At 45.3% G+C, this 72,089-nt stretch overlaps 1 protein-coding gene across 2 annotated transcripts; it reads left to right on the top strand.

Annotated features, from left to right (window-relative positions):
- The first annotated feature begins 50,365 nt into the window (after positions 1–50,365).
- On the top strand, positions 50,366–69,492 carry LOC143926591 (uncharacterized). 2 transcript variants are annotated; one of them, XR_013262100.1, is made up of 3 exons: positions 50,366–50,799; positions 67,873–68,413; positions 68,947–69,492. XR_013262100.1 is itself a non-coding variant. In XM_077450475.1 (3 exons), exons 1-3 carry the CDS (start codon positions 65,274–65,276, stop codon positions 69,005–69,007), a joined length of 909 nt encoding a protein of 302 aa, XP_077306601.1. In that variant the 5' UTR covers positions 65,220–65,273; the 3' UTR covers positions 69,008–69,492. The 2 variants fall into 2 exon arrangements, 1 of the variants encoding a protein (XP_077306601.1); XM_077450475.1 differs by lacking the exon at positions 50,366–50,799 and adding an exon at positions 65,220–65,580.
- The last annotated feature ends 2,597 nt before the right edge of the window (positions 69,493–72,089 follow it).

The following is a 72,089-nucleotide window of genomic DNA, read 5'->3' as shown; positions in this document are numbered from 1 at the left end:
TAAAATTCAACTTAATCTGATCCTCACCACAGACGCGGAGAAATTTCTCCGCTGGTCAGGTGCAAAATTTTACTACCAGTCCAACAAAATTGGTTCCAGACTAGCAGCAAAACTAAGCCCCAGGCCCCGAACCCTGGTTCTTCCTAAAATTAAGACTACCACGGGGGACCTGACGCAAAACCCGAACCGTATTATGGATACTTTTCAAGCATATTATTCCAAACTCTATCGGAACCATAAATCACCATTAGCTAACGAACAAAATTCCTTTATTCACGATCTAATACTCCCCAAATTATCAGATGAGCATAGGGACATCATGGATGGTCCGTTCACCACGGATGAAGTTATAGGTGTAATAAAATCTTTGAGACTTGGTTCGGCACCGGGCCCAGATGGCTTCTCCAGTGGCTATTATAAAAAATTTGGGACCACATTGGCCCCCTACCTCACACGTTTTTTTAACTCTCTGAAGGGAGGTAACCCAATAGATGGAGACTTGAATAAAGCCTTTATCTCAGTCATCCCTAAACCCAGGAAAGATGGAAGTGATGTGGGCAATTACCGCCCCATCTCTCTCATCAATAATGATATCAAGATCATGACTAAAATTTTGGCGAATAGAATGTTGGAGTTTATAGCGAAATATATACATAAGGATCAAGCAGGTTTTATTCCAGGGAGACAAGGTCCAGACCAGGTCAGAAGGGCCATAAATATCATCTCACTACTGTACTCCAATTGGGATGGAGGGACCCCCCAAGAAGGTTTCCTGGCTTCTATAGACCTTCAGAAAGCTTTCGACACGGTATCTTGGTCTTATCTATTTGATGTTTTAGGTAAATGGGGTTTTGGCCCCAATTTTTTAGGCATTATACAATCTCTTTATTCCTCCCCGAGCGCACAAATACGCCTCATGGGACACTACTCTGAAGGATTTAGTATACATAGAGGTACAAGACAGGGTTGCCCACTGTCTCCGCTCTTATTCGCGATTGCTATTGAATCACTGGCTATAGCCATTAGATCAAATCCAAATATTAAAGGAGTTCTATGTGGATCCCAGGAACATAAGTGTGCTCTGTTTGCAGATGACATGCTCCTCTTTGTTACATCCCCATTAATATCCACACCTAATTTATTAAGTACGCTCAAGAACTTTGGTGCCCTCTCAGGTCTCAAGGTCAATCTATCTAAATCTATGGCTCTCAACATTTCAGTCCCAGAACACCGGCTAGATCAACTCAAACAACATTTTCCCTTCACTTGGGCCACGGATTCTATACCTTACTTGGGTATCACACTTCCAAGTAGGGTAGACAAACTCTTTACTGCAAACTACCCCCAAATTGTCAAAAAACTGGTGGAGGACCTAGGGGCTTGGTCTAAGTGTGGTCTGTCCTGGCTGGGTAGGGTCAATGCGATTAAAATGACTCCGATGCCTCGTATTTTATACCTTTTCCGTTCACTGCCCATCCCTATACCCAAACATTTCCTGAACAAATTCCAATCACGCATTATCCATTTTGTCTGGGGAAAGAAGGGACACCGTTTATCAAGGGAGGTCCTTTTTCGTCCCAAAACGCAAGGAGGATTAGGTCTTCCAAATCTATGGTGGTACTACCAGGCAGCTCAATTAGCACAAATTTCTTCTATATACTCTAAGGGAGCAAAACCAGACTGGATATCCATGGAGAGTCAGGCGGTACCACTCCACACAATAGATTTTCTGATATGGTGCCCCCGGAAACAGAGACCCCCAATAATGGCCCCGACACTTTCTCACTCAATGGTACTTTGTGACACACTCCATAAACAGAATTCGTTGGTTTCTTCCCTGAGACCATTGGCCCATATCTTTCATAATCAAGACTTTGTTCCAGGATTGAACACAACAGCTTTCCAGTGGTGGTTAAATAAGGGCATGTTTAGAATAGGACATTTCTTAACAGCATCGGGCCCTCTCACGCTGAATGAATGTATTAACAAATTGGAAATGCCAAATTCTGAGAATTCTAGATTTAACCAAATTAAGACATTTTTAAACACTTTATGGACAGATAAATCCATTCCCCCAAAACCAACAGCTTATGAACAGTGGTGTGGTACACTCGTGGATCAGAGGGGTGGTATCTCGCTGATCTACGCCTTATTGGCGAGTAAACACAGTTTGCCTCCATATGCTCAGGCATGGGAGACTGATCTGAGTTTGTCTTGGGAGCTGAATAAATGGAACAATCTCTTCCAGAAATCTTATAAGGGAATACTCAACATAAACTAGAGGCAAATATTAAAGTTTTCATACGTTGGTATTATGTCCCCTCCAGGCTTGCTAAGATTTTTCCTGATACCTCACCTCTATGTTTTCAGGATTGTAAGCAGGTGGGTACTATGCACCATATTTGGTGGACTTGTCCACATATAAGAGGCTTCTGGAACAGATTTTTCCACATGGTACGGAAAGTTACAGGCATTGGAATTCCACAAACTCCTACTATTGGACTACTGAACCTCGGAATAGAAGGTGCTCCCAAACACACCAATAATCTTATTTTTTTTATGCTCCTAGGAGCAAAACTTACTATTGCAAGAGCGTGGAAAACAAACAAGGTTTCTTTGATAGTCACCAAGCGGAAAATCACTTGGATTATGACCCAAGAACAAATCACTGCAAAATTATTAGACAGGGTGCCCAAGTTTGAAGCTACTTGGGATCCTTGGGCTCGCTATGTCAAGGTTCCCCTATATCCGGGCCACTTACCTTAATTTCTCTCAACGATTGATTCAAATAATTGGTTTCCTCCTCCGCTCCTTTTTGATAATCACATCACAGATGCACTTATTCTCTCTCTTTTTTCTTTCCTTTCCTATTACTCTCTTCTCTTTTTACTTATCATAAAAACATTATTTTGAATGCCATTTGATCAATAGTCATCTATTATTAACTACATCACTTGGAGTAATGCACCTAGGCAGTTATTACATTTATTTAATTAATTGGGAGGGGGCGGAGGGCAGAACAGAAATTTCGGGGGGGATCAGGGGGACACGTACAGTTCACAGCTAGATCCCAGTTGGGGTGGCTTGCGTGTCTCCCTTGTTCCCTCTGGAACAAAATCAGATTTTGATACTCTGCCGACCCCTGCTCAATCTTATTATTCTATAGCAAATAAAGAATTTATTGTCACTAATTTGCTTTGATCAATGGTTTATCACAACCCTTCAGGGCATTAATTAGCATTGGTATGTTATAAATATGTTGTTACATTAACATCGCTGTTATCCTCCTAAATTTTGTTTTTGATAAACCCTACTGAAGGGCTATGTTGACTCCTGGTTTGGGATATTTATTTCTCCATTGTTTTGTTATATTGATGAAAAATTTTCAATAAAAATATTGAAAGAGAAAAACAGTCCCCTGCAATGTTCCATCAAGTTATCACGGATCCAGGGGGCCGATATGCGATTGTTGTAGCTGATATTAGTATGAATAAGATGGTGTTAGTGAATGTACATGTTGATCCACCATTTTAAATTCAGGTGCTGTACGACCTGCTGGGTAGGTTGGCTCCCTTCATGCATCTGCCTCTTATTGTAGCAGGCAATTTCAATGCCATTTTAAATGGAACTCTAGACTCGTCTAACTCCAGGAGAGTTGCGTCTGTAGAATTGTCAGCTTGGGTTGAGACGGCTGCTCTCACGAAATTATGGAGAAGGGAAAATCCCAACACAAGAAGTTTCTCACTCTTATCCACAACACATAAGTCAGTGATGTAGTGGGCAGCACAGTGGTGTAGTGGTTAGCACTCTCACCTAGCAGTAAAAAGGGTCGCTGGTTCAACCACGACACTACCTGCCTGGAGTTTGCATGTTCTCCCTGTGCCTGCGTGGGTTTCCTCCGGGTCCTCCAGTTTCCTCCCACATTCCAAAGACATGTTGGTAGGTAAACTGGCTTCTGTTCAAAATTGGCCCTAGTATATGAATGAGTTGGGGTTAGGGACTGATGTGAGCGTGCGATCTATGTGTGGAGTATATTTCTTTTTTAGGGTTACAACCACTTTAAGATTGTTGTGATGACATGACTGTATTTGAATAAATGTGGATAATTGTACATACTGTAAATAAAGACATTCCCTGAAACTAAGCCCTAGTGTGTTTTTGTAACCAAAATTAATATAAAATTTAGATATAGAAGAGCATCTTAATGAGACACAATGTACAGGTATAGGGAGAATTGTAGACATGCACCCACACTTACTCATGTTGAACTGGGTGGACTGGATGGACTGGTGTCTCCATTCTACCTTACTAATATATAAGTCGTCCTTAAGGATTGATCTGGCATTCGCCAATGCTGCAGCTGGTGAGGGGGGCGAACTATATGGTGGGGGGGCCTGAGGGATCACACGCCCCTACGGCTACATATTGGCTTGACCTTGCAGGTTGGGGGGCTCCAACGCGGGATGGTTGGAAGTAGAATCGGTTGCTTCCCAGGTGGCACCAGTTTTTTCTGGTTACTAGGAGGACAACCTGCAGTCAACCCCCTTGCCTGTAGTGTGGGATGCCTTCAAGGCGTGTATGAGAGGACAGTATATCTCAGCAATCAAACAGGAACGCAAACAATTTAATGCAGAGTTGCAGGACGGAGAGAGGATGTGTGAACTGACGCATGCAGGCAACCAGTCAGATGTCACCTACACTGAACTGCTGGAAGCGCGCCATCTTTGCACTTCACCAAGTTGACACACACTTCTTGGGAGAGGAGGGCAGAGTCCCTCTTTGAAGAAGGAGATAAAAATGGGAAACTTCTAGCTATGTTGGTTGCAGAACAAAGAGTCCAGACCAACATTCCTTGTATTACCAACTCTCAGGGAACTCTTCTGTCAGACCCGAATGACATCCTAAACACTTTTGTAGACTACTACAGCACACTTTACACACCTATACCAGTATATAACAAACAGGATCTGGAATCCCTGCTTACCTCCATACACATCCCAAAACGATCTGAGGAAGATAATAGTTTAGAGGTAGAGATCACTGAAAAAGAAATTGAAACTGCCATTAGATCATTCCCACCGCACAAATCACCGGGGCCAGATGGATTTTGCATAGAATGGTATAGGTTACACCTGGAGGCTCTTGTACCAAGACTAATGCACATGATCGGAGTTTTCGTTGGAAAAATCTTGGATAGTTTTTCTGACGGAATTCCACTCAAGCTTGGCATACACACGGTCACACAAAAGTTCTCTGAACTTTGGACCGTCAAGAACGCAGTGACGTACAACACTACGACGAGCCAAGAACATGAAGTTCAATGCTTCTGAGCATGCGTAGGAATTTTGCGCATCAAAATTGCTACAGGCGATCTGAACTTTTTCCGTTGGAAAAATAGAGGACCTGCTCTCAATCTTTTGCTGGCACAAACATCCACCAGCAAAATTCCAATGAAGCATACCACACAGTCGGAATATCCGACCAAAAGCTCTCATCAGACGTTTGCTGGAGGGATTTCCAATCGTGTGTACGGGGCTTTAGGACTTTGTTCATCTTTTGCCTTGAAAACAAATCTTACCTGATTCTCTCATGGAGGCTCAGGTGGTCCTGCTGCCTAAACCAGGCAAGGACCCCCTGAGCTGCACCTCCTATAGACTCATAGCTCTCCTCAACCAAGTTCTTAAGATCCTAACAAAAATACTAGCCACAAGATTATCAAAGGTGATTACCACACTGGTAGATATAGACCAAACCGGTTTCATTCCCCAGAAATCCACCGACACTAATCGCCGCAGGCTGTTTGCGCACTTACAGATTAATCATACTAACCCTGGGGCCAGATAATGTTACGTAGAGCAAATTAATACCTAACATGTCACGTTTCAAAACTGCGCATCGCTCGTGGAACGGCTTCAAACTTTGGCACTTGAAAATCTCCATTGGCGACGTTTAAAAACTTCTACAGGTTACCAGTTTTGAGTTAGAGGAGGTCTATTGCTCTCACTCTAACGATCGCGCCGATACCTCACACGTGTGGTTTGAACACTGTTTAAATATATACAGGAGTGACTAACAGACGGGACAGGGTGCTTTAAATTATTTTATTTATTTTTACTTTTTATTTTTACACTTTTTTTTTTTAAAAAGGGGTCACATTTTCTAAACATCCCTTGTAATAGAAAAAAAGCATGACAGGACCTCTTTAATGTGAGATCTGGAGTCAAAAAGACCTCAGAACTTATATTTACACTAAAGTGCAATAAAAAAAATTCACCTTTAACTGGTTGCTGCCACTCTCAAATGACAGCGGGGCGGTGTGGCTCTTGCGCTGCGTTGCTAGGATACAGCGCAACCCCAATCTGTGGAAAGAACCCGTCCTCAGCTCTATAAACATATGATCGGGCTGTATCCAATCACAGCCGGTCACATGTAAACAAGTGCCGGTAATCGGCTCTCCTCACCTCATACTGACAAGTGGGTCTGATTTACTAAAACTGGAGATTGCAAAATCTGGTGCAGCTCTGCACAGAAACCAATCCAGAAAACAGAAACCAATCAGCTTCCAGCTTTATTTTTGTCAAAGCTTAACTGAACTAGTTTAAGATAGAAGCTGATTGGCTGCCATGCATAGCTGCACCAGATTTTGCACTCTCTAGTCTTAGTAACTCAACCCCACAGTGAGGCGAGGAGAGTCGATCAGTGGCATCTCCATACAGGGGGACATTTAGGGATGAAATCAGGGTACTGACCATCAGTGCCCCGATTACAATAGTGAAAAATAGTGTCACCATACAGTGCCCACCACTGCCCACAAGTGCCACCAATCAGTGCCCATTAGCGATGCCAGTCAGTGCTGGCCATCAGTGCCACCTATCAGTGCTGTCAATCAATGCCCATCAGTGCCACCCATCAATGCCCATCAGTACCGCCTATCCATACTGCCTATCAATGCCCACTAGCGCCGCCTATCAGTGCCCATCGGGGCTGCCTAACACTACCCATCAGTGCCACCTATCAGTGCCACTAAGTGTGGCATATTAGTGCCTCCTCATCAGTGCCAACTAATTAGTGCCCATAAGTGCCACCTTGTCAATGCCCACCAGTTCAGTCTATCAGTGCTCCCTCATCAGCGCACATCAGTGAAGGTGAAAAAAATGACTTCGTTACAAAATTTACTGACAGAAAAAAGTGAATTTTTTTTATTTATTTTTTCAAAATTTTTGGTCTTTTTTTGGGGGAAAAAAATAAAAAAATCCACCAATGATTAAATACCACCAAAAGAAAGCTCTATTTGTGTGAAGAAAATTATAAGAATTGAGTTTGGGTACAGCGTAGCATGACTGCGCAATTGTCATTCAAAGAGCGACAGCACTGAAAGCTAACAAACGGCCTGGGCAGAAAGGGGGTATAAGTGCCTGGTAGGCAAGTGGCAAGTGGCTTTTATAGCACTGATCACTGTATAATTGTCAATGGTCCCAAAAAGGTGTCAAAAGCGTCCGATCTGTACGCCATGTCGCAGTCCCAATAAAAGTTGCAGATTGCGCCATTACTAGCAAAAAAATAATAATAATAATAATAAAAATGCCATAAAACTATCCCCTCTTTTGTAAACGCTATAACTTTTGCATAATCCAATCAATATAGGTTTATTGTGATTTTTATTAGCAAAAATACATAGAAGAATACATATCGGCCTAAAGTGAGGAAAACATAAAAAAAAAAATAGGGGATATTTATTATTGCAAAAATTACAAAATTACAAAATCGTCGCTCTATTCTTGTTTATGGCACAAAAAATAAAAACCGGAGATGACCAAATACCACCAAAAGAAAGTTCTATTTGTGGGGGGGGGAAGGATGTAAATTTTGTTTGGGTGCAACGTCATAAAACCGCAATTGTCAGTTAACCACTTTCAGACCGGACCATTTTGCTGGTAAATGACCAGAGGTCTTTTTACAATTTGGCACTGCGCTGCTTTAACTGGTAATTGCGCGGTCATGCAATGTTGTACCCAAACAAAATTTGCGTCCTTTTCTTCCCACAAATAGAGCTTTCTTTTGATGGTATTTGATTGCCTCTGCGATTTTTATTTTTTGCGATATAAATGGAAAAAGACCGCAAATTTTGAAAAAAAATGATATTTTCTACTTTTTGTTATTAGAAAAATCCAATAAACTCAATTTTAGTCATACATTTAGGCCAAAATGTATTCAGCCACATGTCTTTGGTAAAAAAAAAGTCAATAACTGTATATTTATTGGTTTGCGCAAAAGTTGTCACATCTACAAACTAAGGTACGTTTTCTGGAATTTACGCAGCTTTTAGTTTACGACTGCCTATCTCATTTCTTGAGGTGCTAAAATGGCAGGGCAGTACAAAACCCCCCCAAATGACCCCATTTTGGAAAGTAGACCCCCTAAGGAAATTGATAAGTGGCATGTTGAGCCCATTGAATATTTTATTTTTTTGCCTCAAGCGATTGAATAATGACAAAAAAAAATTTTTTTTTTTTTTTTTACACAAAGTTGTCACTAAATGATATATTGCTCACACATGCTATGGGCATATGTGAAATGACACCCCAAAATAAATTCTGCTGCTTCTCCTGAGTACGGGGATACCACACGTGTGGGATTTTTTGGGAGCCTAGCCGCGTACGGGGCCCCGAAAGCCAAGAACCGCCTTCAGGTTTTCTAAGGGCGTAAATATTTGACTTCACTCCTCACTACCTATTACAGTTTTGAAGGCCATAAAATGCCAAGATGGCACAAAACCCCCACAAATGACCCCATTTTAGAAAGTAGACACCCCAAGCTATTTGCTGAGAGGCATTTTGAGTCCATGGAATATTTTATATTTTGCCACAAGTTGCGGGAAAATGACAAACTTTTTATTTTTATTTATTTTTTTCACAAAGTTGTCACTAAATGATATATTGCTCACGCATGCCATGGGCATATGTGAAATGACACCCCAAAATAAATTCTGCTGCTTCTCCTGAGTACGGGGATACCACATATGTGGGACTTTTTGGGAAACTAGCCGCGTACGGGACCCCGAAATCCAAGCACCGCCTTCAGGCTTTCTAAGGGCGTTACAGTTTTGAAGGCCATAAAATGCCAAGATGGCACAAACGCCCCCCAAATGACCCCATTTTGGAAAGTAGACACCCCTAAATTTAGGGGTACACTAGTGAGACTAGGTAATAAATGGCGGGTGCCCTGAAACTATAAAAAAATAACTAACCAACCAGCGTCACCTGTAACCGTTATATGGTGATCACTGGTGAAAGGGTTAACTAGGGGGCAATCAGGGGGCTTTATGCGGTAGTATATGGGGGTCCCTGGCGCTATAAAAAGCTGCGGCGAACCTAAATACCTACCTGCCTAACTAGCGTCACCTGTGACACTAATACAGCGATCAGAAAAACGATCGCTTATTAGGCTGGGTTCACACTGGAGCGATGCGGGAACGCCACGAATCCACGGCGGGTTCCCGCATCGCATGCCTCCTGGCGGCAGTTCACACTGCCCTATGCGAACTGCTGGGAGTGTCAGTGAAATGTTAATGACACCCCCAGATCAGTTCGCATATCGCAGTGCGATCTGCAAACTCGGATCGCATGGTGTGAACACCCATGCGATCCGATTCTGCTGCGGGCCAAAAAAAGGGTCCCGTGCGAATTTGCGGCGGGTGCGGCGGGTGCGACACGAATTCAGCCATACTATCTGTATGGCTGAACTCGAATCGCACAGAGATCGGATGTGATTTGCACTGCAGTGCGGTGCGAACCACATCCGTTCTCAAACCGCTGCAATGTGAACCCAGCCTTAGTGACACTGGCGACGGGGGTGATCACAGGGTTAAACCTTTATTGGGGGGGTTAGGGGGGTACCTTAGAACTAAAGGGGGCTAACCCTAACTGCCCTAACAGTTATTACAGTCACAAATGACACCCGCCGGGTGATCAGGGGGTTAAACCTTTATTAGGTAATAAATGGCGGGTGCCCTGAAACTATAAAAAAATAACTAACCAACCAGCGTCACCTGTAACAGTTATATGGTGATCACTGGTGAAAGGGTTAACTAGGGGGCAATCAGGGGGCTTTATGCGGTAGTATATGGGGGTCCCTGGCGCTATAAAAAGTTGCGGCGAACCTAAATACCTACCTGCCTAACTAGCGTCACCTGTGACACTAATACAGCGATCAGAAAAATGATCGCTTATTAGGCTGCGTTCACACTGGAGCGATGCGGGAACGCCACGAATCCGCGGCGGCTTCCCGCATCGCATGCCTCCCGGCGGCAGTTCACACTGCCCTATGCGAACTGCTGGGAGTGTCAGTGAAATGTTAATGACACCCCCAGATCAGTTCGCATATCGCAGTGCGATCTGCAAACTCGGATCGCATGGTGTGAACACCCATGCGATCCGATTCTGCTGAGGACCAAAAAAAAGGTCCGTGCGAATTTGCGGCGGGTGCGGCGCGAATTCAGCCATACTATCTGTATGGCTGAACTCGAATCGCACAGAGATCGGATGTGATTTGCACTGCAGTGCGGTGCGAATCACATTCGTTCTCATAAACCGCTGCAATGTGAACCCAGCCTTAGTGACACTGGCGACGGGGGGTGATCACGGGGTTAAACTTTTATTGGGGGGTTAGGGGGGCACATTAGAACTAAAGGGGGCTAACCCTAACTGCCCTAACAGTTATTACAGTCACAAATGACACCAATGCAAAAAAAAATGCAATTGGTGTCACTGTGACTGGGGGGGGGGGGGCAGGGGTAATTGGGGGGGTGATCGGGGGGTAAAGGGGGGGTGTGAGTGTGCCTGGCATGTTCTACTGTACGTGTGGTGTGTTGGTGAAACTCACCGATCCTCTCTCCTCGGTGCCAGAACGAAAAATACCGACACGGAGGAGAGATTACATCACTTCCTCTCCTGTGAGGAGAGGAAGTGATGTCAAGGAGCATTTCTATTCGTCGGGAGCGATCGCGAGGGGGTGGCCATGAATGAATGCCCGCCCCCTCATCCCGGATCGCTCCCGAACGAATGCCGACCGCCGCAGGCACCGATCGGGCCCCCCACCCGCGGGAAGGCAGGGACTTATATATACGCCCATATGCCTGCCCGTGCCATTCTTTGGGGGTTGGGGGGCTCCAACGCGGGATGGTTGGAAGTAGAATCGGTTGTTTCCCAGGTGGCACCAGTTTTTCTGGTTACTAGGAGGACAACCTGCAGTCAACCCCCTTGCCTGTAGTGTGGGATGCCTTCAAGGCGTGTATGAGAGGACAGTATATCTCAGCAATCAAACAGGAACGCAAACAATTTAATGCAGAGTTGCAGGACGGAGAGAGGATGTGTGAACTGACGCATGCAGGCAACCAGTCAGATGTCACCTACACTGAACTGCTGGAAGCGCGCCATCTTTGCACTTCACCAAGTTGACACACACTTCTTGGGAGAGGAGGGCAGAGTCTCTCTTTGAAGAAGGAGATAAAAATGGGAAACTTCTAGCTATGTTGGTTGCAGAACAAAGAGTCCAGACCAACATTCCTTGTATTACCAACTCTCAGGGAACTCTTCTGTCAGACCAGAATGACATCCTAAACACTTTTGTAGACTACTACAGCACACTTTACACACCTATACCAGTATATAAGAAACAGGATCTGGAATCCCTGCTTACCTCCATACACATCCCAAAACGATCTGAGGAAGATAATAGTTTAGAGGTAGAGATCACTGAAAAAGAAATTGAAACTGCCATTAGATCATTCCCACCGCACAAATCCCCGGGGCCAGATGGATTTTGCATAGAATGGTATAGGTTACACCTGGAGGCTCTTGTACCAAGACTACATGATCGGAGTTTTCGTTGAAAAAATCTTGGATAGTTTTTCTGACGGAATTCCACTCAAGCTTGGCATACACACGGTCACACAAAAGTTCTCTGAACTTTGGACCGTCAAGAACGCAGTGACGTACAACACTACGACGAGCCAAGAACATGAAGTTCAATGCTTCTGAGCATGCGTAGGAATTTTGCGCATCAAAATTGCTACAGGCGATCTGAACTTTTTCCGTTGGAAAAATAGAGGACCTGCTCTCAATCTTTTGCTGGCACAAACATCCACCAGCAAAATTCCAATGAAGCATACCACACAGTCGGAATATCCGACCAAAAGCTCTCATCAGACGTTTGCTGGAGGGATTTCCAATCGTGTGTACAGGGCTTTAGGACTTTGTTCATCTTTTGCCTTGAAAACAAATCTTACCTGATTCTCTCATGGAGGCTCAGGTGGTCCTGCTGCCTAAACCAGGCAAGGACCCCCTGAGCTGCACCTCCTATAGACTCATAGCTCTCCTCAACCAAGTTCTTAAGATCCTAACAAAAATACTAGCCACAAGATTATCAAAGGTGATTACCACACTGGTAGATATAGACCAAACCGGTTTCATTCCCCAGAAATCCACCGACACTAATCGCCGCAGGCTGTTTGCGCACTTACAGATTAATCATACTAACCCTGGGGCCAGATAATGTTACGTAGAGCAAATTAATACCTAACATGTCACGTTTCAAAACTGCGCATCGCTCGTGGAACGGCTTCAAACTTTGGCACTTGAAAATCTCCATTGGCGACGTTTAAAAACTTCTACAGGTTACCAGTTTTGAGTTAGAGGAGGTCTATTGCTCTCACTCTAACGATCGCGCCGATACCTCACACGTGTGGTTTGAACACTGTTTAAATATATACAGGAGTGACTAACAGACGGGACAGGGTGCTTTAAATTATTTTATTTATTTTTACTTTTTATTTTTACACCTTTTTTTTTTTTAAAAGGGGTCACTTTTTCTAAACATCCCTTGTAATAGAAAAAAAGCATGACAGGACCTCTTTAATGTGAGATCTGGAGTCAAAAAGACCTCAGAACTTATATTTACACTAAAGTGCAATAAAAAAAATTCACCTTTAACTGGTTGCTGCCACTCTCAAATGACAGCGGGGCGGTGTGGCTCTTGCGCGCCCGCGCTGCGTTGCTAGGATACGGCGCAACCCCAATCTGTGGAAAGAACCCGTCCTCAGCTCTATAAACATATGATCGGGCTGTATCCAATCACAGCCGGTCACATGTAAACAAGTGCCGGTAATCGGCTCTCCTCACCTCATACTGACAAGTGGGTCTGATTTACTAAAACTGGAGATTGCAAAATCTGGTGCAGCTCTGCACAGAAACCAATCCAGAAAACAGAAACCAATCAGCTTCCAGCTTTATTTTTGTCAAAGCTTAACTGAACTAGTTTAAGATAGAAGCTGATTGGCTGCCATGCATAGCTGCACCAGATTTTGCACTCTCTAGTCTTAGTAACTCAACCCCACAGTGAGGCGAGGAGAGCCGATCAGTGGCATCTCCATACAGGGGGACATTTAGGGATGAAATCAGGGTACTGACCATCAGTGCCCCGATTACAATAGTGAAAAATAGTGTCACCATACAGTGCCCACCACTGCCCACAAGTGCCACCAATCAGTGCCCATTAGTGATGCCAGTCAGTGCTGGCCATCAGTGCCACCTATCAGTGCTGTCAATCAATGCCCATCAGTGCCACCCATCAATGCCCATCAGTACCGCCTATCCATACTGCCTATCAATGCCCACTAGCGCCGCCTATCAGTGCCCATCGGGGCTGCCTAACACTACCCATCAGTGCCACCTATCAGTGCCACTAAGTGTGGCATATTAGTGCCTCCTCATCAGTGCCAACTAATTAGTGCCCATAAGTGCCACCTTGTCAATGCCCACCAGTTCAGTCTATCAGTGCTCCCTCATCAGCGCACATCAGTGAAGGTGAAAAAAATGACTTCGTTACAAAATTTACTGACAGAAAAAAGTGAATTTTTTTTATTTATTTTTTCAAAATTTTTGGTCTTTTTTTGGGGGAAAAAAATAAAAAAATCCACCAATGATTAAATACCACCAAAAGAAAGCTCTATTTGTGTGAAGAAAATTATAAGAATTGAGTTTGGGTACAGCGTAGCATGACTGCGCAATTGTCATTCAAAGAGCGACAGCACTGAAAGCTAACAAACGGCCTGGGCAGAAAGGGGGTATAAGTGCCTGGTAGGCAAGTGGCAAGTGGCTTTTATAGCACTGATCACTGTATAATTGTCAATGGTCCCAAAAAGGTGTCAAAAGCGTCCGATCTGTACGCCATGTCGCAGTCCCAATAAAAGTTGCAGATTGCGCCATTACTAGCAAAAAAATAATAATAATAATAATAAAAATGCCATAAAACTATCCCCTCTTTTGTAAACGCTATAACTTTTGCATAATCCAATCAATATAGGTTTATTGTGATTTTTATTAGCAAAAATACATAGAAGAATACATATCGGCCTAAAGTGAGGAAAACATAAAAAAAAAAATAGGGGATATTTATTATTGCAAAAATTACAAAATTACAAAATCGTCGCTCTATTCTTGTTTATGGCACAAAAAATAAAAACCGGAGATGACCAAATACCACCAAAAGAAAGTTCTATTTGTGGGGGGGGGAAGGATGTAAATTTTGTTTGGGTGCAACGTCATAAAACCGCAATTGTCAGTTAACCACTTTCAGACCGGACCATTTTGCTGGTAAATGACCAGAGGTCTTTTTACAATTTGGCACTGCGCTGCTTTAACTGGTAATTGCGCGGTCATGCAATGTTGTACCCAAACAAAATTTGCGTCCTTTTCTTCCCACAAATAGAGCTTTCTTTTGATGGTATTTGATTGCCTCTGCGATTTTTATTTTTTGCGATATAAATGGAAAAAGACCGCAAATTTTGAAAAAAAATGATATTTTCTACTTTTTGTTATTAGAAAAATCCAATAAACTCAATTTTAGTCATACATTTAGGCCAAAATGTATTCAGCCACATGTCTTTGGTAAAGAAAAAGTCAATAACTGTATATTTATTGGTTTGCGCAAAAGTTGTCACATCTACAAACTAAGGTACGTTTTCTGGAATTTACGCAGCTTTTAGTTTACGACTGCCTATCTCATTTCTTGAGGTGCTAAAATGGCAGGGCAGTACAAAACCCCCCCAAATGACCCCATTTTGGAAAGTAGACCCCCTAAGGAAATTGATAAGTGGCATGTTGAGCCCATTGAATATTTTATTTTTTTGCCTCAAGCGATTGAATAATGACAAAAAAAAATTTTTTTTTTTTTTTTTACACAAAGTTGTCACTAAATGATATATTGCTCACACATGCTATGGGCATATGTGAAATGACACCCCAAAATAAATTCTGCTGCTTCTCCTGAGTACGGGGATACCACACGTGTGGGATTTTTTGGGAGCCTAGCCGCGTACGGGGCCCCGAAAGCCAAGAACCGCCTTCAGGTTTTCTAAGGGCGTAAATATTTGACTTCACTCCTCACTACCTATTACAGTTTTGAAGGCCATAAAATGCCAAGATGGCACAAAACCCCCACAAATGACCCCATTTTAGAAAGTAGACACCCCAAGCTATTTGCTGAGAGGCATTTTGAGTCCATGGAATATTTTATATTTTGCCACAAGTTGCGGGAAAATGACAAACTTTTTATTTTTATTTATTTTTTTCACAAAGTTGTCACTAAATGATATATTGCTCACGCATGCCATGGGCATATGTGAAATGACACCCCAAAATAAATTCTGCTGCTTCTCCTGAGTACGGGGATACCACATATGTGGGACTTTTTGGGAAACTAGCCGCGTACGGGACCCCGAAATCCAAGCACCGCCTTCAGGCTTTCTAAGGGCGTTACAGTTTTGAAGGCCATAAAATGCCAAGATGGCACAAACGCCCCCCAAATGACCCCATTTTGGAAAGTAGACACCCCTAAATTTAGGGGTACACTAGTGAGACTAGGTAATAAATGGCGGGTGCCCTGAAACTATAAAAAAATAACTAACCAACCAGCGTCACCTGTAACCGTTATATGGTGATCACTGGTGAAAGGGTTAACTAGGGGGCAATCAGGGGGCTTTATGCGGTAGTATATGGGGGTCCCTGGCGCTATAAAAAGCTGCGGCGAACCTAAATACCTACCTGCCTAACTAGCGTCACCTGTGACACTAATACAGCGATCAGAAAAACGATCGCTTATTAGGCTGGGTTCACACTGGAGCGATGCGGGAACGCCACGAATCCGCGGCGGGTTCCCGCATCGCATGCCTCCTGGCGGCAGTTCACACTGCCCTATGCGAACTGCTGGGAGTGTCAGTGAAATGTTAATGACACCCCCAGATCAGTTCGCATATCGCAGTGCGATCTGCAAACTCGGATCGCATGGTGTGAACACCCATGCGATCCGATTCTGCTGCGGGCCAAAAAAAGGGTCCCGTGCGAATTTGCGGCGGGTGCGGCGGGTGCGACACGAATTCAGCCATACTATCTGTATGGCTGAACTCGAATCGCACAGAGATCGGATGTGATTTGCACTGCAGTGCGGTGCGAACCACATCCGTTCTCAAACCGCTGCAATGTGAACCCAGCCTTAGTGACACTGGCGACGGGGGTGATCACAGGGTTAAACCTTTATTGGGGGGGTTAGGGGGGTACCTTAGAACTAAAGGGGGCTAACCCTAACTGCCCTAACAGTTATTACAGTCACAAATGACACCCGCCGGGTGATCAGGGGGTTAAACCTTTATTAGGTAATAAATGGCGGGTGCCCTGAAACTATAAAAAAAATAACTAACCAACCAGCGTCACCTGTAACAGTTATATGGTGATCACTGGTGAAAGGGTTAACTAGGGGGCAATCAGGGGGCTTTATGCGGTAGTATATGGGGGTCCCTGGCGCTATAAAAAGTTGCGGCGAACCTAAATACCTACCTGCCTAACTAGCGTCACCTGTGACACTAATACAGCGATCAGAAAAATGATCGCTTATTAGGCTGCGTTCACACTGGAGCGATGCGGGAACGCCACGAATCCGTGGCGGCTTCCCGCATCGCATGCCTCCCGGCGGCAGTTCACACTGCCCTATGCGAACTGCTGGGAGTGTCAGTGAAATGTTAATGACACCCCCAGATCAGTTCGCATATCGCAGTGCGATCTGCAAACTCGGATCGCATGGTGTGAACACCCATGCGATCCGATTCTGCTGAGGACCAAAAAAAAGGTCCGTGCGAATTTGCGGCGGGTGCGGCGCGAATTCAGCCATACTATCTGTATGGCTGAACTCGAATCGCACAGAGATCGGATGTGATTTGCACTGCAGTGCGGTGCGAATCACATTCGTTCTCATAAACCGCTGCAATGTGAACCCAGCCTTAGTGACACTGGCGACGGGGGGTGATCACGGGGTTAAACCTTTATTGGGGGGTTAGGGGGGCACATTAGAACTAAAGGGGGCTAACCCTAACTGCCCTAACAGTTATTACAGTCACAAATGACACCAATGCAAAAAAAAATGCAATTGGTGTCACTGTGACTGGGGGGGGGGGGCAGGGGTAATTGGGGGGGTGATCGGGGGGTAAAGGGGGGGTGTGAGTGTGCCTGGCATGTTCTACTGTACGTGTGGTGTGTTGGTGAAACTCACCGATCCTCTCTCCTCGGTGCCAGAACGAAAAATACCGACACGGAGGAGAGATTACATCACTTCCTCTCCTGTGAGGAGAGGAAGTGATGTCAAGGAGCATTTCTATTCGTCGGGAGCGATCGCGAGGGGGTGGCCATGAATGAATGCCCGCCCCCTCATCCCGGATCGCTCCCGAACGAATGCCGACCGCCGCAGGCACCGATCGGGCCCCCCACCCGCGGGAAGGCAGGGACTTATATATACGCCCATATGCCTGCCCGTGCCATTCTTTGGGGGTTGGGGGGCTCCAACGCGGGATGGTTGGAAGTAGAATCGGTTGTTTCCCAGGTGGCACCAGTTTTTCTGGTTACTAGGAGGACAACCTGCAGTCAACCCCCTTGCCTGTAGTGTGGGATGCCTTCAAGGCGTGTATGAGAGGACAGTATATCTCAGCAATCAAACAGGAACGCAAACAATTTAATGCAGAGTTGCAGGACGGAGAGAGGATGTGTGAACTGACGCATGCAGGCAACCAGTCAGATGTCACCTACACTGAACTGCTGGAAGCGCGCCATCTTTGCACTTCACCAAGTTGACACACACTTCTTGGGAGAGGAGGGCAGAGTCTCTCTTTGAAGAAGGAGATAAAAATGGGAAACTTCTAGCTATGTTGGTTGCAGAACAAAGAGTCCAGACCAACATTCCTTGTATTACCAACTCTCAGGGAACTCTTCTGTCAGACCCGAATGACATCCTAAACACTTTTGTAGACTACTACAGCACACTTTACACACCTATACCAGTATATAAGAAACAGGATCTGGAATCCCTGCTTACCTCCATACACATCCCAAAACGATCTGAGGAAGATAATAGTTTAGAGGTAGAGATCACTGAAAAAGAAATTGAAACTGCCATTAGATCATTCCCACCGCACAAATCCCCGGGGCCAGATGGATTTTGCATAGAATGGTATAGGTTACACCTGGAGGCTCTTGTACCAAGACTACATGATCGGAGTTTTCGTTGGAAAAATCTTGGATAGTTTTTCTGACGGAATTCCACTCAAGCTTGGCATACACACGGTCACACAAAAGTTCTCTGAACTTTGGACCGTCAAGAACGCAGTGACGTACAACACTACGACGAGCCAAGAACATGAAGTTCAATGCTTCTGAGCATGCGTAGGAATTTTGCGCATCAAAATTGCTACAGGCGATCTGAACTTTTTCCGTTGGAAAAATAGAGGACCTGCTCTCAATCTTTTGCTGGCACAAACATCCACCAGCAAAATTCCAATGAAGCATACCACACAGTCGGAATATCCGACCAAAAGCTCTCATCAGACGTTTGCTGGAGGGATTTCCAATCGTGTGTACAGGGCTTTAGGACTTTGTTCATCTTTTGCCTTGAAAACAAATCTTACCTGATTCTCTCATGGAGGCTCAGGTGGTCCTGCTGTCTAAACCAGGCAAGGACCCCCTGAGCTGCACCTCCTATAGACTCATAGCTCTCCTCAACCAAGTTCTTAAGATCCTAACAAAAATACTAGCCACAAGATTATCAAAGGTGATTACCACACTGGTAGATATAGACCAAACCGGTTTCATTCCCCAGAAATCCACCGACACTAATCGCCGCAGGCTGTTTGCGCACTTACAGATTAATCATACTAACCCTGGGGCCAGATAATGTTACGTAAAGCAAATTAATACCTAACATGTCACGTTTCAAAACTGCGCATCGCTCGTGGAACGGCTTCAAACTTTGGCACTTGAAAATCTCCATTGGCGACGTTTAAAAACTTCTACAGGTTACCAGTTTTGAGTTAGAGGAGGTCTATTGCTCTCACTCTAACGATCGCGCCGATACCTCACACGTGTGGTTTGAACACTGTTTAAATATATACAGGAGTGACTAACAGACGGGACAGGGTGCTTTAAATTATTTTATTTATTTTTACTTTTTATTTTTACACCTTTTTTTTTTTTAAAAGGGGTCACTTTTTCTAAACATCCCTTGTAATAGAAAAAAAGCATGACAGGACCTCTTTAATGTGAGATCTGGAGTCAAAAAGACCTCAGAACTTATATTTACACTAAAGTGCAATAAAAAAAATTCACCTTTAACTGGTTGCTGCCACTCTCAAATGACAGCGGGGCGGTGTGGCTCTTGCGCGCCCGCGCTGCGTTGCTAGGATACGGCGCAACCCCAATCTGTGGAAAGAACCCGTCCTCAGCTCTATAAACATATGATCGGGCTGTATCCAATCACAGCCGGTCACATGTAAAAACAAGTGCCGGTAATCGGCTCTCCTCACCTCATACTGACAAGTGGGTCTGATTTACTAAAACTGGAGATTGCAAAATCTGGTGCAGCTCTGCACAGAAACCAATCCAGAAAACAGAAACCAATCAGCTTCCAGCTTTATTTTTGTCAAAGCTTAACTGAACTAGTTTAAGATAGAAGCTGATTGGCTGCCATGCATAGCTGCACCAGATTTTGCACTCTCTAGTCTTAGTAACTCAACCCCACAGTGAGGCGAGGAGAGCCGATCAGTGGCATCTCCATACAGGGGGACATTTAGGGATGAAATCAGGGTACTGACCATCAGTGCCCCGATTACAATAGTGAAAAATAGTGTCACCATACAGTGCCCACCACTGCCCACAAGTGCCACCAATCAGTGCCCATTAGTGATGCCAGTCAGTGCTGGCCATCAGTGCCACCTATCAGTGCTGTCAATCAATGCCCATCAGTGCCACCCATCAATGCCCATCAGTACCGCCTATCCATACTGCCTATCAATGCCCACTAGCGCCGCCTATCAGTGCCCATCGGGGCTGCCTAACACTACCCATCAGTGCCACCTATCAGTGCCACTAAGTGTGGCATATTAGTGCCTCCTCATCAGTGCCAACTAATTAGTGCCCATAAGTGCCACCTTGTCAATGCCCACCAGTTCAGTCTATCAGTGCTCCCTCATCAGCGCACATCAGTGAAGGTGAAAAAAATGACTTCGTTACAAAATTTACTGACAGAAAAAAGTGAATTTTTTTTATTTATCTTTTCAAAATTTTTGGTCTTTTTTTGGGGGAAAAAAATAAAAAAATCCACCAATGATTAAATACCACCAAAAGAAAGCTCTATTTGTGTGAAGAAAATTATAAGAATTGAGTTTGGGTACAGCGTAGCATGACTGCGCAATTGTCATTCAAAGAGCGACAGCACTGAAAGCTAACAAACGGCCTGGGCAGAAAGGGGGTATAAGTGCCTGGTAGGCAAGTGGCAAGTGGCTTTTATAGCACTGATCACTGTATAATTGTCAATGGTCCCAAAAAGGTGTCAAAAGCGTCCGATCTGTACGCCATGTCGCAGTCCCAATAAAAGTTGCAGATTGCGCCATTACTAGCAAAAAAATAATAATAATAATAATAAAAATGCCATAAAACTATCCCCTCTTTTGTAAACGCTATAACTTTTGCATAATCCAATCAATATAGGTTTATTGTGATTTTTATTAGCAAAAATACATAGAAGAATACATATCGGCCTAAAGTGAGGAAAACATAAAAAAAAAAATAGGGGATATTTATTATTGCAAAAATTACAAAATTACAAAATCGTCGCTCTATTCTTGTTTATGGCACAAAAAATAAAAACCGGAGATGACCAAATACCACCAAAAGAAAGTTCTATTTGTGGGGGGGGGAAGGATGTAAATTTTGTTTGGGTGCAACGTCATAAAACCGCAATTGTCAGTTAACCACTTTCAGACCGGACCATTTTGCTGGTAAATGACCAGAGGTCTTTTTACAATTTGGCACTGCGCTGCTTTAACTGGTAATTGCGCGGTCATGCAATGTTGTACCCAAACAAAATTTGCGTCCTTTTCTTCCCACAAATAGAGCTTTCTTTTGATGGTATTTGATTGCCTCTGCGATTTTTATTTTTTGCGATATAAATGGAAAAAGACCGCAAATTTTGAAAAAAAATGATATTTTCTACTTTTTGTTATTAGAAAAATCCAATAAACTCAATTTTAGTCATACATTTAGGCCAAAATGTATTCAGCCACATGTCTTTGGTAAAAAAAAGTCAATAACTGTATATTTATTGGTTTGCGCAAAAGTTGTCACATCTACAAACTAAGGTACGTTTTCTGGAATTTACGCAGCTTTTAGTTTATGACTGCCTATCTCATTTCTTGAGGTGCTAAAATGGCAGGGCAGTACAAAACCCCCCCCAAATGACCCCATTTTGGAAAGTAGACCCCCTAAGGAAATTGATTAGTGGCATGTTGAGCCCATTGAATATTTTATTTTTTTGCCTCAAGCGATTGAATAATGACAAAAAAAAATTTTTTTTTTTTTTTTACACAAAGTTGTCACTAAATGATATATTGCTCACACATGCTATGGGCATATGTGAAATGACACCCCAAAATAAATTCTGCTGCTTCTCCTGAGTACGGGGATACCACACGTGTGGGATTTTTTGGGAGCCTAGCCGCGTACGGGGCCCCGAAAGCCAAGAACCGCCTTCAGGTTTTCTAAGGGCGTAAATATTTGACTTCACTTCTCACTACCTATTACAGTTTTGAAGGCCATAAAATGCCAAGATGGCACAAAACCCCCACAAATGACCCCATTTTAGAAAGTAGACATCCCAAGCTATTTGCTGAGAGGCATTTTGAGTCCATGGAATATTTTATATTTTGCCACAAGTTGCGGGAAAATTACAAACTTTTTATTTTTATTTTTTTTTTTCACAAAGTTGTCACTAAATGATATATTGCTCACGCATGCCATGGGCATATGTGAAATGACACCCCAAAATAAATTCTGCTGCTTCTCCTGAGTACGGGGATACCACATATGTGGGACTTTTTGGGAGCCAAGCCGCGTACGGGGCCCCGAAATCCAAGCACCGCCTTCAGGCTTTCTAAGGGCGTTACAGTTTTGAAGGCCATAAAATGCCAAGATGGCACAAACGCCCCCCAAATGACCCCATTTTGGAAAGTAGACACCCCTAAATTTAGGGGTACACTAGTGAGACTAGGTAATAAATGGCGGGTGCCCTGAAACTATAAAAAAATAACTAACCAACCAGCGTCACCTGTAATAGTTATATGGTGATCACTGGTGAAAGGGTTAACTAGGGGGCAATCAGGGGGCTTTATGCGGTAGTATATGGGGGTCCCTGGCGCTATAAAAAGCTGCGGCGAACCTAAATACCTACCTGCCTAACTAGCGTCACCTGTGACACTAATACAGCGATCAGAAAAACGATCGCTTATTAGGCTGGGTTCACACTGGAGCGATGCGGGAACGCCACGAATCCGCGGCGGGTTCCCGCATCGCATGCCTCCTGGCGGCAGTTCACACTGCCCTATGCGAACTGCTGGGAGTGTCAGTGAAATGTTAATGACACCCCCAGATCAGTTCGCATATCGCAGTGCGATCTGCAAACTCGGATCGCATGGTGTGAACACCCATGCGATCCGATTCTGCTGCGGACCAAAAAAAGGGTCCCGTGCGAGTTTGCGGCGGGTGCGGCGCGAATTCAGCCATACTATCTGTATGGCTGAACTCGAATCGCACAGAGATCGGATGTGATTTGCACTGCAGTGCGGTGCGAATCACATTCGTTCTCATAAACCGCTGCAATGTGAACCCAGCCTTAGTGACACTGGCGACGGGGGGTGATCACGGGGTTAAACCTTTATTGGGGGGTTAGGGGGGCACATTAGAACTAAAGGGGGCTAACCCTAACTGCCCTAACAGTTATTACAGTCACAAATGACACCAATGCAAAAAAAAAATGCAATTGGTGTCACTGTGACTGGGGGGGGGGGCAGGGGTAATTGGGGGGGTGATCGGGGGGTAAAGGGGGGGTGTGAGTGTGCCTGGCATGTTCTACTGTACGTGTGGTGTGTTGGTGAAACTCACCGATCCTCTCTCCTCGGTGCCAGAACGAAAAATACCGACACGGAGGAGAGATTACATCACTTCCTCTCCTGTGAGGAGAGGAAGTGATGTCAAGGAGCATTTCTATTCGTCGGGAGCGATCGCGAGGGGGTGGCCATGAATAAATGGCCGCCCCCTCATCCCGGATCGCTCCCGAACGAATGCCGACCGCCGCAGGCACCAGGGGAGGGGGGCCGATCGGGCCCCCCACCCGCGGGAAGGCAGGGACTTATATATACGCCCATATGCCTGCCCGTGCCATTCTGCCGACGTATATCGTCGTACGGCGGTCGGCAAGTGGTTAAAGCGACACAGTGCCATATTGCAAAAAAATGGCCTGGTCCCCCCTTCCCCCCATCACTCGGTGTAGCTGGCACTTTAAACCCCTATAAAACAACCCTGGGACTATCTATGAATCTATCCACCAATAATTCAATCAATCCCTTATCTATCGATCATCTATCAATAAATCCATGTATCTATCCATCTATAGATCTATTATCGATCTAGATCACTGATTCTCAACCAGGGTTCCGTGGAACCCTAAAGTTCCTCCAGAGGTTGCTAGGGGTTCCTTCAGCATTGGGCAATTTCTGCCTCTCAGATAAGTTCCCACTGACACCACTGATAGTTTTAGCTACCCTGTTTCCCCAAATATAAGACCTAGCATGATTGTTGATGATGGCTGCAATATAAGCCTACCCCCCACCCTGTTTTTTCAGAAAATAAGACCTACAAGGAGTTTAATTAGGGCTTATTTTGAGGGTAGGGCTTATATTGCAGCCATCACCGACAATCATGTTAGGTCTTATTTTCAGGGAAACGGGGTATCTGTAAGGAGGTAATTCTTCCCAATGACCACAAGTGTAAGGACCATTCCTCCTACTGACCATCACACTAATGTATCATGAGTTGTAAATTACTCATTTTTAGCAGAGGTTCCCTGAGACCGGAGAACTATTTCAAGGGTTCCTCTGTGTTGAAAAGGTTGAGAAAGGCTGATCTAGATATATGATAAATAGATAGATAATGGATTCATGGATTTATAGATAGATACCTCCATAGGGGGGTCTATCACTATTAGTATAGAAGACTTTAGTAACACTGGAATGCTGCCAATGTGAATATTATCAATCATTGGCTCTCTATGTAAGACTTACAACTCATTGGAGATACAAACAACTGCCAGTCTTCTGGAAACAAGGACCTTTGTCCTGATGTGGAAGCTTTGAGCGCAATGCGATTTATTTTATTTTTTTATTACAGTCACATGGATCAATAAAAGATCTTTATCCTTCTGCTAAATCTTTACGAAGTGAACCTTCTGGGTATTTTTAGGTTAAACTCCTAGATGGGTGATTTATCCCTATTATTGGGATTTGAGTTCTATTCTCAATGCATTGAAAATGCAGCACTGCCAACAGAAATATTAAAACTACCACCAATTCATACTACAGGGGGTCTGCTTCCTGAAAATATATTTTTGGAGGTTTTAAGTAATCTTCAGGCCTAAAATTATTTTTAAATGTGTGCAAAATCACAAAAATTGTTAAAGGATATCTAAACCCAAGAAGAATGCCATGTCCCCCCTGTGACCTCCAAAACCTTTTTGTTCATTGTATTTTGATGTAATAATATGTTTCCTTATTAAACACATTTTTCCTTCTTTCTGCAGCAATGCCTCTTGCAAACCTTCCCTATCGAATTGTGGAGGTTAGAGCCGGCTCCAAAATGGTCATTCCATGTGACCTCACCACGGAAGGAGTGACTGGCAATGAAAAATTTGACTTTCAATGGGGATTCACACCAGACGGATCCGATAGTTATAGGACTATCGTGCAGCGCAATGACATCAAGCTGCATCCTGGAATGCCCCACGACTTAAGAGTGCGCCTACATCCCACCCATACCGCTCAAGAGGACTGCTCTCTGGTGATCAGTCCTCTCCTTGTGGAGGACAGTGGGATATATATATCTCATATCCACGTAATTGTGGATGGTGCACGAAGAGGACCGATTCAGAAAACCAATGTTCACGTGACAGGTAAGTGTTAGATCCGGTGGGTCTATTGGTTATTTATATTGTTTTCTTCTATAGCCCAGGACTATAGTGACATTATGGGCAGGTAACCCAGTAGTGTATTTAGGTTTTGTGCTGCCCTAGGCCTGACTAAACGCGTGCTTCTCCTAATTTAAATGACCCACCCCTTCCTGTCAAGGCCACACCCCTTGTTTAAGACCCGCCCTGAAATTTTCGAGCAGGGACACTAGTTCTGAGGGCCTGGTGGGGGGGGGGGGGGGGGAATGGATTCCCTTACTTTGCATAGATTGGCTCCCAATTCTTGTTTGGCTATGGGGCAGGAAGTGAAGGGAAGTCTCTGCAATGGGACATGGATGGTAAAAAATAAACGACACAAGCCGGCGGGGACTCTTTCCGTGCTGCCCACAGCCTAGGCCAGTATAAAGTGTTGATGTAACCAATGGTTACATTTATTTGCCAATTTCATCTAGCGTTCTCTAGGATCATTACATTAATTGTATCTCTTGTTACAAAGACGTATGGATTTCAGACATGGATTTCATGCTTCTCCGTTGCATCTAGTGGCTATATTGCTGTATTTTACTACGACCCATAATAAGCCAACGTTCGTTCAGCAAAGGAAATAAGTTTAACAGTGTTTATTTTATTTATTTTTTGCACAGAACGAATGTACATGCATATCGCTGAACAAATGGCTATGCAATTTCTTTCATAAATAGAGCCCCGATTACTAAATTCCATATTAATTTGTCCACCCCGCTCTAAACGTAAGAACCCAAAATGTTACAAATTTATGCTTACCGGTCCTTATTAGTGGTGGCTGCATTACATTTCAGAACAAGTATAGGCAAAATCCCTTGCCAGCTATCTTCTGAAAACTAGAATACCTCTTCCCTATGTAATATGGATGATAAGAGGGGGAGGAGTTCTGTAGTCCTGACATACTTCCTATCCTAGAGTAAATACACTGCTCCTCCATAGTTAGTGCAGATTTTTTTCTTTCATTTTAGAACGGGTAAGAATGGCAACCTCTGTCACATATTTATTGCTGCGTCTCCATTGGGAAAATAAGCTTACTTCCTGCGTGGTCACTGAGATGAGGATTGAAGGGAAGTTACCTTAAAGCGGGAGTCCACCGGGACTCCTTTTTTTTTTTTTTTAAAGCCAACAGCTACAAATACTGCAGCTGCTGGCTTTTAAAATAGTGACACTTACCTGTCCAGCGCGCCCGCGATGTCGGCACCCGAAGCCGATCGCTAGGTCGTCTGTCGGGTCCTGCCGCCGCCATCTTGGGTATGGGAATCAGGAAATGGAGCCTTTCGGCTTCATTTCCCGGTTCCCTACTGCGCATGCGCGAGCCGCGCTGCGCAATGAGGACGGTCCCCGCTGCCTCTGGGAGCTGTGTGTTTCCCAGCAGGCAGCGGGGCACTTGCTGAAGGGGGCGGGCACTTGCGGAAAGGGGCGTAACGTACGCCCCTTTCCGCAGAGAGCTAGCCCGGAAGTGGGTGCAGTTACCTGGATTATCCAGGTAACTGCACCCCCCTCCCCCCTGAAAGGTGCCAATTGTGGCGCCGGAGGGGGGGAGGAATCCGATGAGCGGAAGGTCCATTTTAGGGTGGACCTCCGCTTTAAAAAGGAGCGCCACCTTAAAAAAAATATTAAAAGTCAGCAGCTACAAATACTGCAGCTGCTGACTTTTAACAAATGGACACTTACCTGTCCCAGGGTCCAGCAATGTCGCAAGCAGATGACGATCAATCGCTCGTCTCTCGCTGCCCTCGCCGCCATTCTCTGTCAGGGAATCGGGAAGTGAAGTGTTGCTGCTTCACTGCTCGGTTCCCTACTGTGCATGCGCGAGTCGCACTGCGCATCTTCACTGGTCCCCGTTGTGTCCTGGGAACTGCGTGTTCCCCAGAACACAGTGGGGGGGGGGGGCAGGGCATCTGCAGTTAGCTATTCCCAGAAGTGGGTGCAGATACTTGTATTGTATTAAAAGGTGCCAATTGTGGCACCGGAGGGGGGGAGGGTTACGATGAGTGGAACTTCCACTTTAGGGCGGAGGTCCGCTTTAAAGCAAGGTGCCTCTGGGAGTAATTGTAACGGCCAGCCTTGCAATGCCTCATGGGAAATGTAGTCCCACGACAGCTGGAGGGCCCCAGGTTGCCTACCCCTGCCTTAAAGCCTCACGCACATGGGCAAATTATGCTTGGAGACATTCTTCCTGGCAGGAAAAATATCTCTAAATGCCTCTAACCTTGCGATTTTTAACTTGCATGTAAGGCACATTTAGAAACGTTTGAGCATAAATTCATTCTATTGGCTAGAATAGTCACATATTCTATCCATTCGAATAAATTAACACACATAAGTGCACGTTTTGCGTATAGGAATGTTTATGTGCATTTGTGCCGGAAAAACGGCAAAACTGCTTCTCCAGGAACGCGTGACTGGGCTGTTTTCCTTTCTACCCCTAAACTCTGCGCATAAAAACGTGCCAAAATGCCTGTATGGGCACATTAGATAACATGCAGATGCATTCAGAAGTATAACAAGAAAAAAAAAAAAAAAAATTCCCCTGAAAGCGGCTTTTATTTTCATGTGCGAAAAAAAGACCCAGAGAGCACACTGAATGCACACCTAAGAAAGGGGAAAAAAGTTTGATCTGCTGCTTATCTGTACATTTGTATGACCTCTCTTTTCATTTGTTTTTATGCAGATTTTCCACTCATGACTGCTGGCAGCAAATTCAGCGCAAGGCGTCAGGCCATGGTTCAGCTTTTGCAACCAATGGCAGTTGCGGTGGAAGAACAAATGGCGCCTGTGGAGGGAGGACAGGCCACTGTCAAGAATCACGTCACAGGGCATTTAGTCAAGGTTCACCATCCAGGACATCAAAGGTGAAGAAGCCAGAGCTTGTGGAAGAAGAATTGACTAATGGCAAGACCCGTAAACCAAGGCGCAAGGCCAGGCGCAAGGTTCGCCATCCAGTCAATAAAGTCCATGCATGGTGTAAGGATATGATTCGCCTTATAAAGGAAGCACCAATAGACAAAAAACAAAGATGGACTGGCAAAGGACACAACTCTGGAAAGAAATCTAAAACAAGGCGTAAGGCATGGCACAAGCCCAGGGCTCACAGACCAGTCAGTACCACCATCCAGATGACTACGGCCACAGAAGAAACAGGAACTGTGGGCAAAAAAACAATGGGACCAGCGGAGAGTGAAGTAAAAGAGCTGACGTTTTCTTGTCTCCTGTTAAAATATGCCTGCCTTCTCGGTATGGGCACCGCTTCCGCAATTGTCGTTTCTGTAATGACATTTTGCATCATTGGAAGAAAATTGCACAAACGGTAAGTTGATTTTACACTTTCTATAGCATTTTATCAACAAACAAACCAAAAAGGTCTATTTTCTACTTTAGCAGCAGTTTGCCCTCTGCATTCAGTCCCCAAGTTTTAGCAGCAAAAGCTGATCTTTTGGAGCATTTACCTCAGGTCTGTCAGCTGGACTCACCTCTGGATTCTCCTCAGCTTTCCTTCTGGATCTTTTGACCTGCTCTTAGCCCAGAATGGATATTGTACTTCATGAACTACTTCAAAGGACTAATTCCCCTGGAGAAACGCTTGCCTCAATCATTCCATTACTATTATTATTTTTTATTTTATTTTTTACTTTTCCCCTCAAGTTTTCACTGGTGAAAGCTGTATATTCACTTACATCTGTGGGCCCTGGGCCTGTATTGTGCCTCTCATTCCTGAAGTGCCAGGGCTGTATACTGATGGTAATAGGTTACCTGAGGGCAGCCATGGAAACTTTTATCCACCGACCTGGACCTGAGGCAAGACCATAGGATCATCACCTCACCACTGGGACCAGAAGAGGAGGACCGCTGACTGGAAGTGTCGGCATACAGGCCAACAGGACAGAAGCTACCATGAGAGAACACGCAGGATAAGGAGGCCCTACTCAAGGCACCCACAGTGCCACTGTTCATGCCAGCGTGAGCCAGGTAGGCAGCGGGTCTGAAGCTGCTGCCATGGACCGACAGCGTGATCAACACCTCTCCAACAGGACCTTCATCATCATCACAGACTAGGGGACTATCCGATGTGGCTTTCTCCAAGAACAAGAAAGAACGTGTGAAACGCCCAATGAACGCCTACATGATTTGGGCCCGAATTCACCGTCCAGTCTTGTCAAGAGCCAATCCTGACACCAAATTTGCTGTCATAAGTTCCATGCTTGGTGAGGAATGGAGCAGAATGTCCGAGGTGCAGAAACAGCCCTATTATGATGAGGCAGAGCGGATTAAAAGACGACACGCCGAAGAGTTTCCAAATTGGGAATATCAACCTGATATCAAGAAAAGGAAGACATCCTATTCGGCAGATGAAACCATGCCAGGCTCTTCCAGGGATCCACCAGCGTCCTCAGGCTATTCAATGCCAAAAAATTGGCTATCATATTCAGGAAAGGTTCCTCAACCCAACCTACCAACAGGACTATCTGATGTGGCTTTCTCCAAGAACAAAAAAGGAAATGTGAAACACCCAATGAACGCTTACATGATTTGGGCCCGAATTCACCGTCCAGTCTTGTCAAGAGCCAATCCTGGCACCAAATTTGCCGTCATAAGTTCCATGCTTGGTGAGGAATGGAGCAGAATGTCCAAGGAGCAGAAACAGCGCTATTATGATGAAGCAGATCGGATTAAAATACGACACGCCGAAGAGTTTCCAAATTGGGACTATCGACCGGATATCAAGAAAAGGAAGATATCCTATTCGGCAGATGAAACCATGCCAGGCTCTTCCAGGGATCCACCAGCGTCCTCAGGCTATTCAATGCCACAAAATTGGCTATCATATTCAGGGATGGTTCCTCAACCCAACCCACTAACAGATTGGGAATATGGACCTGAAACAAAGAAAAGGAGGACCTCCTCTTCAGCATATGGCGCCATGCCATGCCATATGTCATCATATTCAGGAATGGGTCCTTAACCCAGCCAACCAAGAGGCACAACCGGACATCCTAGAAGATGCCATCATTCCATAGCAGCAAGAAGCATTCAAGTTTTCTACCCTGTTATGCAGAGACTTTTATAGAAACCGCCAACGTCAAGCCTGTTACCCTGCTCCGCCAAGAACTTTGATGGAAACTGCCAACGTCAAGCCTGTTACCCTGCTCCACCAAGAATTTTGATGGAAACTGCCAACGTCAAGCCTGTTACCCTGCTCCGCCGAAAATTTCTAATAGAAACCGCCAACATCAAGCCTGTTACCCTGCTCCGCCGAGACTTTTGACAGAAACTGCCAACGTCAAGCCTGTTACCCTGCTCCACAGAGACTTTTGATAGAAGCCACCAACTGTGGGCGGCACAGTGGTGTAGTGGTTAGCACTCTCACCTAGCAGTAAAAAGGGTTGCCGGTTCAAATCCCAATACCTGCCTGGAGTTTGCATGTTCTCCCTGTGCCTGCGTGGGTTTACTCAGGGTACTCCGGTTTCCTCCCACACTATAAAGACATGCAGGTAAGTTAATTGGTCATAGTATATGAATGGGGACCTTGAATTGTGGGCTCCTTGAGGTCAGGGACCGATGTGAGCATGCAATGTACAGGGGTAGGGACAATTGTAGACACACACTCAGGTTGAACTGGATGGTCTTTATTCAACCTTACTTACTATGTAACATCAAGCCCTTTACCGTGCTCCGCAGAGAATTTTGATAGAAACTACCAGCGTCAAGCCTGTTACCCTGCTCTGCAGAGACTTTTGATAGAAACTGCCAACGTCATGCCAGTTACCCTGCTCTGCAGAGACTTTTGATAGAAACCGCCAGCATCAAGCCTGTTACCCTGCTCCGCAGAGATTTTTGATAGAAACCGCCAGCGTCAAGCCTGTTACCCTGCTCCGCAGAGACTTTTGATAGAAACCGCCAGCGTCAAGCCTGTTACCCTGCTCCGCAGAGACTTTTGATAGAAGCCACCAACTTCAAGCCTGTTACCCTGCTCCGCAGAGACTTTTGATAGAAACCGCCAGCGTCAAGCCTGTTACCCTGCTCCGCCAAGAATTTTGATGGAAACCGCCAACGTCAAGACTGTTACCCTGCTCCGCTGAGACTTTTGATAGAAACCGCCAACATCAACGTCTCAGATGAAGGAAAAGCCCTCTTTGGTTCATAAACACTCAAAATGACTGGCAGAACAGGTCCCATGTATCCGTTCTACAGAGAATGTTAATTATTCTAATAAAAAATTAATTTGACCATTAAAAAAAAAAAGCTGATCTTTTGAACACAAGAGTTATCTTTCACACACCAACAATAGATCTGTTTTGCTAGTAATAAGGGCATTTTATAGCTATAGCATGTCTGTGGGACAGAGATGGATGGTTATGAGGCTGCAGGTAATAATAGCAAATGGGTTCCTGATGACAGACGTCATAGCCAGGACAACACCAAATGATAGTGTCTCGCTCTTCCAATAGTTTCCAATGGCAGAGCAAAGTAACTTATAATTTTAAAAGTAAAACACTGGTCACGGCCCCGGAGAGGGCAGATACCTAAATTATTACAGGGAAATCTTCCCATTGCCATGTCTATTAAAAAAAAAAAAAAATGACGAGTGTTTCTCTAATACTGAGGTATCGATTTTAGGTGGAGTCACCCTTTATTGCTGCTAATTTCTGTTAGTTTATGAAAACTGTTTTTGTCATTCTTACACTTTTATTTTTTTGTCTTCACAGTCGACAGAAACAGATTGCTAAATTATTGGAAGAAGGAAGAATGGTGCAAGAAGAATATTAAACCACCCAGGATGAGGAAACGGCACCATCAAACAAGAGCGATGCAATGACATACTGTGTGTATGTGTGTGCGTGTATATATATATATATATACACACACACATGTCCGTCATTGCAGCCTGTCCGTCATTGCAGCCTTGTGTATCGTTGTCCCCTCAGTGATGTCAGCTTTTATTTTTAAAAATGGCGCCGCCGAGATATCCTGTGTGTCTTGGCGGCGCCCGGTAGTTCTCGCCCGCCTTCGGCCATACTCGGTGGCGTGTTATACGGCGATGCATACTGTATATATATATACACACACACAAATGTGGTTAAGGGGGGGTTGGGGTGTCTGAACTCCCCCAGGGCAGAGTTACTGACTGTCCAATAGGAGGGAACTGCAACAAAAACAGGGCACCTTGCTCCCGCCCATAACTGTGTACAAACTAGCGGATTAGCTGTGCCCAGTATGTGTGCAGCCAGGACTCAGCACAAATTCTGACCCTGAATGCACACCATCTGCATCCCAGTTCAACTGTATTATTATTATTATTATACAGGATTTACATAGCGGCAACAGTTTGTGCAGCGCTTAACAAAATAGACGCAGACATTACAGTTACATTACAATTTGGTACAAGAGGAATAAGAGAGCCCTGTGCACTAGAGCTTACAATCTAAAAAGGAAGGGTCAATTGATGCAAGCCTGATACAACTGTAAGCTCTGTTCACATGTAAGAACTCAGATAAGCAGTTACAGGTAAACAGCAGCACAGGCCATTGATTTGTACAGAGTAAATTTCTGACACCTGTGGCTAACAACCATTACTGGTCACTGGGGATGAGCCCGATGATCGCCAAATGGTGAACAATTTGGGGTGTTTGCGGCAAATTTGAAAATCAAACACCCTTTAACCTTTAGGAAAAATCAAAAGTGCTCATTTTTTTTTTTTAAATATATATTTATTGAGAAAAAGGTTTTTGTACAACAGACAGATTTGTACATTTCGATACAAATAATCAAAATTGACAATGTAACAGTAACAAAGAAAACCGCCACAGGCGGGGTATAAAACGTTAACAGTTTAATACAGCATGTCAAAAGGGTAAGGGGGAAAGGACACACCATGAATCTGCCAAGTAGGATATGTAAATAGACCAAAAGATGTATTGATATTTGCGGGGGGGACGTGGAGTATGAATCCCCAGTTCAAACCCGAGAAAAACATTTCCGAGAATAAAAGGCCATAAATTAAGGTGTCGTCTCAGGGTTGAACGTGGAATTGTCCCACCTGTCCCATATTTTAGAAAACTTAGGTAGAGAGTCTTGTACCAGTGCAGTCATACGTTCCATCCTGCGTATGTACGCAATGGCAGAAATTAGCTGCGGCTGAGACGGAGGGGAGGGGGACAGCCAAAGAGCCGGGATCACTCTCTTGGCAGCTAGGAGAATATAGGCTGTCAGCTTCTTGGCGGGCTTGGAGAGCTCCGCGATAGGTAGGCCTAACAAATAGTGTTTAGGGTCTAACGGGATATCTACCTCTAAAACAGATTGTAGTAGAGTTTGGACCATAGACCAAAAAGGTATAATCAAAGGGCAGCTCCAAAAAATATGGTAATGGGTGCCCTCATCTCTGAGGCATCTCCAACACAGTTTAGATATGGAATGATCATATTTATGCAACATTTCAGGGGTCTTATACCAAAACATTAGTATCTTATAGGCCGTCTCTCTCTGCTCCACACATCTGGAGACTTTGGAAGTAGAAGTCCAAATGTCCTGCCATTGAGAAATGGTTAGGGGGGACGGTAAAATTGTAGCCCATCTCCTCATGTAGAGATGTGTTTCCGTGGTGGGTGAGGTTGAATTGTGGAGGATACTATATATAGAGGATATAAGTCCTTTCTGGCAAGGACCTTGGGAGCACAAAGTTTCAAAGGTGTTAGGATTAGCCAAAGTCAGGGCAGGAGATCTGGAGTGAAAATAATGTTTAAATTGAATGTATGAAAAAAAGAGTCGCTCTGGAATGTCATATTTATCCTGAAGCTCAGGGAAGGATAGGAGTTTATGAGATACCGGATGTACCAGGTGGCGAAGTTGGAAAACGCCAGACCTATACCAAGGAAACATATTCTTCACCGAGAGGCTGTCAGGCATATCTGGATTAAAAATGACATTCAGCAGGGGTGAGCATGGAGAAGAGAGAGAGAACCGCTTGTGACATTGTTTCCATATGGAGAGAGTAAAAAGCATCGGTCCAAGGCATATGCGCCTAATCTGAGCCATAGAGGAGGTCAGATCAGACCACAGCATGGAGCAGGGATGGACAGGAGTGACCACATCCATTTCTATCTCTGACCATCTACTGGTAGCAAAATACGATGACCAGGAGACAGCCGCCTGAAGGTGTGCTGCATAGTAGTACTTCACTATATCGGGGGCTCCCAGTCCTCCATGGGACCGTGGGGCAAAAACCACTGTTTGGGCTATCCTATGCAATTTGTTCCCCCATATAAATTTAGCAAAGGCTCTCTGAATATTCCTAAGCTGAGGCATAGAGATAGCAACTGGTAATGTTTCAAAAAGATATAAAAACTTAGGGAGTATGGCCATTTTCAATACGTTAATCCTGCCCAGAAGAGATAGGGGACACGACGACCAACTTCTGAGCAGTCCGTGCGTTTCCGCTATTAAAGATATATAGTTAGCTTCATAAAGGGAGCTGTACTTGGCGGTCAGGTTAATGCCGAGGTATTTGAGGGAAATGGGGCACCAACGATAGGGGTATGTGGATTCCAAGGAAGCTTGAAGTGTGGGGGGGATATGAATAGGGAGCGCTTCGGTTTTAGTCGTATTAACCCTATAACCCGAGAGTCTACCAAATGAATCTAAAAGAGCGTGAAGTTTGGGAAGAGAGGTTAGAGGCTTCGTCAGGGTGAGGAGTATGTCGTCTGCAAAAAGAGACAGCTTGTATTCTTTCAGTCTGAGGGAAATTCCACTTATGTCTGAATCCTCCCGTATAGCTGCAGCCAAGGGTTCTAGACATAGTATAAACAACAAGGGGGATAGGGGGCATCCCTGTCTGGTACCATTACTATGTGTGAAGAGCGGGGATCTGTAAGATGCCAATTGGACTTGGGATGTAGGGAATGAGTATAAGGCTTGCAGGGCTGACAGGAAAGAACCAGAAAGGCCAAAACGCTGTAGTGTAGCAAACATGTATGGCCATCCCAGCCTGTCAAAGGCTTTTTGTGCGTCTAAACTCAAAACGATAGCTGGGCGAGTCGTTTTATCGAGTAAATCTATGAGGTCGATGGTACGCCTGGTGTTATCCCCAGCCCGTCTGCCCAGTACAAATCCCACCTGGTCGTTGTGAACCAGAGCAGGGATCAATAGGGAAAGCCTATTGGCCAAGATTTTGGTGAAAATTTTATAGTCGGAGTTAAGTAAGGCTATGGGTCTGTAATTATCTGGTAGGGTAGGGGATTTACCCGGTTTCGGGATAACTGTGATGTGTGCATGTAGAAACTGAGAATGCGGTATAATGCCCTTCTGTAGGGAGGTAAAGAGATTAAGCAGGTGAGGGCTCAGCGTCGGGAGAAAAGTCTTATAATAAACATAAGGAAGCCCGTCGGGGCCCGGGGACTTATGGGACGGGAGGTCTTTTACAACCGCAGCCAATTCCTCTGGCGTAACAGGGGTATTCAGGGTATCTACTTGTGGGGAAGACAGCACTGGTAATTTCAAGGAAGCGCAGAAATCATCAAAGCTATCTTGGGAAAACACATGGTTAGGGTCTGAAGCTAGGCAGTTATATAATTTTTTGTAAAAGGCACCAAATACTTTAGACATCGTCAAGGGGCAGTAAGTCGGAGTGCCGTCCGACTGTAGCAGGAGATCAGGATAGGAGTGAAATGGACGGGGCTTTAGCTTGTTCACCAACATCCTATGAGGCTTGTTGGCAAATTCATAGAACCTCTGTTTAGCCCAAAGCAGAGCTTTAGAGCACTTGTGCATATCTAAGGATTTTAACCGTTCGCGGATAGAGGTCACTGTGCGAAGACGTGGCACCGATGGGGAGGACAAAAGCAGAGCTTCAGCTTTTTGGAGTTGCGAAAGGAGATCTAGTCTCTGCGCAGCCGAGTCTCGCTTGAGGCGGGAGCCAGCCGAGATACACAATCCTCTAAAAACGGCCTTGTGGGCCTCCCAAAGGGTGGACACGTCCCGCACCGACCCCTCGTTAAGTTGAAAAAATTCGGCTAGACCGTAGGATAAATGGGCTTCTGTAGCTGGATCACGGAGGAGAAACTCGTTGAATCTCCAGTGGCAGGTCTTAGGTGTAGAGAGGGTGAGGGCGAGGTCAAGCTGGACCGATGCATGATCAGACCACGTTATGGGATTCAACTCCGAGGCCACTGCCGACGTTAGAAGAGGCGCCGTAACAAAGATGTAGTCCAATCTGGAGTACATCCTGTGTGGGGGAGAGTAGAAGGAAAATTGCCGATGCGTAGGGTGTTTAATCCTCCAGATGTCTAAAAAGTTATGGGATCTAATGAGCTTGCGAAACGCAGTAGATTGACGTTCCGTTTTTAAGGAGGGATTGTCTGAAAACAGGGTCTGCCTATCCTTCCTAGCAGACATGGCCATATTGAAGTCCCCGCCAAGGATCATGAATGGCTGAGCATAGGTGCCCAGTTTGTCCAAGACCTCAGTAAGGAAGTGAATCTGGCCCGAGTTGGGAACATATACATTAATAACAGTAAGAGAGCGAGAGAGGTAGTCACAGTCCAGGAGGATGTATCTGCCCTGTGGATCAATAAATGAGGACTTAACCCGTAGCGGGCATGTCTTTTTAATCAGTACTGCCACCCCTGCTTTACCAGAGGGGTCAGAGGCCATAAAAGAGACCGGAAAATGTTTGGCCGCAAATTTAAGAGATCCCCCTGGGCGAAAGTGGGTCTCCTGGACTAGGACCACATCTGCGTTTGAGGACTTGAACTCCTTCAAAGCCAACCAGCGCTTATGGATTGAGTTCAGGCCCTTAACATTATAAGTCAGTACCCTCAAAGCCATCGTGTAGAAAACAGTGAAAGCTTAAGATACCCATAATATACATACAAAAAACGGATATAACCATACCAACCAGGAAGATACTGGGACCCGTGGTGTGTCCTAGAAGTAAAAGGCAGGTGAAGGCATAAAATAACAACAATGTGATTATAAAGCGTAGAAAAGTGTGTCCAAATTGAACGAAAAATGAAAAAAAGGCCGAAAAATAGGCCTAAAAAATAGAAAAAAAAAACATTACAATTAGAAAAAAGGCCTGGGGGGTAAAAACCACCCAGGAGTCCACAGCCGTAACCGTGGAACAAAAGGAGGCACATCAGGGGTTCCAGCTCATCTGGAGAGACCCCGCCACCTTCCAGCAATAGTTACAGGGAATAAGAGCAGAACATTGTAGTCCCAACAACCAGAAAACAACAGGGGCAGTAAAAATTATAACTTGTAACTAAAGTTGCAAACACCCCCTGTTAAAGAGGAAACATGGTGAGACAGGGGCCGAGGCCTAGGCCAGCCAAACACTACACAAGGAAGCTTCCATCAGGGAGGGAGTCTAGGATGCAGGTTACGTTGAGGGGTAGAAAAGGATTTCTGTGACTTCTGGCGTGTAGGGGTCCAAATCCGAGCAGGAATGGAGGAGGGTCTGGGCGTCGTCGGGAGCGGCGTGGGATCCTCATCTGGCAGCGGTGGTAGGCCCAGGTTACGTATGAAAGCTTCACTCTCCTGAAGATCTCTCATAGAGTATTGAATCCCATCTTTAGTAGCAGAGAGGCGGAAGGGGAACCCCCAACGATACGGGAACTGATGATTTTGCAGATGGGCAGTCACAGGGCGGAAGCTACGACGTTTGGCAAGAGTGATAGGGGATAAGTCACTAAAAATTTGTATCTTGGCCCCTTTAAATTCCAAACGGGATTTGTTCCGGGTGGCCATGGTCAAAGCTTCCTTGCTATCGTAGTAGTGAAAGCGTACGATAATGTCTCTAGGGTTGGCTCCGGCAGGAGGCTTTGGGGCCAGGGATCTGTGGGCCCTATCCATTCTCCAGTCTATGTCCGGGACTTTAGGGGCAACAACATTAAAGAGGCTAAGTAGGTATGGTTTGATCTCCCCCTCACTAACGGCCTCAGGTACGCCTCTAATCCGAAGGTTTTGGCGACGTTCCCTATTCTCCAGGTCTTCCTGTTGGGATTGGAGCTGAGAGACAGATTGTTTCAGACCGGCGTTGTCTTCTTCCAAAACTTGGACATACTGTAGCAGGTCATCAAATTTGGTTTCCAGGATATCAGTCCGTTCTCCAATCTGGGCAAGCTCCCCCCGCAATTCATGGGCCAGTTTACCCATTTCCTTAGAAACATTACTCGTCAAGTCTTGTAGGAGAGCTCGCAGTTTATCATCAAGTACATCGACTGTGACCGGGGCGGACATCACGTCTGAGTGGCTATGTGACAAGGAATGTGGACTGTCTTGTGCCGGTACTTGGGAGGCCGCTTGTGCGTACGTGAAAGAACCTGGAGAAGGAGCTGGAGAGGCCGGTCTGCTTAAAAATCGATCCAGAGTCTGTGAGGGCCGCAAATCCGGGGACAAAGACTGAGGAAGGTGTTTCGGCCCGTATTTCACCATGAGGCGTTGGGACTAGGCGTTTATTTAGTTACATGTGGTGTTTCCCATAGATGTGTAGCGACTGTGAGCAGCACGGGAGCATTGGAAGGCGGCTAAGGCCTATATAGGATGATCACATGTTTGTCAAACAGGGAGGGACCCAAGATGAGACCCCAAGAAAGTTCGCTGTCGGTTAGAGAACACAAACCAGAAGAGCAGGCCGCAGCAGTCCCAAACAGCCAGGGGGGGGAGATCCAGACACCACTGCCCCTCTGGGTTGTATAAGGGGAGAGGGCACTAGCTAGGGCAGAAACCAGGGCAGATAGCAGCAGTTGCAGGCCACAGGCAGTAGGAGAAGGAGACGGGTGTACCAAGATGGCCGCTGAGCAGGCCGAGGGTAGAAGCTGGGCAGGAGGGTGGGACTGATGAATGCTGGCAGTCACTCAGGGGGGCTAATATGCTGAGCTGGGGCAGGGATTAACACCTGCGCTGGATGGGGTAGCAATCTGGCCACAGAGGGGGGAGCGCTATTAAGCTGTGAGAGGCCTCGGGTGGAGCAAGATGGCCGCCGGAGCTCACCTTGCCTGCTGGAGCCTGGGCATCCTCACATGTATCCGTGCGGCGACCAGGGGTCCGGTGTAGGAGAGGCCGTCCGGAGGGGTCCACGCCAGATGTATGCCACCGTCCCGGCCAGGATGGGGCCTGGGATGCACCGTCCGGAGGCTCCGAGACGCAGTGTAGGCCGCAAGATGGCGGCGTCCGGCCTGTCTCACCACCCGCCGCCGCGGAGTAAAAACGGCGGCGGATCCGGCCGAAATATCAGCTCCGTCCGGAGCTCCAATGGCCCACCGGCTAGATGAAGAGACCGGCGGGCAGAGAAAAGTTGCGGTGGCCGAGGATGGGGATCGATGGTGCTAGGCCTCGGCGGAGCTCTCCCCAAACACGTCCGTCGTCCTCGGCTTCCGGTCACGCCCCAAAAGTGCTCATTTTAAAGGCTTATATGCATGGTATTGTCTTAAAAAGTGTTGGGGGGTCCTGGGAATCATTCTTGTTGAGCTGTTGTGTGCTTCCCTGCCGTCACAATACAATAGCCAGTGTTTTTGGCTAAAGCCATTGGCAGTGATTGTTTTGGAAAAAAACAACAGGCTGGTTGTACACAAGTCATTCAATAGGGCGGCTACATATACACCCTAACATCTTGATTCATAATGACTTCCTGGCACTGTACTGATAGCAGGGTTAGGATTGGGGGGGTGGTGGCATGCACTGGGGGGCTACATATACACCCCAACATCTTGATGTATGGATGCATAATGACTTCCTGGCACTGCACTGCTGCACTGGGGACTACATATTCACAGCTATTTTGATCAGTAAAACAGTCCCCTGCAATGTTCCATCAAGTTATCACGGATCCAGGGGGCCGATATGCGATTGTTGTAACTGATATTAGTATGAATAAGATGGTGTTAGTAAATGTACATGTTGCTCCACCATTATAAATTCAGGTGCTGTACAACCTGCTGGGTAGGTTGGCTCCCTTCATACATCTATCTGCCTCTTATTGTAGCAGGCAATTTCAATGCCATTTTAAATGGAACTCTAGACTCGTCTAACTCCAGGAGAGTTGCGTCTGTAGAATTGTCAGCTTGGGTTGAGACGGCTGCTCTCCCGGAGATATGGAGATGGGAAAATCCCAACACAAGAAGTTTCTCACTCTTATCCACAACGCATAAGTCAGTGATGTAGTGGGCAGCACAGTGGTGTAGAGGTTAGCACTCTCACCTAGCAGTAAAAAGGGTCGCTGGTTCAATTCCCAACCATGACACTACCTGCCTGGAGTTTGCATGTTCTCCCTGTGCCTGCGTGGGTTTCCTCCGGGTCCTCCGGTTTCCTCCCACACTCCAAAAACATGCTGGTAGGTTAATTGGCTTCTGTCCAAAATTGGCCCTAGTATATGAATGAGTTGGGGTTAGGGACTGATGTGAGCGTGCGATCTATGTGTGGAGTATATTTCTTTTTTAGGGTTACAACCACTTGAAGATTGTTGTGATGACATGACTGTATTTGAATAAATGTGGATAATTGTACATACTGTAAATAAAGACATTCCCTGAAACTAAGCCCTAGTGTGTTTTTGTAAGCAAAATTAATATAAGATTTAGATATATATGAGCATCTTAATGAGACACAATGTACAGGTATAGAAAGAATTGTAGACACGCACCCACACTCACTCATGTTGAACTGGATGGACTGGTGTCTCTATTCTACCTTACTAACTATAAGTCGTCCTCAAGGATTGATCTGGCAATCGCCAATGCTGCAGCTGGTGAGGGGGGGCGAACTATATAGTGGGGGAGCCCCTACGGCTACATATTGGCTTGACCTTGCAGGTTGGGGGGGTGCAACATGGGATGGTTGGAAGTAGAATAGGTTGCTTCCCAGGTGGCACCAGATTTTTCTGGTTACTAGGAGGACAACCTGCAGTCAACCCCCTTGCCTGTAGTGTGGGATGCCTTCAAGGCGTGTATCAGAGGACAGTATATCTCAGCAATAAAACAGGAACGCAAACAATTTAATGCAGAGTTGCAGGACGGAGAGAGGATGTGTGAACTGACGCATGCAGGCAACCAGTCAGATGTCACCTACACTGAACTGCTGGAAGCGCGCCATCTTTGCACTTCACCAAGTTGACACACACTTCTTGGGAGAGGAGGGCAGAGTCCCTCTTTGAAGAAGGAGATAAAAATGGGAAACTTCTAGCTATGTTGGTTGCGGAACAAAGAGTCCAGACCAACATTCCTTGTATTACCAACTCACTTACACACCTATACCAGTATATAAGAAACAGGATCTGGAATCCCTGCTTACCTCCATACACATCCCAAAACGATCTGAGGAAGATAATAGTTTAGAGGTAGAGATCACTGAAAGAGAAATTGAAACTGCCATTAGATCATTCCCACCGCACAAATCCCCGGGGCCAGATGGATTTTGCATAGAATGGTATAGGTTACACCTGGAGGCTCTTGTACCAAGACTAATGCACATGATCGGAGTTTTTGTTGGAAAAATCTTGGATAGTTTTTCCGACGGAATTCCACTCAAGCTTGGCATACACACGGTCACACAAAAGTTCTCTGTGGACCATCAAGAACGCAGTGACGTACAACACTACGATGAGCCGAGAACATGAAGTTCAATGCTTTTGAGCATGCGTAGGAATTTTGCGCATCAAAATTGCTACAGGCAATCGGAACTTTTTCCCTTGGAAAAATAGAGAACCTGCTCTCAATCTTTTGCTGGCACAAATTCCGCCAACAAAATTTCGATGAAGCATACCACACAGTCAGAATGTCCGACCAAATGCTCTCATCTGACTTTTGCTGGAGGGATTTCCAATCGTGTGTACAGGGCTTTAGTACTTTGTTCATCTTTTGCCTTGAAAACAAATCTTACCTGATTCTCTCATGGAGGCTCAGGTGGTCCTGCTGCCTAAACCAGGCAAGGACCCCCTGAGCTGCACCTCCTATAGACTCATAGCTCTCCTCACCCAAGATCTTAAGATCCTAACAAAAATACTAGCCACAAGATTATCAAAGGTGATTACCACACTGGTAGATATAGACCAAACCGGTTTCATTCCCCAGAAATCCACCGACACTAATCGCCGCAGGCTGTTTGCGCACTTACAGATTAATCATACTAACCCTGGGGCCAGATAATGTTACATAGAGCAAATTGATACCTAACATGTCACGCTTCAAAACTGCGCTTCGCTCGTGGAACGGCGTCAAACTTTGGCACTTAAAAATCTATCTATATACGGGAGCGTTTTAGGGACGGGACAGGGCTCTTTAAATTATTTTATTTATTTTTACTTATTTTTACACTGTCTTTTTTTTTTTTTTAAGGGGTCACTTTTTGTAAACATCCCTTGTAATAGAAAAAAAGCATAATAGGACCTCTTTAATGTGAGATCTGGAGTCAAAAAGACCTCAGAATTTATATTTACCGTATATACTCGAGTATAGGCCGACCCGAATATAAGCCGAGGCCCCCAATTTACCCCCAAAAAAACTGGCAAACTTATTGACTCGTGTATAAGCCAAGGGTGAGACATGCCTGTCCATCCCTGTGTGTGTGTCCGTCCATCCCTGTGTGTCCGTCCATCCCTGTGTGTCCGTCCATCCCTGTGTGTCCGTCCATCCATCCCTGTGTGTGTGTGTCCATCCATCCATCCATCCCTGTGTGTGTGTGTGTCCATCCATCCATCCATCCCTGTGTGTGTGTGTGTCCATCCATCCATCCATCCCTGTGTGTGTGTGTGTCCATCCATCCATCCATCCCTGTGTGTGTGTGTCTCCATCCATCCATCCATCCCTGTGTGTGTGTGTCTCCATCCATCCATCCATCCATCCCTGTGTGTGTGTGTATCCATCCATCCCTGTGTGTGTGTGTGTCTCCATCCATCCATCCCTGTGTGTGTGTGTCCGTGTGTGTGTGTGTGTGTGTGTGTGTGTGTGTGTGTGTGTGTGTCCAGCCTACCTGTGTCCTGAGCCTGTGTCCCGAGCCTCCGTCCCGTGCCTTGCCTCCTTGCCTCCGTCCCGTGCCTTGCCTCCTTGCCTCCGTCCCGTGTCGTGCCTTGCCTTGCCTCCGTCCCGTCCCGTGCCGTGCCTTGCCTTGCCTCCGTCCCTTGCCAGGATCGCCGCTGTTCGTCGGCGCCTCGGCGGCCATTCTAAAATTCAAAAGCCGCGCCTCCGCCTTCGCCTGTGATAGGCGGAACACTGAATTTCCCAGCAGCCTGTGTTCCGCCTATCACGGACATCGTCTCATCCTCGTCCGTAGTACGAGGATGAGCGGATGTCCGTGATAGGCGGAACACTGACTGCTGGGAAATTCAGTGTTCCGCCTATCACAGGCGAAGGCGGAGGCGGAGGCGCGGCTTTTGAATTTTAGAATGTCCGCTGTCTGTCTGCTCGACACGCTGATCGAGCAGGCAGACAGCGATGACTCGAGTATAAGCCGAGGGGGGCACTTTCATCCTCAAAAAAGAGGCTGAAAATCTCGGCTTATACTCGAGTATATACGGTACACTAAAATGAAATAAAAAAAATTCACCTTTAACTGGTTGCTGCCAATCTCAAATGACAGCGGGGCGGTGCGGCTCTTGCGCACCCACGCCACGTTGCTAGGATACGGCGCAACCGCGATCTGTGGAAAGAACCCGTCCTCAGCTCTATAAACATATGATCGGGTTGTATCCAATCACAACCGGTCACATCTAAACAAGGAAATGCCGGTAATCAGCTCTCCTCACCTCATACTGACAAGTGGGTCTGATTTACTAAAGCTGGAGATTGCAAAATCTGATTCACCTCTGCACAGAAACCAATCCAGAAACCAGAAACCAATCAGCTTCCAGCTTTATTTTTGTCAAAGCTTAACTGAACTAGTTTAAGATAGAAGCTGATTGGCTGCCATGCATAGCTGCACCAGATTTTGCACTCTCTAGTCTTAGTAACTCAACCCCACAGTGAGGCGAGGAGAGCCGATCAGCGGCATCTCCATGCAGGGGGACATTTAGGGATGTAATCAGGGTACTGACCATCAGTGCCCCGATTACAATAGTGAAAAATAGTGTCACCATACAGTGCCCACCACTGCCCACAAGTGCCACCAATCAGTGCTGGCCATTAGTGCCACCTATCAGTGCTGCCCATCGATGCCGTCAATCAATTCCCATCAGTGCCACCCATCAATGCCCATCAGTACCGCCTATCCATACCGCCTACCAGTGCCCACTAGTGCTGCCTATCAGTGCCCATCAGGGCTGCCTAACACTACCCATCAGTGCCACCTATCAGTGCCCATAAGTGTGGCATATTAGTGCCTCCTCATCAGTGCCAACTAATCAGTGCCTATAAGTGCCACCTTGTCAATGCCCACCAGTTCAGCCTATCAGTGCTCCCTCATCAGCGCACATCAGTGAAGGTGAAAAAAATTACCTAGTTACAAAATTTACTGACCGAAAAAGATGAAATACATTTTTTTTTCAAAATTTTTGGTCTTTTTTTTGGAAAAAATCCAGCAGTGATTAAATACCACCAAAAGAAAGCTCTATTTGTGTGAAGAAAATGATAAAAATTGAGTTTGGGTACAGCATAGCATGACCACGCAATTGTCATTCAAAGTGCGACAGCACTGAAAGCTAACAAACGGCCTGGGCAGGAAGGGGGTATAAGTGTCTGGTAGGCAAGTGGCAAGTACTAGCAAAATAATAATAATAAAAATGCCATAAACCGATCCCCTCTTTTGTAAACGCTATAACTTTTGCATAAACCAATCAATATACGTTTATTGTGATTTTTATTAACAAAAATACATAGAAGAATACATATCGGCCTAAACTGAGGAAAACATAAAAAAAAAAAATAGGGGATATTTATTATTGCAAAAAGTACAAAATAATGTGTTTTTTTTCAAAATCGTCGCTCTATTCTTGTTTATAGCACAAAAAATAAAAACCGCAGAGATGACCAAATACCACCAAAAGAAAGCTCTATTTGTGGGGGGGAAAAAGGGATGTAAATTTTGTTTGGGTGCAACGTCATACAACCGCAAATGTTAAAGCGACACAGTGCCGTATCACAAAAAAAAAATGGCCTGGCCCCCCCTCCCTGGGAGTAGCTGGCACTTTAACCACTTGCCGCCCGCCCTATAGCAAATAGACGGCGGCAAAGTGGTTGCATAATCCTGACCGGACGTCATATGACGTGATCAGGATTATGAGCCGCGGCACGCCCCTGGGGGCGTGCATCGCGGCGATCGTTGTTGCGAGGTGTCAGTCTGACACCCGGCAACTACGATCTCGGTAAAGAGTCTCCGATGGAGACTCTTTACCACGTGATCAGCCGTGTCCAATCACGGCTGATCACAGTGTAAATAGGAAAAGCCGGTGATTGGCTTTTCCTCACTCGCGTCTGTCAGACGCGAGTAGAGGAGAGCCGATCGGCTGCTCCTCTGACAGGGGGGGTCTGTGCTGATCAATTATCAGCACAGCCCCCCCAAGGATGCCCACACTGGACCACCAGGGACGCCACCAGACCACCAGGGATGCCAAGGACAAGGTATGCCACCCTAGACCACCAGGGATTCCAGTCAGTGCCACAATGGATGCCAATCAGTGCCCATAATGGATGCCAATCAGTGCCCACAATGGGCATCACTGATGGGTATGCATTATTGATTGGCACTGATTGGCATCCATTAGTACAATATATTATAATACAATGCCGCCTATCAGTTCCCATCTGTGCCGCCTACCCATGCCCACCTGTGCCGCCTACCCATGCCCACCTGTGCCGCCTACCCATGCCCACCTGTGCCACCTAACCCATGCCCACCTGTGCCACATATCCATGACCATCCATGCCAATCCGTGCCAATTTGTGCCACCTATCAGTGCCTATCCATGTCGCCCATCAGTGCCACCCATCAGTGCCGCCTATCAGTGCCACATATCCGTGTCCATCAATGCCACCTCATCAGTGCCACTTCATTGGTGCCACCTCATCGGTGCCCATCAGTGCCGCCTTATCATTGCCCATCAGTGTAACCCCATCAGTGAAGGAGAAAACTTACTTCTTTGCAAAGTTTTGAAACTGAAACAAAAAAAAAAACATATTTTTTTCAAAATTTTCGGTATTTTTTTATTTGTTTAGCAAAAAATAAAAACCGCAGAGGTGATCAAATACCACCAAAAGAAATCTCTATTTGTGGGAAAAAAATGATAAAAATTTCATTTGGGTACAGTGTAGCATGACCGCGCAATTGTCATTCAAAGTGCGACAGCGCTGAAAGCTCAAAATTGGTCTGGGCAGGAAGGTGTTTAAGTGCCCGGTATTGAAGTGGTTAAACCCCCATAAAACAACCCTGGGACTATCTATGAATCTACCCACCAATAATTCAATCAATCCCTTATCTATCGATCATCTATCAATAAATCCATGTATCTAATTATCTATAGATCTATTATCTATCTACATTACTGATTCTCAACCAGGGTTCCGTGGAACTCTAAGGTTCCTCCAGAGGTTGCTATGGGTTCCTTCAGCATTGGGCAATTTCTGCCTCTCAGATAAGGTTCCATTGACACCACTGATAGTTTTAGCTACCCTGTTTCCCCAAAAATAAGACCTAGCGTGATTGTTGATGATGGCTGCAATATAAGCCTACCCCCCACCCTGTTTCCCTGAAAATAAGACCTACAAGGAGTTTAATTAGGGCTTATTTTTGGGGGTAGGGCTTATATTGCAGCCATCACCGACAATCACGCTAGGTCTTATTTTCAGGGAAACAGGGTATCTGTAAGGAAGTAATTCTTGCCAATGACCACAAGTGTAAGGACCATTCCTCCTACTGACCATCACACTAATGTATCATGAGTTGTAAATTACTAATTTTTAGCAGAGGTTCCCTGAGACCGGAGAACTATTTCAAGGGTTCCTCTGTGTTGAAAAGGTTGAGAAAGGCTGATCTAGATATATGATAAATAGATAGATAATGGATTCATGGATTTATAGATAGATACCTCCATGGGGGGTCTATCACTATTAGTATAGAAGACTTTAGTAACACTGGAATGCTGCCAATGTGAATATTATCAATCATTGGCTCTCTATGTAAGACTTACAACTTATTGGAGATACAAACAACTGCCAGTCTTCTGGAAACAAGGACCTTTGTCCTGATGTGGAAGCTTTGAGCGCAATGCAATTTTTTTTTTTTATTACAGTCACATGGATCAATAAAAGATCTTTATCCTTCTGCTAAATCTTTACGAAGTGAACCTTCTGGGTATTTTTAGGTTAAACTCCTAGATGGGCGATTTATCCTTATTATTGGGATTTGAGTTCTATTCTCAATGCATTGAAAATGCAGCACTGCCAACAGAAATATTATCAATCAATCGGTGATCAGGGATTCTAGTTCTCCTTGAACTCAAACTAAAAACAAGATGATGTTTATTGAAAAAAAAATGGTGAACTGAACCTGCTCTGACGTCAATTGGCCCGATCTGAGATCGGCTGGTTTGGTCTGACATCAGTTAGCTTGATCTGAGATCGGCTAGCTTGGTCTGGTGTCAGTTAGCTTGATCTGAGATTGGCTGGCTTGGTTTGAAGTTATGACATCACAGTGAGGTGGCTGTTATAAAAAAGCATCCAGCTGGGAGATCAGTGTCAGTACAGCTTTTGACTTTGACAGCAGTACAGTACTCGTGTGATTTCTCTGCGATTACACTTCTCTAGATTGTTATCTTTGCCACATTTGGATTCTTTGTGAGCAAAGCGATAGTTATCTGTATTTGATAGCTTCCTTATCACATTTAAGTAAAATCTGTGATAAAATTGGAAAAATGAGCTTTTTTAAAGGATTGCTCATCTTTCTGTGCTGTCTGCACCTGGCAGCAGGTAAGTTTATCTATTCATTTCTAATCTCAGCTCTTTTTTGGGGAAATGTCTAAATTGTTGGGTTAGTTCTGTTTTGATGTCAGGGGGGGAGGAATTCCATCTTTAGAAATACAACTTTTTTTTTTATCTCACTGGGCTAACTGTCAAAACAGCAGTTGGTTTGAAAACAGCCACTCATGTCCTGGTGTGTTCATTCTGTGAATTCACCTTACAGCACATAGTGACACAAAACCACATTTAAAAGAAATTATGTAATTTCCTTCACTTTCTCATTTATTTATTGCAATTTTGGCACTTTTGTTTACATGTAAAAAAATCTAAATTTTTTGCTAGAAAGTTAGAACCCCCCCAACATTATATTTATTATACAGTATATATATATATATATATATATAGATATATATATATATATATATATATATTTATTTTTTAAAGCAGAGACCCTAGAGAATAAATTGGTGGGTGTTGCAATTTTTTTCATGTCGCACAATATTTGTGCAGTCGTTTTTTTTTGGGAAAAAAATTCACTTTGCATTTTAATGCAAAAAAATACATAACCCACATTTTTGTAAAATATAAATTATGTAAATATATAACAAACATGTTGCGCTTTTAAAATTACGCACACTAGTGCAATGGTGGCAAATGATGTAAATGTTACTATACATTGGCACCTTATTTTGCCTTTTATTTCCACCCATATATAAGTGCCCCCCATGCTTCCTGGGCTCTGCCATCCAGCTAGAGATCCCAGGACCTGTATGGGGATAGTCGCTGGGTGGGGGGGATCAGCAAATGTTCGCTCGCTGATCCCCCCTCACTGCAAAGAACCCGGAAGCAACATGTATAACATATTTTCTGGTTTTTGGGTGTCACTTTCAGTGCAATCAGCACTCCATTATCTTCAGTGGAGGGCAGATGAGACATCGGGGGTGGGGGGGGGTCTATTAGAATTACCACCAATTTATACTACAGGGGGTCTGCTTTCTGAAAATACATTTTTGGGGGTTTCAATAAATCTTTAGGCCTAAAATTAGTTTGAAATGTGTGCAAAAAACACAAAAAGGGTTAAAGGATTGAAAATCAAGAAGAATGTCATGTCCCCCCTGAGATCTCCAAAAACGTTTTTATCTCATTGTATTTTGATGTAATAAATTCCATTTTTTTAAATATTTCCTTATTAAACATGTTTTTCTTTCTTTCTTCAGCATTTCCTGACATCAACATTCCATATCATAATATGGAAGTTAAAACCGGCTCCAAAATGGTCATTCCATGTGACCTCACCACCGACGGAGTGACTGGCTACGAAAAGATCGATTATGAATGGGGATTCACACCGGACGGATCTGACGGTTACAGGACTCTCTTGCGGCAAAATGACATCAAGCTGCGTCCTGGGATGCCCCATGACCAGAGAGTGCACCTACATCCCACCCATACCAGTCAAGAGGACTGCTCTCTGGTGATCAGTCCTCTTCTCATGGAGGACAGTGGGACATATGAGATCCATGTCATTGTGGATGGTGCACGGAGTGGACCGAGTAAAAAAATCAATGTTCACGTGACTGGTAAGTGTTAGATCCGGTGGGTCTATTGGTTATTTATATTGTTTTCTTCAATAGCCCAGGACTAGAGTGACATTATGGGCAGGTAACCCAGTAGTGTATTTAGGTTTTGTGCTGCCCTAGGCCTGACTAAACGCGTGCCTCTCCTAATTTAAATGACCCACCCCTTCCTGTCAAGGCCACACCCCTTGTTTAAGACCCGCCCTGAAATTTTGGAGCGGGGGCACTAGTTCTGAGGGCCTGCAAACTGCAAAAGGGTTCTAAAACTGCAAAACTGCTTCTCCAGGAACGCGTGACTGGGCTGTTTTTCTTTCCACCCCTAAACTCTGCGCATAAAAACGTGCTAAAATGCCTGCATGGGCACATTAGATAACATGCAGATGCATTCAGAAGTTTAACAAAAAAAAAAGCGGCTTTTATTTTCATGTGCGAAAAAAAACCCAGAGAGCACACTGAATGCACACCTAAGAAAGGAAAAAAAAATTTGATCTGCTGCTTCTCTGTACATTTGTATGACCTCTCTTTTCATTTGTTTTTATGCAGATTCTCCACTCATGACTGCTGGCAGCAAATTCAGCAGAAGGCGTCAGGCCATGGTTCAGCTTTCGCAACCAATGGCAGTTGCGGTGGAAGAAGAAACGGCGCCTGTGGAGGAAGGACAGGCGAGGCCTGTGGAGGAAGAATTGACCAATGGCAAGAACCGTAAACCAAGGCGCAAGGTTCGCCATCCAGTCAATAAAGTCCATGCATGGTGTAAGGACATGCTTCACCTTATAAAGGAAGCCCCAATTGACAAAAAACAAAGACGGACTGGCAAAGGAAACTCTGGAAAGAAGAACAAAACAAGGCGTAAGGCATGGCACAAGCCCAGGGCTCACAGACCAGAAAGTACCACCATCCAGATGACTACGGCCCCAGAAGAAACAGGAACTGTGGGCAAAAAAACAACGGCATCAGCAGAGACTCAAGTAAAAGAGCTGACGTTTTCTCGTCTCCTCTTAAAATATGCCTGCCTTCTCGGTATCGGCACCGCTTCCGCAATCGTCGTTTCTGTAATGACATTTTGCATCATTGGAAGGAAATTCCGCAAACAGTAAGTTGATTTTACACTTTCTATAGCAATTTATCAACAAACACATCAAAAAGGTCTATTTTCCACTTTAGCAGCAGTTTGCCCTCTGCATTCAGTCCCCAAGTTTTAGCAGCAAAAGCTGAGCTTTTGAACACAAGAGTTATCTTTCACACACCAACAATAGATCTGTTTTGCTAGTAATAAGGGCATTTTATAGCTATAGCATGTCTGTGGGATAGAGATGGATGGTTATGAGGCTGCAGGTAATAATAGCAAATGGGTTCCTGATGACAGACGTCATAGCCAGGACAACACCAAATGATAGCGTCTCACTCTTCCAATAGTTTCGGTCACGGCCCCCGAAGAGGGCAGATACCTAAATTATTACAGGGAAATCTTCCCACTGCCATGTCTATTAAAAAAAAAAAAATGATGAGTGTTTCTCTAATACTGAGGTATAGATTTTAGGTGGAGTCACCCTTTATTGCTGCTAATTTCTGTTCGTTTATCAAAACTGTTTATGTCATTCTTACACTTTTATTTTTTTGTCTTTACAGTCGACAGAAACAGATTGCAAAATTATTGGAAGAAGGAAGAATGGTGGAAGAAGAAGAATAAACCACCCAGGATGAGGAAACGGCACCATCAAACAAGAGCGATGCAATGACATACTGTGTGTATGTGTGTGTATATATATATACACATGTCCGTCATGCAGCCTATCCATCATTGCAGCCTTGTCATGCAGCCTGTCCGTCATGCAGCCTGTCCGTAATTGCAGCCTGTCCATTATTGCAGCCTGTCCATCATTGCAGCCTGTCCGTCATTGCAGCCTGTCCATCATTGCAGCCTGTCCCTCATTGCAGCCTGTCCCTCATTGCAGCCTGTCCCTCATTGCAGCCTGTCCCTCATTGCAGCCTGTCCCTCATTGCAGCCTGTCCGTCATTGCAGCCTGTCCGTCATTGCAGCCTGTCCGTCATTGCAGCCTTGTGTATCATTGTCCCCTCAGTGATGTCAACTTTGATTTTTAAAAATGGCGCCGCCGAGATGTCCTGTGTATCTTGGCCGGACCCGGTAGTTCTCAGCCGCCTTCGGCCGCACTCTGCGGCGTGTTATACAGCGATACATATGGTATATATATATATATATACATACACACACACACACACAGGAATGTGGTTAAGGGGGGGGTTGGGGTGTCTGATGGAAGACATTCAATAGGGAGGCTACATATACACCCTAACATCTTGATGCACAATGACTTCCTGGCACTGCACTGCTAGCAGGGTTAGGATTGGGGGGGGGGGTGGTGGCCTGCACTGGGGGGGCTACATATACACCCTAACATCTTGATGCACAATGACTTCCTGGCACTGCACTGCTAGCAGGGTTAGGATTGGGGGGGGGGGGTGGTGGCCTGCACTGGGGGGGCTACATATACACCCTAACATCTTGATGCACAATGACTTCCTGGCACTGCACTGCTAGCAGGGTTAGGATTGGGGGGGGGGGGGTGGCCTGCACTGGGGGGGCTACATATACACCCCAACATCTTGATGTATGGATGCATAATGACTTCCTGACACTGTACTGCTAGCAGGGTTAGGATTGGGGGGTCATGCACTGGGGGCTACATATACACCCCAACATCTTGATGTATGGATGCATAATGACTTCCTGGTACAGTACTGCTAGCAGGGTTAGGATTGGGGGGGGGGTCATGCACTGGGGGCTACATATACACCCTAACATCTTGATGTATGGATGCATAATGATTTCCTGGCACTGCACTGCTAGCAGGGTTAGGATTGGGGGGGGGGGTTGGTGGCATGCACTGGGGGCTACATATACACCCCAACATCTTGATGTATGAATGCTTAATGATTTCCTGCCACTGTACTGCAAGCAGGGTTAGGATTGGGGGGGGGGGGTGATGGCATGCACTGGGGGCTACATATACACCCCAACATCTTGATGTATGGATGCATAATGACTTCCTGGTACAGTACTGCTAGCAGGGTTAGGATTTGGGGGGTGGGGTGGTGGCCTGCACTGGGGGCTACATAGACACAGCTATTTTGATCAGTAAAACAGTCCCCTGCAATGTTCCATCAAGTTATCACGGATCCAGGGGGCCGATATGCGATTGTTGTAGCTGATTTTAGTATGAATAAGATGGTGTTAGTAAATGTACATGTTGCTCCACCATTGTAAATTCAGGTGCTGTACGACCTGCTGGGTAGGTTGCCTCCCTTCATGCATCTGCCTGTTATTGTAGCAGGCAATTTCAATGCCATTTTAAATGCTACTCTAGACTCGTCTAACTCCAGGAGAGTTGCGTCTGTAGAATTGTCAGCTTGGGTTGAGACGGCTGCTCTCACGGAATTATGGAGATGGGAAAATCCCAACACAAGAAGTTTCTCACTCTTATCCACAACACATACGTCAGTGATGTAGTGGGCAGCACAGTGGTGTAGAGGTTAGCACTCTCACCTAGCAGTAAAAAGGGTCGCTGGTTCAATCACGACACTACCTGCCTGGAGTTTGCATGTTCTCCCTGTGCCTGCGTGGGTTTCCTCCGGGTCCTCCGGTTTCCTCCCACATTCCAAAGACATGCTGGTAGGTAAATTGGCTTCTGTTCAAAATTGGATCTAGTATATGAATGAGTTGGGGTTAGGGACTGATGTGAGCGTGCGATCTATGTGTGGAGTATATTTCTTTTTTAGGGTTACAACCACTTGAAGATTGTGGTGATGACATGATTGTATTTGAATAAATGTGGATAATTGTACATACTGTAAATAAAGACATTCCCTGAAACTAAGCCCTAGTGTGTTTTTGTAAGCAAAATTAATATAAGATTTAGATATAGAAGAGCATCTTAATGAGACACAATGTACAGGTATAGGGAGAATTGTAGACGCACCCACACTCACTCATGTTGAACTGGATGGACTGGTGTCTCTATTCTACCTTACTAACTATAAGTCGTCCTCAAGGATTGATCTGGCATTCGCCAATGCTGCAGCTGGTGAGGGGGGTGAACTATATAGTGGGGGGCCTGTCGGATCACACGCCCCTACGGCTACATATTGGCTTGACCTTGAAGGTTGGGGGGCTGCAACGCGGGATGGTTGGAAGTAGAATCGGTTGTTCCCCAGGTGGCACCAGTTTTTCTGGTTACTTGGAGGACAACCTGCAGTCAACCCCCTTGCCTGTAGTGTGGGATGCCTTCAAGGCGTGTATGAGAGGACAGTATATCTCAGCAAACAAACAGGAATGCAAACAATTTAATGCAGAGTTGCAGGACGGAGAGAGGATGTGTGAACTGACGCATGCAGGCAACCAGTCAGATGTCACCTACACTGAACTGCTGGAAGCGTGCCATCTTTGCACTTCACCAAGTTGACACACACTTCTTGGGAGAGGAGGGCAGAGTCCCTCTTTGAAGAAGGAGATAAAAATGGGAAACTTTTAGCTATGTTGGTTGCGGAACAAAGAGTCCAGACCAACATTCCTTGTATTACCAACTCTCAGGGAACTCTTCTGTCAGACCCGAATGACATCCTAAACACTTTTGTAGACTACTACAGCACACTTTACACACCTATACCAGTATATAACAAACAGGATCTGGAATCCCTGCTTACCTCCAGACACATCCCAAAACGATCTGAGGAAGATAATAGTTTAGAGGTAGAGATCACTGAAAGAGAAATTGAAACTGCCATTAGATCATTCCCGCCGCACAAATCCCCGGGGCCAGATGGATTTTGCACAGAATGGTATAGGTTACACCTGGAGGCTCTTGTACCAAGACTAATGCACATGATCGGAGTTTTCGTTGGAATAATCTTAGAAAGTTTTTGTAAACATCCCTTGTAATAGAAAAAAAGCATGATAGGACCTCTTTAATGTGAGATCTGGAGTCAAAAAAACCTCAGAACTTTTATTTACACTAAAGTGCAAAAAAAAAAAAAAAAAAACACCTTTAACTGGTTGCTGCCACTCTCAAAAGACAGCGGGGTGGTGCGGCTCTTGCGCGCCCACGCCACGTTGCTAGGATACAGCACAACGCCGATCTGTGGAAAGAACCCGTCCTCGGCTCTATAAACATATGATTGGGCTGTATCCAATCACAGCAGGTCACATGTAAACAAGGAAGTGCCGGTAATCGGCTCTCCTCGCCTCACACTGACAAGTGGGGTTGATATACTAAAACTGGAGATTGCAAAATCTGGTGCAGCTCTGCACAGAAACTAGTGATGCACCGAAATTTCGGCCGCCGAAACATATCGGCCGAAAATGGCCCTTTCGGCAAAAAGCCGAAAAAGAATTTCCGCCGATACTGGTGCCAAAAATGGGGCGGGGCTTGCGGAGCTTGGCCCCGCCCCCGGTGCCGCCCATCACGGGGGTGTCATTCTGTTTTTAGCTCTCCTCCTCCCCTCCCTCCTCACCTATGCTGCAGTCAGCCTGTGGGGTCTCGCTCTAAAGTCCCCCTCTCCACAGCGGTGGCTGCATATGTTTCCTCAGCCGATGTGTAACACATCGGCTGTGTAGGAGTTCGGGCACGATGTTTACTGTGAAAGTGAAACCAAAGGAGAGGCCTCTAGCAGTGTGTGCTGTGCTCTCTGCCTCACCCTAGAGTGCAGTACCCAGCATGGAGATTAATGTACAGAGCTGCAGCTGCCAATTTAAAAAAAAAGACTGTATGTATATATATATATATATATGTATATATGTGTGTGTGTGTTTGTATGCCTGTGTGTTGTATGTGTGTGTGCATATATATATATATATATATATATATATATATATATATATTTTGTGTACGTGTTATATGTGTATTGTAGGTTTATATATGTGTGCGTGTTTTTATATGTGTATGTTTATATGCACTGGTGAGGCACAGGCAGGCTACATGGCGGGCACTGGTAGGCTGCTGGGCACAGTGAGGCTGCATTGATCTCCTGTAGCATGCCTGCAGTCTCTGGCCATCTCCTGTAGCATGCCTGCAGTCTCTGGCCACCTCCTGTAGCATGCCTGCAGTCTCTGGCCATCTCCTGTAGCATGCCTGCAGTCTCTGGCCACCTCCTGTAGCATGCCTGCAGTCTCTGGCCACCTCCTGTAGCATGCCTGCAGTCTCTGGCCACCTCCTGTAGCATGCCTGCAGTCTCTGGCCACCTCCTGTAGCATGCCTGCAGTCTCTGGCTACCTCCTGTAGCATGCCTGCAGTCTCTGGCCACCTCCTGTAGCATGCCACCAGTCTCTGGCCACCTCCTGTAGCATGCCACCAGTCTCTGACCACCTGCTGTAGCATGTCACCAGTATCTGACCACCTGCTGTAGCATGTCACCAGTCTCTAACCACCTGCTGTAGCATGTCACCAGTATCTGACCACCTGCTGTAGCATGTCAACAGTCTCTGACCACCTGCTGTAGCATGTCAACAGTCTCTGACCACCTGCTGTAGCATGTCAACAGTCTCTGACCACCTGCTGTAGCATGCCACCAGTCTCTGACCACCTGCTGTAGCATGCCACCAGTCTCTGACCACCTGCTGTAGCATGTCACCAGTCTCTGACCACCTGCTGTAGCATGTCACCAGTCTCTGACCACCTCCTGTAGCATGTCACCAGTCTCTGACCACCTCCTGTAGCATGTCACCAGTCTCTGACCACCTCCTGTATAAAAATATTTTTTTAAAACAGTAATTTTCGGTATCGGTGCTGTTTCGGTATCGGTTTCGGTTTTCGGCCTAGTGTATTTTTCATTTTCGGTATCGGTTTCGGCACCAAAAAACCCATTCGGTGCATCCCTACCAGAAACCAATCCAGAAACCAGCTTCCAGCTTTATTTTATTTTATTTTTATAAAGCTTAACTGAACTAGTTTAAGTTAGAAGCTGATTGGCTGCCATGCACTAGTAACTTGACCCTACAGTGTGGCGAGGAGAGCCGATCAGCGGCATCTCCATGCAGGGGGACATTTAGGAATGTAATCAGGGTACTGATCATCAGTGCCCCGATTACAATAGTGAAAAATAGTGTCACCATACAGTGCCCACCACTGCCACCAATCAGTGCCCATTAGCGATGCCAGTCAGTGCTGGCCATCAGTGCCACCTATCAGTGCTGTCATCAATGCTGTCAATCAATGCCCATCAGTGCCACCCATCAATGCCCATCAGTACCGCCTATCCATACTGTCTATCAATGCCCACTAGTGCCGCCTATCACTGCCCATCGGGGATGCCTAACATTACCCATCAGTGCCACCTATCAGTGCCCATAAGTGTGGCATATTAGCGCCTCCTCATCAGTGCCACCTTGTCAATGCCCACCAGTTCAGCCTATCAGTGCTCCCTCATCAGCACACATCAGTGAAGGTGAAAAAAATTACTTAGTTACAAAATTTACTTACAGAAAAAAATTAAATACATTTTTTTTTCTACATTTTTGGTCTTTTTTGGGGGGAAAAAAGTAAAAAACTCCAGCAGTGATTCAAAACTACCAAAAGAAAGCTCTATTTGTGTGAAAAAAATGATAAAAATTGAGTTTGGGTACAGCGTAGCATGACCGTGCAATTGTCATTTAAAGTGCGACAGCACTTAAAGCTAACAAACGGCCTGGGCAGGAAGGGGGTGTAAGTGCCTGGTAGGCAAGTGGCAAGTGGTTTTTATAGCACTGATCACTGTATAAATTGTCAATGGTCCCAAAAATGTGTCAAAAGCTTCCGATCTGTACGCCATGTCGCAGTCAAAATAAAAATTGCAGATCGCGCCATTACTAGCAAAAAAAGTGCCCGGTAGGCAAGTGGCAAGTGGTTTTCATATCACTGATCACTGTATAAATTGTCGGGTCTATCCATCAACCTATCCAAATCCACAGCTCTCCCCATAGGCATTTCCTTGGCAGAACACCTTACACAGACATTCCCCTTCCATTGGTCTACCAACCACCTCTCCTATTTAGGTATAGTCCTGTCAAATAATTACAAAAAATTGTTCTCATCCAATTACCCGCCATTAATTGCAAGACTTAAGAAAACCGTGAAACTATGGTCAAACCTGCACATCTCTTTCATGGGTCGCATAACTGCTCTTAAAATGGTCATTCTCCCTCGCCTCCTGTATATCTTCAGGTCTCTTCCAATTAAAGTCTGCAAATCATACCTTGATGATGTCCAATCGTGCCTTAATAGGTTTACATGGCATGATAAGCCCCCCAGATTCGCCAGGGATGTTCTGTATCGTTCTGCAAAGAATGGGGGACTGGGAGTCCCACAGATCTGGCTCTTCTATTTGGCTAGTAGATTTTCACAACAAGCCCAATGGTCCATCAGAAACTCTAGGGTACCTTGGGTCCAATTTGAACAGGAGTCTATACTACCTCAATTTCTACCAAGCATTATATGGTCCCCTAATCCAACTAAATGCCCTCACATTCATAAAAATGTAATTGTCTTGGATGGCCTGCGCCTTTGGCACATATACGGCAACAAATATAGCCTGGTTCCTCAGACTCCTAGGGGTGCCTCGTATTTGGGGGATCCTAGATTTACATCATCCCATAACCCCCAAGCTGCGTTATGAATTTGGATCGAGCTTGGTTTGGTTGCCCTGAAAAAATTTCTTATCAACGCACAATTTGCCACCTTTTCGGGAGTTGCAGTCCAGTTCCCAAATTCCTAACATTGAATTTTTCCACTATTTGCAACTCCGTCATTTTTTTTTGCAACATTATCCTGGCCCTTACTCCCTACCTCCAGGATACTTTGAGGACATTTGCCTCACTGCTCCCAGACAAAAAGGCCTGATTTCAGGTGTCTATAAGACGCTGGAACTGGCAGTGGAGAAGGAGGGGCTGAAATATAGATCCAAATGGGAACAGGAGTTGGATTTGGATTGCAACACTATTGACTGGGACAACTGTATTGTAATTTGGAACGGATGCATATGTCTATTGCTATAGATTGTACATGAAGTTCACCATGCTATATTGTATTTTTCTTTTGTACGGATATTTATTCTCTACCACGTGTTGTTTTTTTCTGTTTATTATTTTCCAATAAAATGTTTGAATACAAAAATAAATTGTCAATGGTCCCAAAAATGTGTCAAAAGCGTCCGATCTGTACACCATGTCGCAGTCCCAATAAAAATTGCAGATCGCGCCATTACTAACAAAAAAATAATAATAAAAATGCCATAAAAAACTATCCCCTATTTTGTAAACGCTATAACTTTTGAATAAACCAATCAATATGCGCTTATTGTGATTTTTATTAGAAAAAATACATAGAAGAATACATATCGGCCTAAACTAAGGAAAACATTAAAAAAAAAAATAGGGAATATTTATTATTGCAAAAAGTACAAAATAACGTGTTTTTTTTCAAAATCGTCGCTCTATTTTTGTTTATAGCACAAAAATAAAAACCGCTGATGAACAAATGTCACTAAAAGAAAGCGGTATTTGTGGGGGGGATGTAAATTTTGTTTGGGTGCAACGTCATACAATCGCAATTGTCAGTTAAAGCGACACAGTGCTGTATCGCAAAAAAATGGCCTAGTCTCCCCCCATCACTGGGTGTAGCTGGCACTTTAAACCCCCAAAAAACAACCCTGGGACTATCTATGAATCTATCCACCAATAATTCAATCAATCCCTTATCTATCGATCATCTATCAATAAATCCATGTATCTATCCATCTATAGATCTATTATCTATCTAGATCACCGATTCTCAACCAGGGTTCCTCCAGAGGTTGCTAGGGGTTCCTTCAGCATTGGGCAATTTCTGCCTGTCAGGTCACCTTGAGGACAGGTGACAGATGCACACCGTAGGGATCAGGAGTGCACCGCAAGGTTGTGGACCCTACGGCTGACTGCTGCAGATGGGAGTCAAGGTGATAAGGAAGGCAGGGCCGCCAGAACACCAAGACAGATCCCACTGGGGTTAGAGCGTAAGATTCCCTGGGGCGCGGAGTCTAAGAGCCAGCAGGTGTTCACCACAGCCTCTAGTGGTGAGGATGGACTGGGCTGAAACTGGCTCCAGGTCGCGACCCCCAGGGTCCCCCAGCTCATACCCACAGTAGGCAACAGGAGGATAGGGATAGTGAGGGATAAAGCCAATGTCGGGGCCACAAGCAGACAGGAATAGTCACGCCAATAGGTCAGGATCACAGGCAAACAGGGATAATCAAGGACACTCCAAACTCGGTAACGGAACAACAGAAGAGCACACGGCAGGTAACAGGAAGCCGAACACACAAAGGTTGATCAGCAGGGTTGGCCTGCAATACACAGGTTAATACAGAGTTCTCTGATAGGAGCTAGGGTGGAGCCATGCCAGTGGATGGATTACAAAAGCAGTCAGGTGAGAGTCAGCTAGTCTCTAGAGATGAACACATGGAAACAGGTAAGCAGACAAACTTTATTGCATAACCATGACAGTACCCCCCTCTTACGAGGCCTCCCCCTTCCCCGCCTGGGACCAGGTTTAGAGGGGAACTTCAAATGAAACTTCCTCAACAGACGAGGTGCAAAGACCTTGGGAGCCAAAATCCACGACCTCTCCTCAGGACCAAACCCTTTTCAGTGCACGAGGTACTGGAGAATTCCTCTACAGAGTCAGGAATCCAAAATTTGACTAACCTCGTACTTCTGATCATCCTCAGAGACCGGTGCTACGGTAGAGAGAGGACGAGAGAACTTATTGAGGACTAAAGGCTTCAGAAGGGCAACATAGAAGGAGTTAGAGATTTTGAGGCTTTTGGGAATCTGGAGCTTGAAACAAAAAAAATGAGCCATCTTGCAGAACCAATCGATTTCCACCCAAATGGCGTATTATTCTCCGACAGTGGAAGATCAGTGATAAAATCCATGGCGATATGAGACCAGGGCTCCTTAGGAATGGGCAAGGGCATGAGGAGACCAGCAGGGGCTTGAGTAGAAGATTTATACTGAGCACAGACGTGACAAGCCTTAACGTAGTCTTTAACTTCCGAGCGGACATTAGGCCACTAGTAGTGTTATGACTGATGAGCAGGAAGGATCGGAGTTACCCAGCATGACCTGCCACCTTGGAATCATGTCCCCAATGAAGGAAAAAATTCACCTTTAACTGGTTGCTGCCTGCCCACTCTCAAATGACAGCAGGGCGGTGCAGCTCTTGCGCGCCCACGCCGCGTTGCTAGGATATGGCGCAACCCCGATCTGTGGAAAGAACCCGTCCTCGGCTCTATAAACATATGATCGGGCTGTATCCAATCACAGCCGGTCACATCTAAACAAGGAAGTGCCGGTAATCGGCTCTCCTCAGCTCATACTGACAAGTGGGGTTGATTTACTAAAACTGGAGATTGCAAAATCTGGTGCAGCTCTGCACAGAAACCAATCAGCTTCCAGGTTTATTTTTGTCAAAGCTTAACTGAACTAGTTTAAGTTAGAAGCTGATTGGCTGCCATGCACAGCTGCACCAGATTTTGCACTCTCTAGTCTTAGTAACTCAACCCCACAGTGAGGCGAGGAGAGCCGATCAGCGGCATCTCCATGCAGGGGTACTGACCATCAGTGCCCTGATTACAATAGTGAAAAATTGTGTCACCATACAGTGCCCACCACTGCCCACAAGTGCCACCAATCAGTGCCCATTAGCGATGCCAGTCAGTGCTGGCCATCAGTGCCACCTATCAGTGCTGCCCATAGATGCCGTCAATCAATGCCCATCGGTGCCACTCATCAATGCCCATCAGTACCGCCTATCAGTGCCCACTAGTGCCGCCTATCAGTGCCCATCAGGGCTGCCTAACACTACCCATCAGTGCCACCTATCAGTGCCCATAAGTGTGGCATATTAGTGCCTCCTCATCGGTGCCAACTAATCAGTGCCCATAAGTGGCACCTTGTCAATGCCCACCAGTTCAGCCCATCAGTGCTCCCTCATCAGTGTACATCAGTGAAGGTGAAAAAAATTTGTTGCAAAATGTACTGACAGAAAAAAGTGAAATACATTTTTTTTTTAAATTTTTGGTCTTTTTTTTTGGAAAAAAAACCCAGCAGTGATTAAATACCACCAAAAGAAAGCTCTATTTGTGTGAAGAAATTTGCAAAAGGCTCTTCAAAAACGGGAACCAAGGCAGGGGCAGAAGGAAGACCAGAAAGAGGAAAAAAATGAGCCATCTTGCAGAACCAATCGATTACCACCCAAATGGCCGTATTATTCTCCGACAGTGGAAGATCAGTGATAAAATCCATGGCGATATGAGACCAGGGCTCCTTAGGAATGGGCAAGGGCATGAGGAGACCAGCAGGGGCTTGAGTAGAAGATTTATACTGAGCACAGACGTGACAAGCCTTAACCTAGTCTTTAACTTCCAAGCGGAAATTAGGCCACCAGTAGTGATGACTGATGAGCAGGAAGGATCGGAGGAACCCAGCATGACCTGCCACCTTGGAATCATGTCCCCAATGAAGGAAAAAATTCACCTTTAACTGGTTGCTGCCCGCCCACTCTCAAATGACAGCGGGGCGGTGCGGCTCTTGCGCGCCCATGCCGCGTTGCTAGGATACGGCGCAACCCTGGTCTGTGGAAAGAACCCGTCCTCGGCTCTATAAACACATGATCGGGCTGTATCCAATCACAGCCGGTCACATCTAAACAAGGAAGTGCCGGTAATCGGCTCTCCTCAGCTCATACTGACAAGTGAGGTTGATTTACTAAAACTGGAGATTGCAAAATCTGGTGCAGCTCTGCACAGAAACCAATCAGCTTCCAGGTTTATTTTTGTCAAAGCTTAACTGAACTAGTTTAAGTTAGAAGCTGATTGGCTGCCATGCACAGCTGCACCAGATTTTGCACTCTCTAGTCTTAGTAACTCAACCCCACAGTGTGGCGAGGAGAGCCGATCAGCAGCATCTCCATGCAGGGGGACATTTAGGGATGAAATCAGGGTACTGACCATCAGTGCCCTGATTACAATAGTGAGAAATTGTGTCACCATACAGTGCCCACCACTGCCCACAAGTGCCACCAATCAGTGCCCATTAGTGATGCCAGTCAGTGCTGGCCATCAGTGCCACCAATCAGTGCTGTCAATCAATGCCCATCAGTGCCACCCATCAATGCCCATCATTACCGCCTATCCATACTTCCTATCAATGCCCACTAGTGCCGCCTATCAGTGCCCATCGGGGCTGCCTAACACTACCCATCAGTGCCACCTATCAGTGCCCATAAGTGTGGCATATTAGTGCCTCCTCATCAGTGCCAACTAATCAGTGCCCATAAGTGCCACCTTGTCAATGCCCACCAGTTCAGCCTATCAGTGCTCCCTCATCAGCGTACATCAGTGAAGGTGAAAAAAATGACTTAGTTACAAAATTTACTGACAGAAAAAAGTGAAATACATTTTTTTTTCAAAAGTTTTGGTCTTTTTTTTGGGGGGAAAAAATAAAGAAATCCAGCAGTGATTAAATACCATCAAAAGAAAGCTCTATTTGTGTGAAGAAAATGATAAAAATTGAGTTTGAGTTTGAAATACATAGAAGAATACATATCGGCCTAAGCTGAGGAAAACATAAAAAAAAAAAAAATAGGTGATATTTATTATTGCAAAAAGTACAAAATAATGTGTTTTTTTTTCAAAATCGTCGCTCTATTCTTGTTTATAGCACAAAAAATAAAAACCGCAGAGATGACCAAATACCACCAAAAGAAAGCTCTATTTGTGGGGGGGGGGGGAATGTAAATTTTGTTTGGGTGCAACGTCATACAACCGCAAATGTTAAAGAGGCACAGTGCCGTATCGCAAAAAAAAAGGCCTGCCCCCCCCTCCCTGGGTGTAGCTGGGTGTAGCTGGCATTTTAAACCCCCATAAAACAACCCTGGGACTATCTATGAATCTATCCACCAATAATTCAATCAATCCCTTATCTATCGATCATCTATCAATAAATCCAGTTCACCAATTCTATCCTTTAGAAATACAACTTATTTTTTTTATCTCACTGGGCTAACTGTCAAAACAGCAGTTGGTTTGAAAACAGCCACTCATGTCCTGGTGTGTTCATTCTGTGAATTCACCTTACAGCACATAGTGACACAAAACCACATTTAAAAGAAATTATGTAATTTCCTTCACTTTCTCATTTATTTATTGCAATTTTGGCACTTTTGTTTGCATGTAAAAAATCTACATTTTTTACTAGAAAGTTAGAACCCCCCAACATTATATTTATTATACAGTATATATATATATATATATATATTTTATTTTTATTTTTTTAAAGCAGAGACCCTAGAGAATAAATTGGTGGGTGTTGCAATTTTTTTCATGTCGCACAATATTTGTGCAGTAGTTTTTTTTTGGGAAAAAAATTCACTTTGCATTTTAATGCAAAAAAAATACATAACCCACATTTTTGTAAAATATAAATTATGTAAATATATAACAAACATGTTGCGCTTTTAAAATTACGCACACTAGTGCAATGGTGGCAAATGATGTAAATGTTACTATACATTGGCACCTTATTTTGCCTTTTATTTCCACCCATATATAAGTGCCCCCCATGCTTCCTGTGCTCTGCCATCCAGCTAGAGATCCCAGGACCTGTATGGGGATAGTCGCTGGGTGGGGGGGATCAGCAAATGTTCGCTCGCTGATCCCCCCTCACTGCAAAGAACCCGGAAGCAACATGTTTAACATATTTTCTGGTTTTTGGGTGTCACTTTCAGTGCAATCAGCACTCCATTATCTTCAGTGGAGGGCAGATGAGACATTGGGGGTGGGGGGGTCTATTAGAATTACCACCAATTTATACTACAGGGGGTCTGCTTTCTGAAAATACATTTTTGGGGGTTTCAATAAATCTTCAGGCCTAAAATTAGTTTGAAATGTGTGCAAAAAACACAAAAAGGCTTAAAGGATTGAAAATCAAGAAGAATGTCATGTCCCCCCTGAGATCTCCAAAAACTTTTTTATCTCATTGTATTTTGATGTAATAAATTCAATTTTTTAAAATATTTCCTTATTAAACATGTTTTTCTTTCTTTCTTCAGCATTTCCTGACATCAACATTCCATATCATAATGTGGAAGTTAAAACCGGCTCCAAAATGGTCATTCCATGTGACCTCACCACCGACGGAGTGACTGGCTACGAAAAGATCGATTATGAATGGGGATTCAAACCGGACGGATCTGACGGTTACAGGACTCTCTTGCGGCAAAATGACATCAAGCTACATCCTGAGATGCCCCATGACCAGAGAGTGCACCTACATCCCACCCATACCAGTCAAGAGGACTGCTCTCTGGTGATCAGTCCTCTTCTCATGGAGGACAGTGGGACATATGAGATCCATGTCATTGTGGATGGTGCACGGAGTGGACCGAGTAAAAAAATCAATGTTCACGTGACAGGTAAGTGTTAGATCCGGTGGGTCTATTGGTTATTTATATTGTTTTCTTCAATAGCCCAGGACTAGAGTGACATTATGGGCAGGTAACCCAGTAGTGTATTTAGGTTTTGTGCTGCCCTAGGCCTGACTAAACGCGTGCCTCTCCTAATTTGAATGACCCACCCCTTCCTGTCAAGGCCACACCCCTTGTTTAAGACCCGCCCTGAAATTTTGGAGCGGGGGCACTAGTTCTAAGGGCCTGGTGGGGGGGCAATGGACTCCCTTACTTTGCATAGATTGCCTCCCAAGTCTTGTTTGGCTATGGGGCAGGAAGTGAAGGGAAGTCTCTGCAATGGGACATAGATGGTAAAAAACTCTTTCCGTGCTGCCCGCAGCCTAGGCCCGCATAAACCGTTGATGCAACCACTGGTTACATTTATTTGCCAATTTCATCTAGCGTTCTCTGGGATCAGTATATTAATTTTATCTCTTGTTAAAAAAACGTATGGATTTCAGACTTATGGATTTCATGCTTCTCCGTTGCATCTAGCGTCTATATTGCTGTATTTTACTACGACCCATAATAAGCCAACGTTCGTTCAGCAAAGGAAATAAGCTTTACAGTGTATTTTTTTTGCACAGAACGAATGTACATGCATATCGCTGAACAAATGGCTATGCAATTTCTTTTATAAATAGAGCCCCGATTACTAAATTCCATATTAATTCGTCCACCCCGCTCTAAACGTAAGAACCCAAAATGTTACATATTTATGCTTACCGGTCCTTATTAGTGGTGGCTGCATTACATTTCAGAACAAGTACAGGCAAAATCCCTTGCCAGCTATCTTCTGAAAACTAGAATACCTCTTCCCTATGTAATATGGATGATAAGAGGGGGAGGAGTTCTGTAGTCCTGACATACTTCCTATCCTAGAGTAAATACACTGCTCCTCCATAGTTACAGTGCAGCGAGTGGGGGTTGTCACTCTAGGACAAGAAGCATGTTACTGGCAGAATTTTAAAAGTGCAGATTTTTTTCTTTCATTTTAATAGAACGGATAAGAATGGCAACCTCTGTCACATATTTATTGCTGCGTCTCCATTGGGAAAGTAAGCTTACTTCCTGCGTGGTCACTGAGATGAGGATTGAAGGGAAGTTACCTTAAAGAGGAGCGCCACCTTAAAAAAAATATTAAAAGTCAGCAGCTACAAATACTGCAGCTGCTGACTTTTAATAAATGGACACTTACCTGTCCCAGGGTCCAGCAATGTTGCAAGCAGATGACGAGCAATCGCTTGTCTCTCGCTGCCCTCGCCGCCATTCTCTGTCAGGGAATCGGGAAGTGAAGCGTTGCGGCTTCACTGCTCGGTTCCCTACTGCGCATGCGCGAGTCGCGCTGCGCATCTTCACTGGTCCCCGTTGTGTCCTGGGAACTGCGTGTTCCCCAGAACACGGTGGGGGGGGGGGGGGGGGGGGCAGGGCATCTGCGGCTAGCTATTCCCAGAAGTGGGTGCAGATACCTGCATTACAGGTATCTGCATCCCCCTCCCCGCTGAAAGGTGCCAATTTTAGCACCAGAGGGGGGGAGGGTTCCGATGAGTGGAACTTCCACTTTAGGGCGGAGGTCAACTTTAAAACAAGGGTAGGCAACCGCCTGGGGCCCGTCAGCTGTTGTAGAACTACAAGTCCCATTATGCCTCTGGGAGTAATTGTAAAGGCCAGCCTTGCAATGCCTCATGGGAAATGTAGTTCCACGACACCTGGATGGCCCCAGGTTGCCTACCCCTGCCTTAAAGCCTCACGCACATGGGCAAATTATGCTTGGAGACATTTTTGCTGGCAGGAAAAATACCTCTAAATGCCTCTAACCTTGCGATTTTTAACTTGCATGTAAGGCACATTTAGAAACGTTTGAGCATAAATTCATTCTATTGGCTAGAATAGTCACATATTCTATCCATTCGAATAAATTAACACACATAAGTGCACGTTTTGCGTATAGGAATGTTTATACGCATTTGTGCCGGAAAAACTGCAAAACTGCTTCTCCAGGAATGCGTGACTGGGCTGTTTTTCTTTCCACCCCTAAACTCTGCGCATAAAAACGTGCTAAAATGCCTGCATGGGCACATTAGATAACATGCAGATGCATTCAGAAGTTTAACAAAAAAAAAAAGCGGCTTTTATTTTCATGTGCGAAAAAAAACCCAGAGAGCACACTGAATGCACACCTAAGAAAGGAAAAAAAAATTTGATCTGCTGCTTCTCTGTACATTTGTATGACCTCTCTTTTCATTTGTTTTTATGCAGATTCTCCACTCATGACTGCTGGCAGCAAATTCAGCAGAAGGCGTCAGGCCATGGTTCAGCTTTCGCAACCAATGGCAGTTGCGGTGGAAGAAGAAACGGCGCCTGTGGAGGAAGGACAGGTGAGGCCTGTGGAGGAAGAATTGACTAATGGCAAGAACCGTAAGGTTCGCCATCCAGTCAATAAAGTCCATGCATGGTGTAAGGACATGCTTCGCCTTATAAAGGAAGCACCAATTGAAAAAAAACAAAGACGGACTGGCAAAGGACACAACTATGGAAAGAAGAACAAAACAAGGCGTAAGGCATGGCACAGGCCCAGGGCTCACAGACCAGTCAGTACCACCATCCAGATGACTACGGCCCCAGAAGAAACAGGAACTGTGGGCAAAAAAACAACGGCATCAGCAGAGACTCAAGTAAAAGAGCTGACGTTTTCTCGTCTCCTCTTAAAATATGCCTGCCTTCTCGGTATGGGCACCGCTTCCGCAATCGTCGTTTCTGTAATGACATTTTGCATCATTGGAAGGAAATTCCGCAAACGGTAAGTTGATTTTACACTTTCTATAGCAATTTATCAACAAACACACCAAAAAGGTCTATTTTCCACTTTAGCAGCAGTTTGCCCTCTGCATTCAGTCCCCAAGTTTTAGCAGCAAAAGCTGAGCATTTGAACACAAGAGTTATCTTTCACACACCAACAATAGATCTGTTTTGCTAGTAATAAGGGCATTTTATAGCTATAGCATGTCTGTGGGATAGAGATGGATGGTTATGAGGCTGCAGGTAATAATAGCAAATGGGTTCCTGATGACAGACGTCATAGCCAGGACAACACCAAATGATAGCGTCTCGCTCTTCCAATAGTTTCGGTCACGGCCCCGAAGAGGGCAGATACCTAAATTATTACAGGGAAATCTTCCCACTGCCATGTCTATTAAAAAAAAAAATGATGAGTGTTTCTCTAATACTGAGGTATAGATTTTAGGTGGAGTCACCCTTTATTGCTGCTAATTTCTGTTCGTTTATGAAAACTGTTTATGTCATTCTTACACTTTTATTTTTTTGTCTTTACAGTCGACAGAAACAGATTGCAAAATTATTGGAAGAAGGAAGAATGGTGCAAGAAGAAGAATAAACCACCCAGGATGAGGAAACGGCACCATCAAACAAGAGCGATGCAATGACATACTGTGTGTATGTGTGTGTGTGTGTATATATATATATACACATGTCCGTCATGCAGCCTATCCATCATTGCAGCCTGTCCGTCATTGCAGCCTGTCCGTCATTGCAGCCTGTCCCTCATTGCAGCCTGTCCCTCATTGCAGCCTGTCCGTCATTGCAGCCTGTCCATCATTGCAGCCTTGTGTATCGTTGTCCCCTCAGTGATGTCAACTTTGATTTTTAAGATGTCCTGTGTATCTTGGCCGCACCCGGTAGTTCTCAGCCGCACTCTGCGGCGTGTTATACAGCGATACATATGGTATATATATATATACATACACACACACACACACACAGGAATGTGGTTAAGGGGGGGGCTTGGGGTGTCTGATGGAAGACATTCAATAGGGAGGCTACATATACACCCTAACATCTTGATGCACAATGACTTCCTGGCACTGCTAGCAGGGTTAGGATTGGGGGGGGGGGATGTTGGCCACCACTGGGGGCTACATATACACCCTAACATCTTGATGTATGGATGCATAATGATTTCCTGGCACTGCACTGCTAGCAGGGTTAGGATTGGGGGGGGGGGGGGGGTGGTGGCCTGCACTGGGGGGGCTACATATACACCCTAACATCTTGATGCACAATAACTTCCTGGCACTGCACTGCTAGCAGGGTTAGGATTGGGGGGGGGGGGGGGGTGGTGGCCTGCACTGGGGGGGCTACATATACACCCCAACATCTTGATGTATGGATGCATAATGACATCTTGGGGTGTCTGATGGAAGACATTCAATAGGGAGGCTACATATACACCCTAACATCTTGATGCACAATGACTTCCTGGCACTGCACTGCTAGCAGGGTTAGGATTGGGGGGGGGGGGGTGTTGGCCAGCACTGGGGGCTACATATACACCCTAACATCTTGATGTATGGATGCATAATGATTTCCTGGCACTGCACTGCTAGCAGGGTTAGGATTGGGGGGGGGGGTGTTGGCCAGCACTGGGGGCTACATATACACCCTAACATCTTGATGTATGGATGCATAATGATTTCCTGGCACTGCACTGCTAGCAGGGTTAGGATTGGGGGGGGGGGTGGTGGCCTGCACTGGGGGGGCTACATATACACCCTAACATCTTGATGCACAATGACTTCCTGGCACTGCACTGCTAGCAGGGTTAGGATTGGGGGGGGTGGTGGTGGCCTGCACTGGGGGGGCTACATATACACCCCAACATCTTGATGTATGGATGCATAATGACATCTTGGGGTGTCTGATGGAAGACATTCAATAGGGAGGCTACATATACACCCTAACATCTTGATGCACAATGACTTCCTGGCACTGCACTGCTAGCAGGGTTAGGATTGGGGGGGGGGTGTTGGCCAGCACTGGGGGCTACATATACACCCTAACATCTTGATGTATGGATGCATAATGATTTCCTGGCACTGCACTGCTAGCAGGGTTAGGATTGGGGGGGGGGGGTGGTGGCCTGCACTGGGGGGGCTACATATACACCCCAACATCTTGATGTATGGATGCATAATGACTTCCTGCCACTGTACTGATAGCAGGGTTAGGATTGGGGGGTCATGCACTGGGGGCTGCATATACACCCCAACATCTTGATGTATGGATGCATAATGACTTCCTGGTACAGTACTGCTAGCAGGGTTAGGATTGGGGGGGGGGGGTCATGCACTGGGGGCTACATATACACCCTAACATCTTGATGTATGGATGCATAATGATTTCCTGGCACTACACTGCTAGCAGGGTTAGGATTGGGGGGGGGGGGGTGGTGGTGGCCTGCACTGGGGGGCTACATATACACCCCAACATCTTGATGTATGAATGCTTAATGATTTCCTGCCACTGTACTGCTAGCAGGGTTAGGATTGGGGGGGGGTGGTGGCATGCACTGGGGGCTACATATACACCCCAACATCTTGATGTATGGATGCATAATGACTTCCTGGTAAAGTACTGCTAGCAGGGTTAGGATTGGGGGGGTGGGGTGGTGGCATGCACTGGGGGCTACATATACACAGCTATTTTGATCAGTAAAACAGTCCCCTGCAATGTTCCATCAAGTTATCACGGATCCAGGGGGCCGATATGCGATTGTTGTAGCTGATATTAGTATGAATAAGATGGTGTTAGTAAATGTACATGTTGCTCCACCATTGTAAATTCAGGTGCTGTACGACCTGCTGGGTAGGTTGGCTCCCTTCATGCATCTGCCTCTTATTGTAGCAGGCAATTTCAATGCCATTTTAAATGCTACTCTAGACTCGTCTAACTCCAGGAGAGTTGCGTCTGTAGAATTGTCAGCTTGGGCTGAGACGGCTGCTCTCACGGAGTTATGGAGATGGGAAAATCCCAACACAAGAAGTTTCTCACTCTTATCCACAACGCATACGTCAGTGATGTAGTGGGCAGCACAGTGGTGTAGAGGTTAGCACTCTCACCTAGCAGTAAAAAGGGTCGCTGGTTCAATTCCCAACCACGACACTACCTGCCTGGAGTTTGCATGTTCTCCCTGTGCCTGCGTGGGTTTCCTCCGGGTACTCCGGTTTCCTCCCACACTCCAAAGACATGTTGGTAGGTAAATTGGCTTCTGTTCAAAATTGGCCCTAGTATATGAATGAGTTGGGGTTAGGGACTGATGTGAGCGTGCGATCTATGTGTGGAGTATATTTCTTTTTTAGGGTTACAACCACTTTAAGATTGTTGTGATGACATGACTGTATTTGAATAAATGTGGATAATTGTACATACTGTAAATAAAGACATTCCCTGAAAATAAGCCCTAGTGTGTTTTTGTAAGCAAAATTAATATAAGATTTAGATATAGAAGAGCATCTTAATGAGACACAATGTACAGGTATAGGGAGAATTGTAGACGCACCCACACTCACTCATGTTGAACTGGATGGACTGGTGTCTCTATTCTACCTTACTAACTATAAGTCGTCCTCAAGGATTGATCTGGCATTCGCCAATGCTGCAGCTGGTGAGGGGGGTGAACT

Source organism: Lithobates pipiens, unplaced genomic scaffold, assembly GCF_037356315.1.
Source record: "Lithobates pipiens isolate NorthernLeopardFrog02 unplaced genomic scaffold, aLitPip1_a1.2 Scaffold_23, whole genome shotgun sequence".
In the NCBI taxonomy this organism is placed as follows: domain Eukaryota; kingdom Metazoa; phylum Chordata; class Amphibia; order Anura; family Ranidae; genus Lithobates; species Lithobates pipiens.
Note: the sequence above shows the minus strand (reverse complement) of the source record. Positions and strands in the feature narration are given on the sequence as shown.

Coding starts and splice junctions, on each gene's coding strand:
- LOC143926591 (XM_077450475.1), top strand. CDS start 65,274: ATGGTCATTCCATGTGACCTCACCACCGACGGAGTGACTGGCTACGAA. Junction 65,581..67,872: donor AATCAATGTTCACGTGACAG/GTAAGTGTTAGA, acceptor GTTTTTATGCAG/ATTCTCCACTCATGACTGCT. Junction 68,414..68,946: donor GGAAGGAAATTCCGCAAACG/GTAAGTTGATTT, acceptor TTGTCTTTACAG/TCGACAGAAACAGATTGCAA.